At 34.6% G+C, this 70,743-nt stretch overlaps 9 protein-coding genes across 14 annotated transcripts; 7 read left to right on the top strand and 2 right to left on the bottom strand.

Annotated features, from left to right (window-relative positions):
* Nucleotides 1-11,077: 11,077 nt before the first annotated feature.
* Nucleotides 11,078-14,251, top strand: LOC120259178 (U-box domain-containing protein 4-like). Its single transcript, XM_039266733.1, has 2 exons — nt 11,078-11,408; nt 13,136-14,251. Exons 1-2 carry the CDS (start codon nt 11,137-11,139, stop codon nt 13,986-13,988), a joined length of 1,125 nt encoding a protein of 374 aa, XP_039122667.1. The 5' UTR covers nt 11,078-11,136; the 3' UTR covers nt 13,989-14,251.
* Nucleotides 14,252-16,564: 2,313 nt separating this feature from the next.
* Nucleotides 16,565-22,773, top strand: LOC120258530 (protein WVD2-like 7). 3 transcript variants are annotated; one of them, XM_039265975.1, is made up of 10 exons: nt 16,565-16,857; nt 17,348-17,502; nt 18,067-18,888; nt 19,336-19,572; nt 20,210-20,253; nt 20,347-20,436; nt 20,511-20,607; nt 20,701-20,772; nt 21,150-21,248; nt 22,001-22,773. In XM_039265975.1, exons 1-10 carry the CDS (start codon nt 16,845-16,847, stop codon nt 22,355-22,357), a joined length of 1,986 nt encoding a protein of 661 aa, XP_039121909.1. In that variant the 5' UTR covers nt 16,565-16,844; the 3' UTR covers nt 22,358-22,773. The 3 variants fall into 3 exon arrangements, with proteins under 3 accessions (XP_039121909.1, XP_039121910.1, XP_039121911.1); XM_039265976.1 differs by having other exon boundaries at nt 16,566-16,854; nt 17,346-17,420; XM_039265977.1 differs by having other exon boundaries at nt 16,566-16,857; nt 17,348-17,420.
* A 171-nt stretch (nt 22,774-22,944) lies between these two features.
* LOC120258551 (GATA transcription factor 16-like) lies at nt 22,945-24,053 on the top strand. The gene is made up of 2 exons (XM_039266008.1): nt 22,945-23,527; nt 23,628-24,053. The coding sequence occupies exons 1-2, from the start codon at nt 23,282-23,284 to the stop codon at nt 23,898-23,900; spliced, it is 519 nt and encodes a 172-aa protein (XP_039121942.1). The 5' UTR covers nt 22,945-23,281; the 3' UTR covers nt 23,901-24,053.
* Nucleotides 24,054-25,088: 1,035 nt separating this feature from the next.
* LOC120258631 (pectinesterase inhibitor 10-like) lies at nt 25,089-25,649 on the top strand. The gene has a single exon (XM_039266087.1). It carries the CDS (start codon nt 25,089-25,091, stop codon nt 25,647-25,649), a length of 561 nt encoding a protein of 186 aa, XP_039122021.1.
* Nucleotides 25,650-26,066: 417 nt separating this feature from the next.
* Nucleotides 26,067-28,880, bottom strand: LOC120258549 (tRNA (guanine-N(7)-)-methyltransferase). 4 transcript variants are annotated; one of them, XM_039266002.1, is made up of 4 exons: nt 28,720-28,880; nt 28,566-28,625; nt 26,824-27,161; nt 26,067-26,749 (listed from the first exon to the last, which is right to left on the bottom strand). In XM_039266002.1, exons 3-4 carry the CDS (start codon nt 27,139-27,141, stop codon nt 26,291-26,293), a joined length of 777 nt encoding a protein of 258 aa, XP_039121936.1. In that variant the 5' UTR covers nt 27,142-27,161; nt 28,566-28,625; nt 28,720-28,880; the 3' UTR covers nt 26,067-26,290. The 4 variants fall into 4 exon arrangements, with proteins under 4 accessions (XP_039121936.1, XP_039121937.1, XP_039121940.1 ...); XM_039266003.1 differs by having other exon boundaries at nt 26,824-27,158; XM_039266006.1 differs by lacking the exon at nt 28,566-28,625.
* Nucleotides 28,881-30,703: 1,823 nt separating this feature from the next.
* LOC120258550 (protein CAJ1-like) lies at nt 30,704-32,718 on the top strand. The gene is made up of 5 exons (XM_039266007.1): nt 30,704-31,004; nt 31,104-31,197; nt 31,284-31,363; nt 31,878-31,934; nt 32,019-32,718. Exons 1-5 carry the CDS (start codon nt 30,864-30,866, stop codon nt 32,175-32,177), a joined length of 531 nt encoding a protein of 176 aa, XP_039121941.1. The 5' UTR covers nt 30,704-30,863; the 3' UTR covers nt 32,178-32,718.
* Nucleotides 32,719-50,822: 18,104 nt separating this feature from the next.
* On the top strand, nt 50,823-51,362 carry LOC120259460. Its single transcript, XM_039267068.1, has one exon. It carries the CDS (start codon nt 50,827-50,829, stop codon nt 51,265-51,267), a length of 441 nt encoding a protein of 146 aa, XP_039123002.1. The 5' UTR covers nt 50,823-50,826; the 3' UTR covers nt 51,268-51,362.
* A 6,319-nt stretch (nt 51,363-57,681) lies between these two features.
* LOC120258892 (cyclin-B1-2-like) lies at nt 57,682-60,974 on the top strand. Its single transcript, XM_039266354.1, has 4 exons — nt 57,682-57,867; nt 57,961-58,061; nt 60,218-60,315; nt 60,710-60,974. Exons 1-4 carry the CDS (start codon nt 57,739-57,741, stop codon nt 60,808-60,810), a joined length of 429 nt encoding a protein of 142 aa, XP_039122288.1. The 5' UTR covers nt 57,682-57,738; the 3' UTR covers nt 60,811-60,974.
* On the bottom strand, nt 60,828-63,888 carry LOC120258891 (molybdenum cofactor sulfurase-like). Its single transcript, XM_039266353.1, has 4 exons — nt 63,593-63,888; nt 62,848-63,252; nt 61,834-62,715; nt 60,828-61,569 (listed from the first exon to the last, which is right to left on the bottom strand). Exons 3-4 carry the CDS (start codon nt 62,701-62,703, stop codon nt 61,201-61,203), a joined length of 1,239 nt encoding a protein of 412 aa, XP_039122287.1. The 5' UTR covers nt 62,704-62,715; nt 62,848-63,252; nt 63,593-63,888; the 3' UTR covers nt 60,828-61,200.
* Nucleotides 63,889-70,743: the final 6,855 nt, after the last annotated feature.

Here is a 70,743-nt window from a genome sequence, read left to right as displayed (position 1 = left end):
GTGTTCTTAACTCTCAGTAAGTCGTGATTTGTATATCTTTCAGCTTTACTATTGATTCTTGGTGAAAGTTTTGTTTTTAGTACCTTTATTATTGCGGTGTTGTTTAGCGGGGAGTTTGTGAGCCTTGCGATATTTCGAGGTTGAGTGGTGTGTGTCCCTCCTCGGGATCGTAGCGGCGCGGTTGTCACGTGGCGGGCCCGCGGGTCGGGACGTGACAATTTTATTGGTATCAGAGCTGTTGGTTATACTGATAATCATATTTTATTCTTGTCTTTGATTGTCTCTTGTAGTCGCTAGTGGATCCAGTTAGAGTCAAGCATATAGCATAGACATGTTGAAACTTGGTTTAAGTATTGTTTGGGTGATCTATTCGAGTTGATGTTGCCCGGCACATGATGCACGGTTATGCGTCTTAGGACGAGTTGCTCCTGCTCATCCGGAGTCGAGGTCTCTTGGAAATTTCGAGGGACGAAATTTCTTTAAGGAAGAGGTAGAGTGTTGTACCCAGTCAAATTTGGACCTAGGATTTTTCTCTTATTTTTACGTGAATGCATTAGGGGTAAAATGGTCATTTTTGCATTAATAGATTTTTCTTTGGATTGCACGAGTTGGTTATGTCTGAAAAATTCTGCCAAAAAGCAGGGGGCAATTCGGGTCGTTTGGATTTTGTTTCCATTCTTGAGTTAGAGGGGCGATAGAGTAATTTAGAAAAGAATAAAAACATTGTAGCAGCCCATTACTATAGTTAAACCAGCCTGTTCCTGTAGTTTTTGCAGCAGACTATTGATTACGTCCAGCACTCGTAGCACCCCGATCTATGTGACCAGATCTTGTTGAAGTGTCTTTGTAGAAACCCGGCTATCAGTAAAGCAACCCGAGAATTAATATCCAAATCTTTTCTCTTCCTTCTTCTTTTCCTTCTCCTTCTTTGTTTCTCCATGCCGGCCGAACCCTTAAAAATCCCTAACTATTTCCGGCTGACCAATTCCGGTGAACCAACACCAAAAATTTTATTCCCCATCCTCTTGAGTAAGGTGGCGAAGCACCTCAAAGGGAAGGAAACCGATGATCAGATGTCAAAGCGTCTCCATGCGAGGATGACATGTCTTGTGAGTGGGTTATGTTGAATGCACATTCTAATTGAATATCGAAAAATATTTTAATTGTTTTCAGAAATGATTTTCATGGCTTTATCATGTTTTAAAATCACTATTTCATGGATGAGAAGAAAGCATAGATGACCGCTAGAAACTATGTTTTTATTTGGAATGACTTGTGGTTTACTCTCCGAAAAAATCATGAGAACGCTTACTAAGGACATACATGTTTGGTGGATGAATGGAAATTGTTGATTATTACAATGAGTTCATTAAGCTTATGTGTTATAAGTGAAATTGATTATGTATGTTCAAAGGATGATTTAATCTCCCTAATGATGCATAATTTCTGAAGTTTTGAGGCATGATGTGATAAACATGGTACATGGAACCTGATGAAGTCTTGAATGCTAAGGTATATGACTACACTAGTATATTGGAATTGGAATAACTTGTGGAACCTTATATATGATTTTGGCTAGTCAGTGAAATTTATACTAATATATTCTTTGTAATATTTGAGAACCATGGGTGACATAATTACACTTCTGTTGTAGGATTCTCACAAATTGATGAGGTTTGTTCTTGTGAACATAGTGTAGGGTGCTTAATTGTAGTTTGATCATACGGGATATACATGTGTATATATATATATATATATATATATATATATATATATATATATATATATATATATATATATATCGGGTGGATGCCAATGATTATGATTATTATTCTAAATGGAATTTATTTAGAAGGTTGATGATGAATAACTTGAGCTATATATGTGACAAGTGTTGAATTGCAAAGACTGAATATTCCTGTGAATTTTTAATAATAGTTTGATTTAATACATCCTTAGAGGAGATAGTCAACTTGTGAGTATTTTGACAATGAAATTATTATAGATGAAGTAAATATTAATGTTGAGGTAGTGGCACTATGATAAGGATCTAAGACATTGTTGAGTATAAGAGAGGCTCGAATAGTAAAGACTTGTGAAAGTAAATACACGATGATATGTAAAAGTAGGATTTAATCAATGTGTATATTGACATGTGTAAATATATGTGATGAGATGAACATATTTTCATGACTTGTAAAGTATTTAGAGGTTGTGATTGACTAGACCTTGGGGATTAATCTTGTATTTGGAGGAAAACTTAGTGGAGTGAAGAAAGAGAAAAGCTAGAATGATCCTAAGTAACTTGAGGGTTTAACTAGACCAAAAAGCCATGTTTGTTCCGACGACTTTTTATTGTATTTCAAAAACTTAATGTTTCTTTTCTACACTATTGGCATCTACTTTTTAGAAATGGTTTTGTAAAACCTTTCACTTGTATAAAGCATGCTTTTTGATAATTATGGTTATGAAAAACAAAAAGGGTTTTTATTTCCGAATGACATGTTCTTCTAGATTGTGGATATTATAGTCGTTTAATATTGATCGGTTTTTATTGTCTAAAAGTCAATGCTTGAGCTTCGCATATTATTGGGTTATTCTTGGCATTTGGGACGGAAATGTTTTTGAATGTATTGGCATCGGGATTGGAATACTTTTTGAAAGTTTACATGCATTGCTATGCTTTGGCTTTTGGATTTGTGGAAATAATGTTTATTCACGATATGTGAATGCTTGTCTCGGATAAGGACCACGTGGCATGAGTGATTCGATTGTATTATTGCTCATGCCTATATGTTGGTTTGGATGGGCGACGGGCTAGGCCCGACTATCGCGATGAGTGGGTCCCTGAACGGGCCCGCCTTTTAGAGGTGGCGTTGTGGACCGGGTGTTGATTTGTCCGGATCGGTGGGAGCGTAGAGCCCTGATTGGATGATACATCGGGATCCCGGGGTCACCACACGGGGACCCAGGTGGGCCAGCGCTCAAAGGGTGCGAAGACCTTGACGGCTCTCAGACTTAGTCGTGACGGCGGCTAAAGTTAGAGAGAGTGTTTTTAGGCCATTGTTTATTTGATCGAGATGAAATTTCAATATTTGAGGAAAATTCTATTTTCTTGCAATTGGTATATTCAAGTGTGATCTTTCACGTAGCATGTTTGATATCTTAATGCTTTTCGAACATGTACTCATGTAATTGAGGACTTGTGATTATCGAGGATTTTATTTATTTAAGTTGGTTTTTCTACTCATTTTGGGAACTTATATTCAAGCATTTGTTTTATACATGTTGATGTTTTGTCTATACTCGTGAGAATTTATGTTTTTGGTTTTTAAATACCAAGGTTTCTTATATTACACTTTCATTGTGTGGAAATTGTGAAGCGCTTCAGGTTTTACTTATGTTATTGTAAAATGTGTTTATTGTATTTCATCGATTTGTTTTTGATATTCCGTTAGATTTGTGCTAACCCATTATGAGTGACTATAGTTACTCACCCCTCCTCTCTTCCGTGTTTTAGTGGTTTGGGTCGATCATGGCGGTGAGTGTTAGCGCTTGCATTCCAAGTCGGGTTGTTTATTTATTATAGTCGAGGTTGCGTTGTATGAGTGCAGAGTGGATCCACTAGTGTTCTTAACTCACGAATAGCGTGATTTGTATATCTTCACTTTACTATTGATTCTTCGAGTGAAAGTTTTGTTTTGGTACCTTTTATTATTGCGGTGTTGTTTAGCGAGGGGTTTGTGAGCCTTACGCGATGACTCGAGGGTTGAGTGGTGTGTGTCCCTCCTCGGGATCGTCGCGGCGGTTGTCACGTGGCGGGCCCGCGGGTCGGGACGTGACAAGAGTGTTAGGGTAATTTTGGAAAAAAAAATTAATAAATGTTTCTTGAAGTTTAAAAATGACAGATAAAAAGGAACATGGGTTTATAACAGATAAAAAGGAACGGAGAGAGTAAACAATAACGGTAATAGAGGGAAACAAATGGGTTGGTAAATATTTTGTTATCTTTTATTAGTTTTTCATGCACGTCTAATAGAAATAGAATTAGACTATGCCAATTATGATAATATAGTTCAGATTAAAGTACCGTGCATCCTATTTTTACTATATTACTATTTATAAGCACAGTAAATACTATTTATATGAAGTAGCACTGTGAATGAATGAGATTTTTTTTTGCTTGTAATGCAGACCGTGGACAATCAAGGTGCGTAGATTGTGAATCTAGGAACGTGGGTAGACCACACGCCCTCTATTATTATTATTATTATTATTATTATTATTATTTTTTGCATGTTAATGTAATTTGGATGACATAATTTTCATCTTGTTTATATAAGAGAGCAATCTATTTTATTTGTTCATTTGCTTTGCTACAACTGATTAAATTACTTTTATATATTTCTACATTAAACATTGATTAGTATTAAATTATTTATTTTTAAAATTTACATAATTTTGTGGTGTTAATTATGCCAGATGGCATGCAAAGTACCACATATTCTTAATTGAAATTTATTTATTTAATACTGGTTTAGATGGATATAATTAAAATTACAATCTAGATTTTTTGTTTTAAAACTTGTTTGATTATTTTTTAGCCACATACCTATAAATAATTGAATGATCTCAACCACATTAATTTGTAGATGGTACAAAGTGAGGATTTATTTTGAGGTCTAGGACATAATTGATGATAAAACAACCATAAAGCATAAAAGACAAATGACAATTTGATGATCAAGAGTCAATAAAGATGTTGGGAATAGATTCAAATTAGGAAAAATCTAATGAGGGTATTCAAAAGGAGATATATATATATATATATATATATAATTTTCGTACTTTTCGAAACTTTGGCGAGAGGAATAAATAAATAGTAAAGCATCAAATGGTTGGCCATCCTAACTACAATTCTAAGACGTGGGCCTTTGTTTGCCAAGGGATATGAAATTACTTGTTTTACCATGCAAGTAATGTGTTTCTTTTTATTTATTTATTTTTTTTCAATTATGATTATCTATCAAATTATTTTGTATGGAATTAATACTATAGACTATAATGCATGTTACTAGTGTCAAAAGTAACTTATTTCTTCTGCAATTTTTTTTTTCTTTTTGTAGTACGAGTTTTCTCTAATAAAAAACTGATTTATAATTTTTAATTTTAAAATTTGAGATTGATAAAATAGGCACGGATGAATGATCCTCTTTGGTAGCTATTTTTTGAAGGCTTTGTTTGTCTTCACACCCTTCTCACTACTTCTAGGGTCACTTGGTCGCTTCCCGTAGTTTGTGTGTATTTTATTTTTATTTTTTACTTTTTAAATTTGGTCACTACTCTATGTATTTATGTTTATTTTTTTAAAATATATTGTGTATAATTTATTTGAAAAAACTACGATCCATACACATAAAATCGCTCAACGTAGATTATATTTTGGTGGATTTTTTTAAATTATGTTTTTTTAGGATTTATGTATGTACCCTCTATGTGTGTGTATATATATTCCTATAAAAATGACAGTGAGTTATTATATATAGCTACATAACAATTTTTAAAAAAATATTCCTAACCTTGAAAATTCAATTACCTCAACCATTTTGATTATTTTAAAAAAATATATACAATAATTAATATATAAATTTATTTTTAAAAATTTTTAAAAAAATCATGTAAAAACATAAAGCATGCACATCAACGTAGGTTTTTCTGAACTAGATCAGGAATCGAACCAAAGATAAAACCTTAACATTAAACCAAAAACCCCGGTTCGAAACTTGTTTTTTTGAACCGGACCACCTTATCGGATTTCTTATAGGATCCTTGGAGCTTCTGAAATTTTGATCATTTTCTTGTGAATTGTGATACACGTGTGGAACACCGAAATCAAAGAGAGTTGCTTCCTCATATATCACTTTCGGTTCTTCTTTATTTGATGTTCTATCAACAAGGGGGAAGTGTGACCATTTATAATTTTATATAGCACCATTTTTTATTTACTTAATAAAAATATCTAACTATATGATAATTAAATATTTAATATCTAATCTCCATGTTTTTGTACATGTTCAAGTATCATGCTTCTGTAATTTGAAATAAATTAATATTTATTTATTTATTTTCTAAATATTAATAAAAAAAAATTAAAGTTATCGAAGTCTTTGCCTTTGTAAACAATATATCCAAAACTTCAAACTTTGGTGACTCAACTCTTTAGGATTGTTTTCTTTTTATGGGTACCCATATGATAGAAGTCACTATTACCTTATAATATTATGGATTTGGAAAAGCTTTGAGGCCCCAAAAAAATCAACATCTCCATATGACTTATTTTGGATAACAAGATTCTCATGCTTAAAAATTTTATGACATGCGTTGTAATAAACTCTCGACAGCCACCTGCATTTTGGTGTCACACAACTATTGAATTAGCGAATTAGCTTTTCTTTAGAAGCTCATTTACATAATGTATATGGTACTTTATTAGTCATACTTCTCACCTAGCTCCATGGGTGAAGTATGGGATTTCTAGACCTTTAACCTCCAAGCCCATATTAAGAAAACCTGGAGCATTCTTTGTGGAACATCTAGCTATCAAGGAAAAAGAGGATTTGCAACTTCAAAACATTTTCGCCTGTCATGATCTTAATCAAATGTATGCATTTGTTCATTCTTTGAGTGTTTACAGTTCTTGAAACTAAGAGATAAAGCTTAAAGATTTCAGTTAGCACAACCGCTAAAGAAGTCTTAATTTTTTTTGTGGTCTTTGATGGACAAAACATACAATCCAAGAGAATCCATGACTGACTCAGAAGCCTAGCAGCTAGATCTTCTTTGTTAGTGTTGTTAGATGCCTCTGTTAAGTCTGATGACGTGGATTTGCATTATATGACAAGCCAAAAGGTGACATGGCATGAGAATGATGACGTGGCTAGAAATGACTCATCAAAAGAAAATGTGACTAAGATGACGATGAGGCAAAAGATGAGTTCATGACATGTGATGAAGATCAAGGTGGAGATTTTATTTAGTAGATATTCCTCTCAACACAATCATGTGATGATAAACTATTTTTGGAAAGTGCATTAAAACTATAGGATCTTTTCAAGAAAGGTAAATTTTATTTTAGGTATGATTGTCTATCCTTGGTAAGATCCGGGATGACAATTCATATCTTTGATAGAACTCCTTTTTAGAAAGATCTATTTGAAGAGAGAGGAATATTCTATCATTGGCAAGAATTCAAGATCATGAAGATTGTTTGAAGCTATTAGAAGACACAAGTTAAACTTGGTATGAAGCTATTAGAAGACACAAGGTTTAGTTTGGTGTGAAGCTATTTGAAAGACATAAACTAAATAAGGTAAAGACATGCCAAGGAGATTATCAAGACCATATTTAGCATCATTAATTGAATAAAGATCTAAGAGCTATCTATGGGCGGAACTATTCATGGAGACTAATCATATGAGGAGATTGATTGCATAAGATATGATTAGAGATTTGGAGATCCAAGCATGGATGATTGAAGATCATGCTTGAAGATATTGAAAGCTAAACTTGGATGAAGATGAGATCAAGTTTAGTAACAATATTTCATGTGCCAAAAGAAGATTATTTTGGAAAATCAAACGTGGACCAAGTTTGGAAAGAAGATCGGGAGATCTTCGGTAACTATCTTTGGTGAGATGGTCACGTGTGTCTTGTTGGGCACGTCCCTCGGGAGTGGGAGACCTTCTGAAGTGACGTGAGGAAGAAAGCAGCTGCAGGCAGGAGGAGCTCGGGTCGAGTCAACTGCTACGAGGCGGACTGAAGGAATCGAGAGATTGAAGGGCGCAGATTCGGGTGCATCTGGCTAGAACTCAGTCATGTTCAGTAACGTGGTCTATGTTGCAACTGGGTGTTGCAACATCTAACTTTGGAAGGTGTCCAAGTTAGGAAGCCGCGGAGAATTCTAAAAGAGATAACTTTGTGGTCATCGGTGCGTCTATATAAGAGATCCTGCTTGAAGATTTATGATGAGCCAAACAGTAAGAGACTCTTCGGTGAGAGTTGAGAGTGTGGGCATCGGGCAATCTTGAGAATATATTCTTTGTATTGAGAGAGTGAGTGAGTGTTGTACTCCTTGTTCCTATACCTCTTTTAGTGGATTGTTTCTCCGGGCCTGGCTCCCCAGATGTAGGCAAGGTTGTGCCGAACTGGGTTACCAATTTGCTTGTCTCCTTTATCTTGTTTTGATTGTGTGTGAGTGTTTGATCTTTGAGTGAGTTTTTGAGTGAACTTAACACATCACACCCCCACCGGAACCATCAGCCTCCTCAAGAGATGACTACTCTACCGCTCTCCTGAGGGTATTCTTTTATCTTTGTTTTATTTGTTAGTGTTAGTGCAATTGCACTATAATTGGCATGATTTGACACCGAGTCAAGATGATGTGGTAACTTTTGTAACGTGGCATAAATAATGACATGACAAAGCATGGTGACGTGGCAAGGAGTCTTCGCTTAGAGGTAAATATCTTGAAGATCTTGGTGAAGTTATTTTTGGAATGCGTTACAATTTGAAGACAAGATCATATCAAAATCCATATTTAGGGAGATTTGATTGGAGACTAAATATGGATAGAGCTTAATTGAAGAAATACCTATCAATGGTATGAATGAAGGCTATTAAAGGTGTGATTTGAAGAAACCTTAATAGGTATGATTGAAGACATGCCTATTGTTGGTATGATTGGGAATGATTGATTGAAGATTTTTCTTGGGAAGATTTGAAGGCCAAAATTGGGTGAATTGAAGATCAAGTTTGGTAAGTTTCCATGAAGACGCAGAAAAGGACGTGCGCCCCTTGGAAGGGGATTGTGTGGTGAGGAACTGAGGAGGTAGGCTAGTTCGGGATGGTCGAGATCGGGAGATATGGCTGCACTGACTCGGACTAATCATGCCCGGGAGATTGATGGGTCTTGAGGTCGTTCACAACGTAACCAGAACTCAGTCATGTCAGCAGTCAGGGACATATTACAAGTTATGTTACAATAGGAGTTGCAACATCTAATTTTGGAAGGTTTTAAAGTTAGTAGCCGCGGTGATTTTAAAAGAGGTATGGACTATATTTGGGCAGTTTAGGTGTTTATATAAGCTACCTTGCTCTGAGATTGGGGATGAGCATTGAGCGTGAGATAATGTGGGCACTAGACAATCTAGAGAGGGTAGTGATCTTTAATTGTGAGTGTGAGTGATAAAGTGTTTGTACTTATATATTTTCATCTCCTTTAATGGATCGTTTATCTCCAGGCTTGTCCTCCAGACGTAGGCGAGTGAATGCCGAACTGAGTTATGTGTTTCTTTTTGTATTTGATTTGTGTGAGCTTTCTATGAGTGTTAAAGTGTTATCTAAAAATCACAAACTACATTGACGGAACTAACAGTTAGTAGTTGGTGTTGTTTCTCCACATGTAGTGAATGTTGTTATCTCTCTTTATTTGATTCATTTTTGTGGAACTTTATATTTTCACCATATTTTTATTGCCTTAATACATGTGATACACGTGGTTAGTTTCTTTTTGATATATATATATATATATAACTAAATGGAGTTTTGCTTTTATTTTTTAATATGTTTTTTAATTACTTAATTAATTAATTTTCTGTATGTGGGTTAGTTGGATTAGTTAGAATGTCTTGATTCCTACCCCCATCCCTCCCAATGGAAAAAGAATGTTTGTATTGATAAAAATTTTGAAAACCCTTTATATAAAATCAAATAATATTCAGTCCATATGTTATCCAAAGTTTAAAAAAAAAACCATTATAATTAATAATCTAAATATTATTAATTAAACAAACATTGGAGTCCATTTTTTCGGAAATATATATATTTTATACATGTATTCCGAAGAAGAAAAAGAAAAAACTACTACAAGTGGGCCAACTAGCCTTTAGTGTAAGCATGAAGGGAGAAAATTTTCAATTTTTTATGGTACTTATATATAAAAAATCCATAAATTAAAAACCATTTATTAAGAACAAAAAATCAAGGATTATTTACAGTAATAATAATAATTAAGGGTGATATCACCATGATTCATTCATTCACTCACAGCCTTAAATAAATTGAATTTAATTCCAACGACTCATAATCTGACGGTCCATAATCTCTCAAGCTCTGGGACCCACGGCTACGATTGGTTCCCGATAGATCCCCGCCAACCGTTTGAAATCAAGCTCAACCTCTGGGCCCACCACTTGATCACGTAATAGACGTTGGATCTAGATCCAACGGTCAGATTCAGCGGGCCCGTCCTTGATACTTATCGTTTTCACCAGCCCCCCGAGTCCGACAAAGAACCCAAATCACGCAAGCTAACTCGAGCCGTTAGTAGTGAACACATTCGGGCCGGGCCTATTTCCTTGTTGGGCTTAACCTATTTACAAACCCATAAAGCAGCCGTTTAAATTTTATTGGAATTTAAGACTTTAAAAATTATTGCTAATTTTGTTACATAACCAAAAGTCTTCTCCCATTTTTGTAATCTTGTGGTTTAATAGTTTAATTTGTATATTTAAATTTATAAAACTAGTTGACGTGAGTGAAATAATAAAATTTTAATTTTAATAAATATATAGTTTAATAATAAATGTATGTCAACAAAAAAATCAATAAAAAATAAAAAAAAAGTTGACCTTTAAAACCGATACAAAAAGTCCTATCTTACATATGCATAAATAGTGTTCGTCCAAAATATTTCTCTATGACATGATCTCATTTTATCCTTTTCATTTATGGTTTTATTTAAATAGATTAATATTATTTTAATACATCATATATATATATATATATGATGTATTGATATTTATTGAGGAGTTTGAGAATTTTATATGAAAAATAAAAAAGTGTCATAAATGAGTATTGATTTGATAATAAATATTAGATTTTTTTTAGGGGGCCTAATTATTATTCAAAGCCCAAAGTAAAGCCCAGGCCCGAAATATTGACGGAGAAGTAACGGCCGTCAAACTGACCGTTGTCTCTTGTATAAAAGGCTAACACTTTTATTCTCGTCTCTGGTCTGTAGATAATTATAGCCAAAAAAAATCAAAAGAAAAAAGAAAAAAAAAGTGGGAAATTTGGATGGCGTTGTTGGTGATGGGCTGCTCCGGCGAGGGTTCGGCGACGAAGACGATGGCGATGGAGGGAATCATGGAGGGGATTTTCTCGGAGGACGTGGACCGGCGGATCGGGGCGGCGAAGGAGATCCGGCGGCTCACGAAGACGTCGACGAAGCACCGGCAGCAGCTCTCCGGCTCCATCGAACCTCTCGTGTCGATGCTACGTTGTGGCGATCCGGAAGCCACCGAAGCCGCCATCCTAGCCCTCCTTAACCTCGCCGTGAAGGATGAAAGGTGAGAGCTTTTAGATCCCTCCTTGGTTTTTTGGTTGTGGATATGTATGAAATTAGGTTTGAAGTAATATATTTTTCTTTCCAGTTTTCGTTTTTGGTTTTGGTTTTATCTATTTATTTATTTATTTATTTATTTGATGGATTTTAGTTAAATAAAGATTTTTTTTTCTTGGAATTTTTGGAATTTATGGAATTTTCTATTGTTAGGTTACTTCGGTCATGAATTGTTTGATTCTATAATCTTTGATTTAGAAACATGGTAGGGTATGTTTTGTGTTGATATTTATACTGTTTGATTTATTTTAAAACATGGAGACTTTGTTGTTGTCTGGTGGTGGATGTTTTGGGTTGTTGGGAATTCTGATTTGCATGGTTGAATTGATTAATTTACTCCTTTTTTGCTTGTGCTTATGTTGGAGAGAGAGAGAGAGAGAAGATTTTAGAATTTCTTGAAGAGAAGGAACTGATATATTTGCTGTCTTAGTTTTCTCTTACTTTAATTTAAAAAGAAGGTTTTTTGCTTTTTATCTATAGATTTTTATTCTATATGGACATGGACTAAACTTGAAATTTTAGATATTTGTAATCTTTAGGTTTGTTTTTTGAGCTTTGTAAGTAGCCTGGCTGAAATTCATTTGAAGACGTGCGGAGGTATGGATTTTAAGATGAGTTCTGAGTTGGATCTGCTTTTCTTAGTTAATTAGGTTTCTGATGCTAGATTGAGCAATAAGGAAAGAACATGAAGGGGGTGAATCAACAGCGAGCTTAGCCACAAAAGGCAAATATAAAGAGCTTTGGTCCTCGTGGTGGCCATAGCTTTTACTTTTAAATTGCCATTAAAGTAGTAATCATCCTCTTTATGTCTCCCTTTTTCTTTCTTTTATGTCTTTTATTTTTATCAATCCAATCCATTGGCCAATTGTTTGTTTCCATTCGGTGTCTTGACGTTGAAGAGATATATAGTTCAGGTTTATGGAGTTTGCTGGTAACTTTTGAGCAATCAGGTTCATTGAAGTGTAACATTAATGAAATTTGCTTTATACACAGGTCTTTTAATATTAAAATGTTGACGAAGGGAGGTTGAATCCTCATTATCCACATCACATGATTTATCTTCTGTTGATTATATCAGGTGTTTCCTTTTTGTTATTTCACGAATAACATTCTCAAAAAGACATTGTTTTAACCAAATATATTATTGGCTTAGATCTTACAGTTGATTGGGAGGAACTGCATGAATTGCCTTAGGAGAAAAATAATACAGTGATCACATTTACTTCTGTCTGTAGATATCCAAGTTTAGTCATAATAAGATTTATTGTTACCAAATGTTACCTTTTGGCTTTTTTTGCTTGCCGGGGCTTTGTTCTTGTCATGAGAATTTGCCTAGTTGCAGCAGAACTTTAATTCCGCATAACAGAAAAGTTGTTAACATCGTTGAAGATTTGTTTGCATTTCAAATTTTCAATAAGACCGCTTTTAAGTTATGGTGGAGCCACAAATGATGGTTGATATCTGAAAACCATCTAACATCATGGAAAGGTATTTTTCACTATAAATGAGTGCCAACGAGGGTATAATTAGCAGCAACCTATTGTATTTGTCAAGGCTTCATCATTCATCAGAATTTTTTGCAATATGAGCAAATTTTGAATAGTAAGCTTCTAGTATAAATCTTGTGTGTTTGTGTGTGTAGTTCTTCTCTTAGTCTGTGTGATACTTTTGCAGGAACAAGATCAAAATAGTGGACGCAGGTGCTCTTGAGCCACTTGTTGAGTTTTTACAATCAGCAGATATGACTTTGCAGGAGTATGCCACTGCTGCTCTTCTCACCCTGACAGCTTCTTCTGCCAACAAACCAACTATCAGTGCTGTTGGTGCGATCCCCATCCTCGCCAAAATCCTTAAAGATGGAAATCCTCAAGCAAGGATTGATGCAGTTAGAGCCCTTTATAATCTCTCCACGCTTCTGGAGAATGTCAATACAATTCTCGCTAGCCAGCCCATTCCGGCTTTAGTTAACTTGCTTAAGAGCTGCAAGAAATCATCCAGATCTGCTGAGTATTGCACTGCTCTTTTAGAATCATTATTAAACTTTGAGGAGGCAAGGAATGCGCTGACAGCAGAGGAAGGCGGAGTTCTAGCAGTTGTCGAAGTTCTTGAGGAGGGATCACCTCAAAGTAAGGCGCATGCATTGGGAGCTCTTCTAACAATGTGTGAGAGTGATCGAAGCAAATACCGAGAAGTGATTCTCAAAGAAGGGGTGATACCAGGCCTTCTGGAGCTGACAGTCCATGGAAGCCCCAAGGCTCAATCAAAGGCTCGAACACTCCTACAATTACTGAGGAACTCTCCGTATCCCAGACCAGAGCTACAAGCAGATACTCTTGAGAACATTGTCTGCAACATTGTGTCCAAAATTGACAATGATGACCGTGCGGAGAAAGCAAAGAAGATGCTTGCTGAGATGGTGCAAGTCAGCATGGAGCAGAGCCTGAGGCACATGCAACAGAGGGCCATAGTCTGCACTCCAGCTGAGCTGCCTCTTGCTAATCGCCCGGCTCGGGTTCCTTCAAAATAGTGGATCCTTTTTCACCTTCTGTCAATAACTCCGCTGTGGATTAAATTTTCTGTAGAGAATAGGAAAGAATAACATAGATGCCAGTCCAGGCCATGTTGGTATCAGGTGACTGGTAATGAAAGCATTGATATGAATAAGTATGTATGTTGTGTGCTCCCCTGATGGAACTTCTTGTACAATAAACTTGATACTTTGTTTTCATATCCAACAGTGGATACCTTGGTAAACATTTGGAAATCATAATCAACAAAATTGTTAAATTATTTAAGTTTGCTGAATTCTTCAGGTCTGAAAGCCATTGATTGGACAAAAAGCTTCAAGCTTTTTCTCAAATATGGAAGGATTGAAAGATAAGCTCCAAGATTCAAGGTACTTCTTTTTTTATTATTTCTGAATAATTGTTGCTGTTTGTATTGATTTTGCTTCTTATTAACTCAGCTTTTGACCAGACTTCCCGGTGATGTATATCATGTTCTAAAACTTTATATTATCGCACATGACAAATCGCATTATCAGTATCTGTACTAATTAGCTTCTTGTATACTTTCTGATTAATTGTTTGTATTTCTACTAATTACTGCCTTAAAACCTTGAAATTGCTTATTAAATCCACCTTCTCAGTTGATCCATCAGCTGTAAACAATTTTTGCTTGAATTGTGCCATGTTGATAAGACTTTTGGGTGATTTATCTCTTCTTCTGAACTCTGACTATTACTCCTTTTTAGTTTCTGTGTATTCTTTTTAATTACTTGTTATTATTTGTACTAATTAGCTCCTTAAAACCTTGAAATTACTATTAGTACACAATTTAGCTTGAATTGTGCCTTGTTAATAAGACTTTTCCGCGGTGTATCTACCGTTCTAAACACAACTGTTACTTGTTATTCGTACTGATTAGTTTCTCGTATTCTTTCTAATTAACTCTTGATATTTGTACTAGTTTTCCCCTTCAAACCTTGCAATTGCATGTTATGTATGCCACCTTCAGGTGAAGCATTAAAAACAGACAATTTGGTTGAATATCATCTTGTTAATCAAAATTTCACCTCTGCAATTTGTTCCTGTTTGTCAATACATTTTTGTCAAACAATATGCATTTTGGTCATATTGAAGATTTAATTACATTAATAACGTCATATGATCTGTTTGCATGCTAATATCTGCAAGTTTAGAAACTAGATCCAACTAGAGAACTTTGTTTATTAGTGTTTAACAATGTATGTTTACCTTCATTAGGTGTTCTTTATTTGCATGTCTAGCATGTTTTTGATCCCATTAGTCCAAACTAATCTTGGTCACATGAGCTCACATGCTCAACTAGCCAACAATCACTAACTTATGTCAAACTTGACTACTTTGTCTTTTTCTTGTCCAATAAATTTACATATATACCCCTACAAAATGTAGAAATTTACAGATAATACTAATAATATAATTCTCCAATTCTTCAGTATAGTTTTTTTATTTTTTGAAAGATAGTTCTAGTTAAACTAACATGTTTGAACAATACAACCGACAGAGGAAATTGTCGAATAATTATAGGCTTATTAAGGTGTATAAATTCAAAATCTCTTCATTATAATTTTTAATTTTTTTTCAAAGATAGTTATAGTTAAACTAACATGTATGAATAATGCAACCGACAGAGGAATTGAATATGTAATTATTGGCTGATTAAATTACATAAATTTAGCCAAAAAAAAATCTATTCAAATGGATAAGATTTTAACTAAAAGTTGATTTAAGGGTCTAATTCACAAAGATTGGGTGCAAAGTCCTAATCAATTAGTGCACTCTTCCTGTCAAATTCATCAGATTATGACCCTACACCCAAATTTTCTGACGTGACCATTAATGTTCCATGTCAGGGTTCTAATTTAGGGTTTATGATAATAAACTCAAAGTCTTAATAATTTTTTTTAATGATTTTATAATCATTATAAAATTATGTGGATCCAAATGAACTAAATAATTTCACATTTAATTAAGAGAAAAATTTATTCTTTTTTATCCCTACAACATCACCTAATTATTATACTCTCCGAACAATCATATTCTTTGGTGATTAGTTAGTTAAATATTTCAACAAAATATAAATTAATATTAATATCTTCTGTTTTTTTTTTAAAAACTATATAATTAGTAATTAAAACAAACTTTTGCTTTTCAGAAATTTTTTTTCATAAATGTAAAAGTACATATATTAAACTTTTTTTCAGGTACTTACATGTAAAAACAATTATAAAAAAAAAACAAGGCGAGGAATCCACGTGGGACTTCTCACAAGTAACTTAAAAATAATAAAATAAAACATTTAACTTGCATTGCTAAACACGTGAGCGATCACGTGATCCCGTAAGAAGTGGAACAGCTTTAGCCACACACGCAATCCGGGAGTCAAATCATTGGCTTGACCTATAGCGCCACGTGTCCCTTGCCGACACGTGTAAGTGATTGCAGGGCCCCATTTTTAACAGCGAACTCTAATCTCGAGGCCAATTAACGGTTGGATTAGAAGACATTTAACGGTTGTGGGTGTAACGGCGTTAATTCGGTGGGAAATAAGACAAAATGGAGACAGCGCGGTGGAGAGAAACGAGTCTCTTCGTTTTGAGCATCATCTTCTCTTTCTCTCTTGGTTTCACTCCTCCTTCGAAGAAAGAGAGCTTCGTGGCTTCGCCATTGCTTTACTAGCTCTGAATCTTTGGTTGGGAGTGGTCTGGTGGAAGAGATCGGGCGTGGCGCTTGCTGTAGAGCGTTGTTTCGGTGTGTTTCGTGAGGGTTTGGAGGCGTCGGTGGTGTTTGGTTTGTTGCTGGGAATTTTGGGGTTTGGATGGTTGTGATTTCGTGGATGAATGCGTTTTAGAGGTGAATTTGTTGTCTTTGTGGGAAGTTTAGTGAGGGATTTGGTTCGCTGTTTCTATTTTTTTTTGCTCCCCTTTTTTTCATGGAGCTCTGGTGGTTTTATGTGGCTTGGGTTGGGGATAAAGGATGATTTTTTTCTTTCATATCAATTTTGCAAAGATTGGCTATTGCAATGTAAATTTTGAGCCTTTTTTTTTAAAAAAAAAATTTGGCTTGAAAAGGTTGTCTTTTTGTGTGTTTGTGTCTGCGCATCTTCATGCTTATGTTGGTGATGTATTTGATAAAATGGGGGCTTAGTATGAAGTCAAAGTTTAAGGATTTTTTGTTATTGTAAAATTTTAAATTTTAGATTTTTAGTCTATTTTAAGTACAGTTGTAATATTTGATCTTGGAGTCAAATTTGGATCTTGAGTTTAGATATGGGAAGCAATATTGGATATGTGAGAATTATGTCTGATTTGACTATTAACTATGAGATATGTTTCCTTTTCAGGTGATTTCAATGCATTTGATGGTGATTTTGGAGTAAAATGTCTCGGGAAACTGAAGACTGCGTTGGTGTTCAGGTTCAATTTCTCTCGGATAGATGTGTGGGATGGTGTCTTACATTTTAAACAAGAATGCGTGGTGGATTTATTTCATTTGAAAGTATGTGTTAGAAAAGAATGAATAATAGAAGAAAAAATAGCTACTTGATCTACACGTGTAGTACAGCAAGCATCCTCGATGACTTAGATTAGAATTTGTGTTTTGTCATGAAAGGATTTGTGGAATTGAGGAAACTTTCTTACAGGTAAGATGCAAGCATTCCTTTTAAATAGTGTTTGCATTGCTGATGATCCACCATTTGGATCTGTCAGTAATGAAATTTTGCTTGGTATGGGGAATTGACAAGAATATATCAGGTTAGTTTAGTAGAAACTTTTGAGTTCAAAGTCGGTCTTCTGCTCATCCCAATATGTCTGGAAGTTGTGCTTTTTGGGTGACAAAATGTTGTCATTTACCACCACCTGTGATATTTTCAGCATAAAGCCTCACAGTTTTTTTTTTTTAATGATGCAATCTTATTGCACAGAGTATTGAAATCTTTGTCAGAAGTCAGCCTGTTTTGCATGATTGAGTTTTATCATATGAAAATTATATTTAAGCTCCTTTGTGTCGTACATGCATGAGGCTGTTCTGTAGAAATTCTAATGTTTGAAATATTGGCAGGGTGAGTGTTTGCCCAGTGGTTCCATATCATTTGGCCGGTTTGAAGCTGAATCATTATCATGGGAAAGAAGGTCTTCATTCTCTCATAATAGATATCTTGAGGAGGTTGAAAAATATTCAACACCGGGCTCGGTTACTCAAAAGAAGGCTTACTTCGAAGCCCACTTTAAGAAAAAGGGTCGTCTCCCTTATGCTTCACCAGAAGGTCAGAATGCATTTGAATACCAGACTACTGAAGATGGTAGTGAAGAGCATATGTATTACATGGAGGATTACCTAGATCATGGTGATGGAGAGCAACAGCAATTCACTTGGTATGATGAAAAAAAGTCCACTTTAGATGAGGATAGGAATGATATTCGGGAGGTCAATGGACGACAGATTCTGTTTTCTTGGTTTGATGAAAAGTCACCTGTCTCAGATGAGCACAAATGTAATGCCATGGAGAGCAATGGTGCACAACCCCAATTCGACTGGTATGATGAAACACCTGTTGTCTCAGGTGAGCATGAACATAACATTGTGGCACATGAACAAGAGGAAATAATTTCTCCAGAAGTCCAATCAGAACCAGCTCACTCCAATGAAGAAGTTCTAGATGCCTCTATCAAGCTAGCTGGGACGAATGAAAAATTAAAAGTTCAACTTGCAGATAATTCCATGCCATCAAATAAGGATGAAACCCATGGAGTAAAAGAACAGGAAACTGATAAAAGAGTTGGGACTGTGGACAAACTTGAAAAGAGTGAAACACCTGAGAGTCATATTCTTGATAAACAGAGTTCCTCTACCCAGCAGGAAACAGTAAAAGTGTTGCCCAAGGTAAGAACTGCCAACCTCTATTGTTTTTGAAATTACTAATCTGACATTTTACTGAAATGAGTTATGAACAGAATTATAAGCATTATTTTTTTCCCTTTCTCAATAATTTGGTTCATCCAATTGTAGTTAAAACAACAGGAACAGTGACACTGTTTCAAAAAGTTCGGTCATTGGAAATCTCATCATCTGTGCGTTGGTCAATTGCTTCCTTTACCATTGCAAAGCTAACACCTTTTCTGTTGCAACTTCATTCGCCAACAGATAAATTGATGACTATAACCTTCTAGAAAATTGCTAACACATGCATTGAAATTAATGGAGCATTTATGATAACTTTGATTTTTCCAAAAGAGTATGATTTTGAAATGAATTATGAGATAATACCTTGATACTTTGGATCTGCTCATCAGTTCAGTGCCTTATTTCTCTTATTATTACTCGCTTCAGGTGAAGGCATCAGCTGAACAGAAACCTGCGAAATCAAAACCAAGGACCTCAATACCTGTTCCACAGAACCTTAGAAGGTTTTCAGCCGGAAAGAATTATCCATCTCCTGACAAGGCAGTGGCCAAAACCTTGGTTAAAGTCCAAAGGGAAAATACCTTGAGGACAAGAAGGGATAAAGAATCATCTCTAAGGGTTCCGACACATAGAAGTTCTGATCCTAAAAATGGCAAATCTTCTGTAAGAAATTTATCCATCTACTTGGATTTTTTGCTTATCTCATATGGTTATTGTGTTTGGCAGATTATATATATATATATATATAAAATCATTTATAATATAATATAATGGAAGAATTTGGTTTTTTTTTTTTGGTCAGATTTGGTGATATGTTTTAGTCAGTTATGGTGTCTTCACGGTTATTTACTGAACCTTGAAAGAATATTATGGACAAATTATAAATCCTGATGTAAAATTTGAATGTTGATTCTCTATATGAATTTCAAAGCCCCAGTAACTGTATGAATATGAACTTTTTTAGTTATCCAATGTTGAAAAGGGAACAGATTGAATCAGGTATGTCTCACCATCCCTTGTCCTAATTGTCTTTGCCAAAAATTTGGCATGAACTAAGAGATGTTGAAGTTACTGTTCTTGCAAGGTTATATTTACATCTTCTCAGTTGTTTACATTAGGCGTAATTTCACTTAAAAGAGGCCCATATTGTTGAAGTAAGACTTGGTGGATCATCATGAAATTATTAATGTTGTTATTGTTGATTGTCAATTTTTCAAATAATGATTGTTTCTGATGCCTTTGATGATTGATTATTTCTTTCAAGACTGTTCTTTTTCTAACTGGGATTGATCACTTGCAGGATTTCAATAATTTGTCAGCGAAAGTTCATCGGGAGAAGAAAAGGTATTTAATACTATCCACCTGATGTTATGCTTTGCCTCGTATTCCTCTATTTATTTATTCAGTCAGCTGTTCTAATATAAAAATACATTCCAGTGAGATCAGCCAGATCCAAAAGAAAGTTGGTGTCATTCCTAAACCCATTTCTGGCATGTGTGATGTAGATGTACGTCGATCTGCGAACAGGTTAGCAAGCAAATAGATGCAATTTTTTTTTTCTTTCGAAATGTAGCCATCTGAATATTTTGCTGTTCATGCAGGCCTCAGATATCTGTTATTTCAAGTAAATCAGATGTAAGGCAAAGCAATGTAATTTTTAATTTCAAAAGTGATGAAAGGGCTGAAAAGAGAAAAGAGGTAATCTGCACTTGGTTTACCTGTTTATGGCTAATGTTGCTAGTGCTATTATAATCTAATGATTTTATTTTTTATGTTTTACCTATTGTGTAGTATTATTTGAAGTTGGAAGAAAAACAGCAGGCCAAAGAAGCAGAGATGAATGAGATGCAAGCTAAAACACAGGCATGTGGAATTTATCTCATTACAAATTTTATCTGTCACATTTCGCTTACAGTAATCTTCTTTGTCATTATCAGTTGGAATTTTGTATCATAAATATTACTTTTCATTACTTTATGTTTAAGTAGATTTAATTGTCACACAATAGAAACTGAAAACATGCTCAATTGTTTTCTTGAAATTGCATATTCATCATGATCAATAGACATGCTGGATAAAATCTCTCTGAAAGCTGTATACCTGAAATTATGTTTCCTTGGCTAATAGAGCAGCAGAGCAGCTAACAAAACATAGCTGAAGTTTTCTTGGAATATCTCGATTGTTTAGAGTGTTTTGTTTTGAAAAGGTTCTTTTTTCCTTAAATTTATGTGTTTTTACAGGAAGAGACAGAAGCTCAAATAAAGCAGCTGAGGAGAAGCCTCAATTTCAAAGCAACACCTATGCCTTCTTTTTACCATGAATCTACACCAAGTAAAAAGGTAACAATATCATGCATCCTATTCTTTAATATTTGAGTTAACAACTATCTTATGATGACATGAAAGAATTAAAGGGATGATACTTGCTTGATGTCAAATTATGTGTATGCTAGGAAGTAATAGAGGTTTTATAATACTTTTGGTGGTTAGCTAATTCTTTTTTTTAAAAAAAAAAAAAAACTTTTGTTTTAGACCACACAAGTTGTGACTAGGGGCATGCATCTGATCTTTTGACTTTCTAGCCATATTTTTCAATTCTGCCAATGAGAGTAATCCTTGGTAGAGCTGTAAAGGTTTGCTTAATAGCAACCCAGGCACCACCAATTCAAGGTGAGGACAGAGAGTTCATAAAAGTTAAACCAAACACCATATTTTGAGACACCAAACAATCTAAATGTCATTGATGAGAGAAACTGATTTGCTAGTAGCCGTCATGAATCTATCGCTTAATAAAATTGCCCAAGCTACAAGTAGTCACTTTTGGTGCTATCTTTTTGTGTTTTAAAGGGGGCGAATTCTTTTAATCATACTTGAAGAATACTAAATATGCAATGGGTAGTCTGTCAAATCGTGCAACTTCCTTTTTGGACTTTGTCATGACTTTATAACCATGCAAACTTTGGGCTTTTCTGTTGAAATGTATTTATCATTGCCCCTTGAGAAATGCAACCTTGCTTGTTGCCTACTTATTTACTGTATGTCACGAGACTTCAATTATCACCGAGTAAAAACTTCTGCATTTGCATGCACAGACTGTTGGCGCACAGGCAAAGCCTATGAACCTGCGGTGTCAATCCGCAAGCCCAAGGAGAAAATCTTCAATCAAAGATAGGTCTCAGCAGGCAAATCAAGAAGTTTCTTCCCAGTCCAGGGAATCAGCAAGCTCAACTCATGTTGACCCAAAAGCATCTGAAACTGAAGCCGAAGTTAACAGTCCAAATCCAAAAGACTCCCTGAGCAAAGAAACCACAAAGAAAACCGAGAGAAACAAGACTTCTGTACATCAACAAGAAGTAGAGAACAAAACAAAGAAAGGAGAGAGAGCGAGGAAGATGAAGATGATGAAGAATGTTATCAGTGGAGGTGTTGCAGTCCATGTTGCATCTTAAGGTGTTCTATTTTTACACAAACTTCATCCTATTTATTGTTCATCTCTGAAAATAAGAGGTAGACATGGATGAACTTGCAATCTTTCTTCCATTCTCTACCTTTTCTAATTGACTAGCCATTCATTTGTCATTGTGAATTCGCCTTTCGCCTTTTCATATTACTGAATGTGTGACTTATCTTTTGGAATTCTTCATGAGCTCAAAGCCTCAACTAGTGATATTTGTCTACAAAGCATAATAAACCAGGGAGTATGGTTTTGTTCTTCATTGTCAGTTGTATAAGACATTGCTTCTTATGAGGCTTATTGTTAAGAGGGACAAGGAACAGCACTGAGTTTTATTTGGTCATATTATTAGACTCAGGAGTTGTTTTGATTCTTTTGAATACACCAACAACAGGCACAGCCCTTCTGTTCCTCAGCCTTTCAGGGCTTTTGCTTCCTCATTGGAATTGTTTTATTGGATTAGGTTCAAACATTATGTTATTATTCTTCATATATATAATATTTCTCTACAAATTATATATATATATATATATATATTGATAAATTTAGGTATGGGTAAAAATTATCCACTAGCAAATAATACTTTTTAAAAAATAAATATTCAGATATCGTGTCGAGATACCATTGGTCACACGCGTCAAGAAAAAAACAATATAGAAAAGAATAAAGTGAAATCACCTCCCGTGTCACCCTTCGTCTACATCTTTTAACCGTTGTAGTGAGCGAATGGTGTCCTTATTCTCACCAACGGTAACCATAACCAGCTGCTATTTTCTAGAAATCCCCATTCCTTTTTGCCGCCATTGGCTTCGCACGTGTGCCTCGCGAGCCGGAAAACGACATAAATCCCCCTCCATTCGCTTGCTCTTCGTCGCTCCATCTCTCTCCCTCGCCGCTTGAAAACCCTAACCCTAATCCAATGCTCTCAACGGCGATGAGAACCGTCTCCTCGTCGCCATGGCGATCTCGAGGCCATCTCGATAGCGTGATCTCCGGCTACGATCGCATCGAGAAGACCTACGTCAGAAGAAGAAAGATGGCGGAGAACCAGCCGGGAAGCGGAGTGGCGATGGCGTCGTCACCTCCATCGGAGGAGTTGAAGACCTGTGCTGATTGCCGCACTTCAATGACCCCTCTCTGGCGGAAAGGCCCATATGGTCCTAAGGTTCTTCTCCATCTAGCTCCTCCTCCATCGTCGTTGGGTTTTTGATCTATTTCTTTGCTTCTGAGACTAGTGGGTCTCTTGTGTTTGTTCTTGTTTGTAGTCGTTGTGCAATGCGTGCGGGATTAGGTACAGGAGGAGGAGGCCAATGGCGAATGAAGGTGGTGGATCGAAGGCGAAGGCTATGAAGAGCGGTAAGAGCGGCGGAGAGGAGGAGGAGAAGAAGGAGAGGATGGTGCTGTTACTGATGCAGCACCGGAGCAAGAACGCAACGCCGGAGGAGATTGTCGGCAGTGGCAGTGGTTATGGGAGGCAAGAGGCGGAGGCGGCGCTGCTTCTCATGGCACTCTCTAGTGGTCTCGTCATCCCTTCTTAGCAAGTACTCATCTTCCTTTCCGTTCTCTCTTTTGTCTTATCTTCAGAGAGAAAGAGAGATTTTTAGGGTTTTGAAAAGTTATTTAAAGTTTTTTTTTTTTTAGTGAAATTTGTTTATTTAGGGTTTAATATTAAAATCTCCATTTCCTAAAATGTGGACGTAAAAGAGTCTTTTATATATATATATATATATATTATTTTTTTGAAATTTTATTTATTTAATTTGTTTTTTGAATTCAGTTGGTAATAATAAATTTGTAATATTTTTTTTAAAGAAAAAGTGTGGCCATTTTATGGGAATATAAAATTATAAATAGATGCCAAAACAAAGATTAAAAAAATGTTTTTTTTTTTTTATTGAATTAATATAAGATAAATTAATTATAAAATAATACGTGTGAAAATGGAACATCTCTTTCGGCGTCACTTCTGTCTCATAAATGCATCAATGAGTAATTGACTAATTGGTCCTCACTTTTCCATTATATTTTGTTATTTATTTATTTGTTTATATTTTATATGACATCGTATTCTGTTATATAATTTATTTTTTACATAAAAATATATTATGTAATTGTAATATTTGTTTATGTTTATTATATATTTTTTTTTATATAAATGTGAAATGTTAAGACAGTAACACAGTTCTGCAATTGTAGATTTTGCGCAGCAATTAGGTAGGAAAATAATAATGAAATTATTATAAGTATAAAAATTTTCATTTGAGGATATAATCTTTAATGTCATGCTAAATAAAACAATTTTTTTTTAAAAAAAATATAATCAGTTAACATAGTTACTAATGTCATTTTATTAATATTATTTACTATTTGAAAATTTTCAAAATATGTACATTGATTTTTTTTTCAAATTTTTTATAAGCCAATGGATGACTACATAAATATTGACTATTATATTTTTTTTATATGTTTATTTTAAAATAAATTTTTTTAATAAAATTAACTGCTCTACATATACGGTATACCATGATTAATTACGCACAAACAACATTAAACAAATAGATAAATTGTGGCCGGTCAATCTATTTTGACACATTCCACCTTGCCTTCTTCCCTATTCCTTCCTCTTTCAAATAGATAAATTCAATTTCTTTAATTAATTCCATATACCACTAACTGCAAATAATAATAATAAATAAACAAATAAATATGTGGCTATTCAACAAACAATGACATTTCTATATCAGCCACCTTCCACCTTTGCCTGCCTTCTTCTCTACTCCTTCCTCTTCATCCTCTCCACATATCTCACATACCTTCTCTTCTCCATCTCTCTCTCTCTCTTTTTGATACCTACTCTTTTGAATTCTCAAACATGTCCAAAAGCCCACACCACCTCATGGATCAAACTCCTCATCTTCATTTCCCAACTAGTACTACTCTTTGAATCTCCAAGACTTGTTCTCTCAGATGACACACCTCCAGACTGCCCTTATCCATGCCTACCACCTCCTTCATCTTTCTCTGCAGGGTACCCTCCTCCTCCTCCAAGTCAAGGCATACCATCCTTTGGCTACTATCCTCCACCATCCGGCTATGTCCCTTACTTGTCTCCACCCTTTGTCAACTTACAAGCTCCTCCTCCTCCCAACCCCATCCTCCCTTGGTTCCCTTTTTATTACAGGTCACCACCTTCTCCCAACTCTTCTCCTTCTCTCCTTTCTCATCATGCTTCTACCTTCATGATCTTGCTTATAGTTTTTCCATGCTGCTTCTTGTTACTTGTCTAGGTTCATTATTATTGTATGTTTTATATTAATGAATAATTAATTATATGTTGTTCTTGTGCTGGATGATGAATTATCATGGAGGCTGTTTAGTCTTCATTTCATGTCTTTGTTTGGTAGGCAGAGCTTTCAGTGTTTGTTGTTCATTATTATTGTGAATTGTTCTCTGAAAGTTGTGTAAAAATGTAACTTAAAATCTTCAAAGAAGTGCTCTTCTTTTCTGCTTCTTGTTTCTTCAACATATATGTCTTGTTATTTTTAATCTTTGTTTGACAATGAGGGAATGGAATGGTACAAAAGAGTCATCAGTGCTGTGAGAGTTGGTGTTTGGATCTGTCTGGACACACCACCAAAGACTTGTATATTCAATAAAGTTGAGTGTTTGGTGATGTCTTAACATCTGCAAGCTGCCAATTGTCATGATCTCATCATGTTTCCTTCTGTATATCTTCAAGAATATGATATAGCACCAATCCTCAAATTTAAGGGCAAGATACATACCTGACCTGACACACTGAACTACAATAATCACTATTTCCTTACACCAATTAGTTCAAAAATTTTCTCACAAACTCTGCAACTCAAAGATCATGAAAAAAACAAGATCATGTAACTCAAAGATAAGAAGTTGTCACTTAAGAGATTCATTCCTTGAAAGCTATTCTCCGAAATAAAGCTTTAAAAGTTTGTCCACCATTTCTCGCAACTTTCTGTCCTTCCTCTGTTGCACTAGTTAAAAGCTCAACAACGGGATCCGCTTTGAGGTCTTCCTCTGGTATAGCTTCAAACAAAGGGTGATTCTCCAAACAAGTTCTCATCCAATCACCGAGCTCTTCAACATCTGTGATTGTATATATGATCCCCCCGACCTCCAATGCATATGCATACTCGTCGAGAAGCTGAATGCTGATGACTCTGCGGCGATGGTTTTTTTCTTTGAAGTGAGGATCAGGAAATAGAAAGAACATCTTAGATAGTTGTCCCTTCTCAAAGTAATTCGGAATGTACTTCATTGAATTGGTGCGAACAACAGAGATGTTCTCATACTGCCCTGGATTTGATGCACGCAAGGCTAGAATCCGCTCTTTTACATATTCTGAAACCTACACGGCAAAATATTCCATAATATAAAATGGAAACATAAAAAATAAGTCACAAAAGTATCATACTTGTTTACCTTGTCTCTGAGCTCCATTCCAATCATTAGGACATCAGGAAAAAGTGTAGAGAGGCTGACCAGCAATCCACCAAAACCACAACCGATGTCGGCAAACCTAACTTTGGGGACTGGTGCATCACATTTGTCTTGATCACACATTACAGAAGGGAAGAAATGAGGAAAGTGCTGCGCATAATCGACTTCAGAGGGGCAGATGGGAATTGGGAAATGAGAGTCACTGAGGGGATTACTGTGTGCCCTTGCTCTGTAAAACCGTTTCCTGGGTAGACGACCGGATTGGCCATTGTGATGTGCTTTTTCATTGTTATTTGACATTGGAATTAGTAGAAGATCTGCTGCGTATTGACAAGGAAAAAGAAATTCAGTATGTAATCTGCTAAATAGTGATATGATCACACATACACTAAGCTAAAATGAGATCCTTTATTCTTCATGACTAATAGATCAAATTGAAAAAGAAATAACCTAAAAGGACACATAAGAAAATTCAATTAATATATTATTCCTTACTAATTGAATAAAAGTATGATTGAAAAAATTACAGGACCTTGAGAGCAATTCTTAAATAACAGAAACAGTTCACATAAATACTGTTATCCTTTGAAGCCTTTTAATTAATAACTGTAACAGCGGAGTAGATTACTATGCATATCACAGAGCAGGCAAAAGTTTCCATTCTATGAAAAGATGGTAAATACAAGGACAAAATCAAGTAACAAACCCAAAGTCAACTACAAATGCAGCAGTGGAAGCTATTAGCTACTCAAATTATACCAAACTGAATGCTGGATTGAAAAGTTATAAAAGATGTTAGCATACATTGCATAATTCAGTGTAAGAATAGCACAAATGCAAAGCATCCACATCAACAAAGAATGAAACTCAGAACACAGCGGAAAGGGTGTAAAATATCCAAAGACAGCCATCTTGGAAACAAGTTCATATAGAAAACTCAGAGCAAACTGTTCAAAAAGTTGAATTATATACAAGCTTGTTGCATAAGCCAATACTACAAGTGCTCATGAATGTTTCAAGCAAAGGAAGATGACCATTCATACCAGATAATAAGGCATTTAATGAAAGTTAAAAAGCTCAATCCTTACTCTCAAATACATATATCTCAGGCGGTAACAAAGAAGATTATTCAACAAGAGCAATTGAAATTCAAACATGATGAATTGAAAGCCTTTAGAATTGAAAGATTTAAAAAGAAAATAGTCCAAGGATAGTCTGTTAATTTCCATATGAACAACAATATGACAGGACACAAAAGGGCTCACTTTTTTATGCAACAAACAATCATTTAGAGAGAGTAAACACGACGTCTTCAATTGAAATTGCATTCAATAACGCCAATCTCAATGGGTTAAATATGCGCCAAAAAAATACATCAGCATTCAATATCTGAAAAACTAAAGTTCAACCAAGATCTCTAGTTCAAAAATCATGTGGCAGGCCACACAAACGAAGCTGAAAAAGTTAAACTAAATTTACACAACAAGCATCATTGAAATCCAATGCTCAAGAATGCAAATACTAATCAAACATCCAGGCCCAACACTGGTAACTAGATAAGCAGAAAGTTCATCTTTTTAACTTAATAACACTTAAAAATAACCAGAAAAAAATGGCCTTTATCAAAATTCTCGAAACCAACTGGAAAACAACTAAAAAACATACATCATAAGATATAAAGAAAAAGCAATGAAATCCAACAAAGCCCCAAACTAGGTTATTACCTAAAGCCTTCTTCAGCAATCTTGAAAAGGCGTGCGGCTACTATTGCAGAGCTAAGAAATCTACAGAAACAAAGATGGCTCTTTCAGAGAGATCCATCGATGAGATGACAATAAAGTCCAGTACTTGCTTCAGCTCTAAGATGGAGAAGCTCACCTCCACGTAGGAAGCCAGGTAGGAAGCCAGAGAGGAATGCAATAAAGGTGGTCTTCCGCCGAAGGGACAACCGGAGAAGGGAAGGGGCCTCACGGCAGCGGCACGGTGGCGCAAACCCTAGGGCGCGGCGGCAAGTCTAAGAAGAAACAGAGTATTGTTTGGTTTTTCCTCTCTTTTTACAAAAGCCCCCAATTAAAGACTATTTTTTATTTTAAAAAACTATAAACATTTATGTAAATAAAAAAATTGGGTATTTTATTTTATTAAATCAACAGTTAAGGATTCTATACATTGTTTATCAAAAACATGAAAGAAGTTAAATTGAGTTTGATAATGTTAGAGAAAGCAGAGATTGAAATTAGAATTTAGTGGATTTTGAGGCGTGTAGAACAATGTCTTTTAGGAATTTATCGCCCTCAGGTCTGCACTAGGTTTTGCAACAATTCTCTCAGGATATAACAAAATCCCAAGATCAAACTTTGCAGAAAAGTAATGATCTTCTTTGAGAACTTTTCTATAAATATATGCCCGTTCTTCTTTTTAACCGATGTGGAACTAAACTATTCACACATACTATATTAACAGATAGTAATGCCTAAATTATTCTTTCCAGAGAACCAAACCACTAGAGGATGTGATGGGCCAAATGTGATTTGAGATGCTTTCAAATGCTATTGCCACCATTCTCACTTGCACAACACGCATGCTGATCAGTGATTTTTTTTTTTAATAAAAACGATAAACACTATAAGAGGACAGATAAATAGGAAAGTGAATTAATTATTGTGGTTTAATAAAATTTCAAAGATTCATCATATGGGCGGACAAACACATAGGATGATGAAAGCCTGTAATATTTACCTAAAATAATATATTAGAGATTATAATCTCATTATGGTAAAATTTTCTTATCATGTAATATTGAAAAAAAAATGAAAAATGCAACTTCACCGGACTAACACACATTGTCTTTTTTTTTATTCTATTAGTTGTCTATTCATTTAAAGTTAAATTTAATTATATTGCACTGATTAATGAAGATTTTAACATATAAACACTTTTATTATTTACTTATTTATTTAAAGTTAAAATTTGATTATGTTGTGCTAGTTAATGAAAATTTTAACATATAAACACTTTTATAATAGGCTAGTTGATATTTCATTCTTTGAAACTTACTTGTAGTATATTTATAATTATATAAAAAAAAAATAACAGATGACTAAGCAATAATCATCACAAACACAAAAATAATGATATAATTTAGTGACTATATTAGTAGTGGTATTTCATTTCCTTCTCTTTGCCAAAGTTAATGGGTTGAATAATACTTGTGGCTTACCACAACTCTCTCTCTCTCTCTATTTCCAAAAAAAATTTAAATAAATAAAATTCACTTAGAGAAAAAACATGTTAACCAACCATTATATTAATTTATGAGAGTGGTTAAAAATTAAATAACAACTATAATATACCCATATTAAAATTTTTTTTTAAACAAAAAAAAACCTTTGCAACAAGTAGATGATGGTTAGCCTGGTTATAACAAGACTCACAAACAGCATGTTTTCTCCGTTGCCCACAGACGCACCCTTAGTTTTGAAAAGTAAAAACGTTTTCTTTATGTTTGTAAAATGTGGTTCTGAGTCCTTTCAAGGACTAACCAGACCAGATAGTGTCCAAAGATTCAATCTGGAACTTTCGGTCCAAAAACTATGACTGTCCCTATCAATATGTTTCCCGCTATTTCATCCTAATCGTGTTTCATTTCCTACAAAATATCTTCCTTTGCAAAGAATAACATAATAAAAAACCCATGAACATAGTGATTTATTGATATTTGGGTTATAATTTTTAACAAATAATGAGAGTTTAAATTATATGTGAAACGCATTTTTGAGAGTGTAATTAATGATTATATACAAATAATCCCAACATTTACATGGACCCGCCATTGAACCTCCAGAGTCTTCCCATGGTCTCTCACAACATCCCATTCCATTGATAAATTATGCTCTCCTAGCTCTTATTCTTTCATCTTCCCATCATCATCTTCTCTTTATATACTCTGCCATTAATACAGATTAAGCTCTCAGTTGTACTTTTTCTTCTTGTTTTCCTCTCCATTCGTGGAGTTCAGCTTCATGGAACAAGAAGAAGAACAACAACAAGAACAAGAACAAGAACAACAACAACAAAAAAAAAGTAACTACTACTCAGTGCTTGGTGTTCATCCCAATGCTTCCCCTTCTGAGCTTCGCTCTGCTTACAAGAAGCTCGCCATGGTGAGTTGAAAGTTGTCATCTTTCCCCAATCCTTTCTCTAATTCTAATCCATTTGTTGTTTGGAGCTAATTGAAGAAGGTTGTATTCAATGCTTGGTAGAAATGGCATCCAGATAAACTGGGGAGAACAGAAGACCCATGCATTGTGGCAGAGGCCAACCAGAGTTTTCAGCTCATCCATGAAGCATACCAAGGTGGTTAATTACTCTTTCCCTTTTGTTCATTCATTAACCGTTTGAAGGAAGTATGTCATTGATGAATGTTTTTGTCTGATTTGTAGTGTTGTCTGACGAGAAGAAGAGGATATTGTATGATTCTGGACTCTATAATAATTCATTTGAAGATGAAAAAGATACAGAGGTATGGATACAAATCTCAGCATTCGATTAATGTTTTGTTCTCGCCTAACAAACACCGATACAGAAACGGTGACACAATACAACATGACACAGACATAGTGAGACAACAATTTATGAAAGTCAAGAATACGACACGGCACAACATGGATACAGTGACACTGTGACTCATGAAATTTAAGTACACATGCATGGCAAGACACTGCTATAAAAGATGTTATATATTTATAAAAAAAATTTATTATAAATTTTTCATGTAATATATGTCATATATTTATCTATAGATTAAGTTAATGATTTTGTGTATTGGGAAGTAATTAGAAAATATATTTGAATATTTTAGAAAAATCATTCACAAAGCGTATAGTATCTAGAGTATCCAATACCGTGCCCAGTGGTGCCCATGGTGCGTCTGTGTAGGATATAGGTATGACAATGGTACGTCAAGCTCCCTGGAGTGTCCGAGCTTTATAGGTTTTAACTCTCACCAGTGACATTCTGCTTTCTCATGAATGTAGGGTTTCACTGATTTCCTCCATGAAATGATGACCCTCATGGCACAAGTTAGAAGAGAGGTATATATATAGATACACAATTTTAAAGAAATGTGGGATTACTTGAAGTTTTATTTAATTATGATGTTTGGACATTGAGAACAGGGGAAGCAGTACAGTTTAGAGGAGCTGCAGGGAATGTTGGCAGACATGACAAAGAGTGTTGAGAACTGGGATTCATCCTCTAGTGCATGCTTTAGCTCTGATGCTCCAACAAGTACCAAGAGAAGTTGTGATTCAGAGACTCAGAAATCAGGGAGATGATCAGCACCAAGCATGCATTTGTCAGCAGGCATGGAGTTTTTTTGGCAGCATGAGATTTCAGTAAATGATCTTTATGAGCTGGAAGGATTGTATATAGAAGAAGAAGAAGAAGAAAGAAGAAGATGATGATGATGATGATGATGTAAATTGCTCTTGAATGGCACATTGCATGAGTTTTTCTCAGTGGATTTGTACAGGAAGAGTGATGGAGATTTCCAGCAAGCATTTGCTCATAGTGCTTGGAGTTTTGTGAGCTGGAGGTCTTGAATCAGTTTGGGAACAAATACAAATGTGAGTGTGAGTGTGAATGTGAATGTGAATGTGAATGTGAATGTGAATGTTTGTTCGTTGTAAAATACAATCTTGGCCAAACAAGGATGTGATGAGAGGCAAGTACGAATGCTCATGAATAAAGGTTTTTTTATATGTTGGAATTTTTTGTTTTATTTGTGATGTGTCTAATGAATGTAATTTTTTACATTAGTATGATTTGATCAAAGAGATGAGAGGCAAGTACAAATGCTCATGAATGAAGTTTTTTTCAGACGTTGGATTGACTTGTTTGTTTTATATGTGATGTGTCTAATGAATGTAATTTTTCACATTTCCATGGTTTGATCAAAGGATGAGAGGCAAATACAAATGCTCATGAATAAAGCTTTTTTTAAGATGTTGGATTGACTTTTTTGTTTTATTTGTGATGTGTCTAATGAATGTAAACTTTCGCTTTACTATGGTTTGATCAAAGCGCGTGTAGTCTTGTAGTATCTCAGGTCTTTTTGTTTGGGGAAAAATGTGAGTACTTTCTAATAGCAAAGGTTTACTCGAGCTAACAAAAGGAATAGATCACTCGAAAGGGAGTTGTGGGATCGCAGTGCTTATTTAGTCATCCGATCTCATACTCAGGAAGTCAAGAGAATGCCTAAGATTCTCAATCGAGATGTCGGAGAAGCGTTGGTTTGGGTTTTTATCTACAGAAATTCAAGCAATAACCATATAAATATCACATTACTGTAGTTTACGGTAATTATAATTAGAGAGGAGTCCAATTCATTGGTTTGATCATCACTAAACCTCAATGAGATTGAGAAATTGGATTCAAAATCTACAAGGTCGATTTAGGTAAAGGTCCAATTCATTCATGTACTCCCCTTTGTTCTTTTTTAATCTGTCGTGATTAACCAAATCTCACATACAAATAAACTTGGTTATTTTACAAAATTTTATAAAAAAATTAGTTATTTTTTTTCAAAATTACCCTTAATTTATATATTCACTTTTTTCTCTTATATTTAATTCTAACCAGAGAGTTGAATAGAGTGTTAAGGGTAATTTTGGTAAAAAAAAAAGTAATAAATACTTATTAATGTTAGAAAATGACAGATAAAAAGGAATAGAATGAGTAGTTTACAACAAATTATTGACATTTATTTTGTTTATAATTAAAAATAACATTTATGGCAACCACTAGATAGCCTAGTAGAAGTCACCATATGTGGTTGGTGAGTGATGCAAGATCGAATTTCTTGTGCTGTAATACTATGTAGTATTATACAAATATACTGTTAAATATTTTAGTATACTGTTCATTCACTGTTTACCGGGGTCCCATATGGTAGGAGCTGTATTTTTTCACCCATTCAGAGTTGCAAGGGACACGGGATTTACTACTATAGAGTTGTTATTGCTATACCATCTTAGACGCATGTGGTCGACCCTAATTGTTGTGTGTGTGTTATTAAGCCAATTAGTGTATTATTATGTATGACGGTTTTTTGACACCCCCCTCGCCAGATGGTATGACGGTTTTTTGACACCCCTCGCCAGATGGTGGTTGTTACTTTTTTTGTAAAAATAAAAAAATAAAAAATAACACTTATCACTCATCCCTCATCCTTCCGCTCAAATTGTGGCTGCACGATATGGACCCCACTATTTAAAGCAATGACCGAGAATTACACATGATTACACTCATGGAATTTCACTAGTTTTTCTAAAATTCTACACTTTTCCAACACAATAACAGAAAAGTTACAACTCTTGTCACTTGACATGCATGTGATAGAGATTTAATAAGTTAAATAAGTGTCAAGTAAAATAAGCTTTGTTTAGAACTTTTTCCTAATTTTTTACTACAAAGATATATGTAAATAAATGGGGCTTTTGCAGGTGTACTTCTAGAAAAATTTTAAAATTACATATTTGCCTCTGAATAAAAGTTAATTGCATACATACCCTTGAATAATATATATAATTGTGTATATACCCTTGGGTTCAAATTAGTTGAAAACCCATCCATTAACAAACAACAAATATATAAAATTACCATTATACCATTGCATATATACCCTTGAAAAGTTTTTTTTTAAGTTGTACAAAGATTATTTTGGACCTTTTGTATATCTTAATCCAAGTTATAACCATAGTTAATCAAGTTTGATTACCGAAATCTAACAGTAGGGGCATATCCGTAATTACCTATATTTTTCAAAGGCATATATACAATTATGTTTTTTCTGAGGGTAAATATGCAATTATAAAACTTTTGAAGGGTTTATAACCAATTCTCCCTAAATAAATAACAATATAATAAGCAAGGTGTATAAACAAATGGGTAAACTACCTAAGTAGTCCCTAAACTATAAGATTGTTCTTATTTTGGTCACTGAATTTTAAAAAATTTCAATTGCGTCCATAACTATTAATTTCCTTCCAATTAAGCCCATCTGATGAACAACATTAATGACAAGCTGGCATGGCTCGCCACGTCATTGCCAACTTTCCACGCCAACTTGCCAAAAATACCACATAGATTGTCTTCCATGTTCTTTTCTCTCTACAATAAAAACTCTCATCTCTCCCGATTTAATCCTCAAAATTCTATTTTTTTTTTCCATCTTTCCAATCATGATGTTAGGTGAGGTTTTTTTTTAATATTATATATTTTTATTTAATTACTAAAATGCGCGTGACATGATTTGTTTTTGTATAAGTTTTTTTAAAAGTTGCGGCTCGTACTCATTTTTTAATATTAATTTTTTTAAAAAAAAATTACGGTCCATCATTTTTTAATATTAAGCTTTTATTTTTTTTAAATTATTAGTATTTTATTTTTTTACATTCAAACCCATATAGTTTCATAATATTTTCTTATAACTTATTTTATTTCCACTTCTACTCTCTTATTTCTACTTAAACTAATTCTAACAGATAAAAATTATTGTTATATTTGGTCAAAATTTTAACAGATAAAAAGTATTATAGTCAAAATTTTAATAAGGTAAAAATTAAAATTATCTCCAAATATTAGAATAGTCAAATATACAATTATTGGGGCAGGTGGAAAACATTAATAAAAATTAAAATTATCTCTAAATATTATTGGAGGTTGATAGGATGAATTATTAGTGGCAGGTGGCACATACCATATTTACGAGAGCCATTGAATCAAATTAATCATAATTATCCATTTGCTTGGTGGAGACCTATATAAACCCTCAAAGTCTCTTTTGTAAAAATACACAAGCATTGGTGTAAGAAAGATTATCAATATAGAGAAAAGTTCTCCTCTAAAACTTGTGTTATTCTAGTTTTTGTGCTAAGTTATTTTATTTCATTTATATTTAAGCTAGAAAATTTCATATTTTTTAAAAACTGAACAAAGGATGCTACCATAGTCGAAAGGAACACCGACCAAGAGCCGTACGGACTCTTGATGAAAGAATAAGCTCATGAAGAAGGAACGCCGACGAAAGGCCACACTTTCTCTATGATTGCTAACTACTCAATCTTGATTAATGGACTCAGGTATGTTTTTTGATCCGTGTTCACCAATCGACTTCCATATAAGCTTCCTCCAATTTTTTTAGTATACATATTTGCTCTCATTAAATTCACCTTTTTTTTATTTTCTACAGTGATAGAAAAATCACTTGTTTTGGTTTATTACAATAGTTCAATCACTATAAGTGAGGAGCAACAATATTTTCATCGGATGATCATTCTTGTTTTTATATAGAAAATAATATCTCTTTAGCCAATTTAAAGAGAACTATTGTAGAAAATATAGAAATTATAGATGATCGAAGAATTACACAAATCAAATACTGTATGCCTATTTCCTCAAGTAAGCGAAGATCTATTATTGGTCTTTCAAATTACATAATGACCAAGATGCTCAAATGATGTTCAACTGCCACCAAACATTTCATGATGTTCAAGTTATAGAATTGTATGTGGAGCTCAGTATTGTGAAAATGAAATTGGTGAATATGGGAGTTCAAGTGTAGATGACCAAAATGAAGATAACTATATAGATAATAGCGAAGCAAGCACTGAAGATGAAGGCGTAGAAATGACGATGCCAGCATATGAGCCTCCGACACATATGAGGACACTTGATTTGGAAGCAAATGTCTACACCAGAATTTCTTGAATACCCTTCACTATATGTCAACACATTAAGAGGGGCAATGACAAATGAAGAATTTCATGTAGGTATGCAATTTCAAAACAAAGATGTTGTTGTAACAACAATTAGAAATTACTGCTTTCAGAAGTCTGTGGTATATAAAAGTAATTGAGTCTGATTCAACTCGGTATTTTGGAAGATGCAAGTTATATGCAATGGATGCAGTTAGAGAGTTCGTGCATCCTGTAGCAAGAGAAAGAAAATTTGGGGGATTACAAAATACAACGTGTTCACACACTTGTACAATGCAATGGTCTCCCAAGATCATTCAAAGCTAGATTCAAACATGATTTCTTGTTGTATACATGCATTGGTCAAAGAGAAGCGATCTATCAATGTCTCTGTTTTGATAGCGGAGATCAGGAACCGATATGGGTACACACCGATATATAGAAAGGTATGGATTGCAAAACAAAAGGCGATTGAAGCTATATTTGGTAATTGTGAGAAGTCATAAAATGAGATATCGAAATGGCTATTAGGATAGTAATTTGCCCTAGGGACAATAATCGATCTCTAAACTCTACTAGCATATGATTGAAATTACCCGGTACGTGATACTAATGTTTTTCATAGGCTTTCTTAGAGTTTCCACACATATGTGGAGGTTTCAAATATTGGAAGCCAGTAGTGCAGAAAGATGGTACACATCTTTATGGAAAATATAAAAGGAATTTGTTGATTGCAATTGCATAAGATGGTAATAAAAATATTCTTCCAATTGCATTTGCCATTATAAAAGAAGAGACGTTAGATGCATGGCATTTATTCTTCAATCATTTACGAGCCGACGTGACACCGTATGAAGGTATATGTTTTATTTCTGATCATTAGCAAGCTATCAAAGGAGTATTTAAAGTAATTGGTCGTCAGATGAGTCCCCCACATGCCTATCATTTTTATTGTATTAGACATATATCTGTGAACTTTATGTGCCATTTCAAAAAATAAAAAAAAATGCAACGGATAGTTGTTAACATTGGTAAGTTGTAAATCTAAATTTTGATAATTTTATTCTCTTATTGTTATTATTCTTTTTAAGATTTTTTTTTGTGGCTATTAATTATGTAGGTTACTAGAAAACATCTCATGATTTTACCTATTGGTGTGGCATTCTTCGATACTTTGACATAGAGGTAACAAGGTGGTTAGATAACATACCACGGGAGAAATGGGCTTAATTATTTGACAACGAAGGTCAAAGGAATGGTCATATGATCACCAATCTAGCTGAATGTATTAACTCAGTGTTAAAAGGGACAATGAACCTTCCTATAATAGCTTTAGTTAAGTCAACTTACTTTCAACTTGTTGAGTTATTTGTAAGGAAAGTTATACATGCACAAGCTCAAATTACATCAGGTCAAATATTCTTGGAAGCACTAATGAAGACAATTCAGGAAAATTAACAAACAACATGTAGCATTTATGTTCGTCAATTTGATCGTGAGGAAAAGTTTTTCATGGTAGATGAAATGGCACCACCTCAGTGCGGCGGTATAGCTAGTAGTTACCACATTGATTTGAGAAGATGATGGTGTGATTACGGTGAGTTTCAAACATTTCATTTTCTTTGTTGCCATGTTCTTGCAGTGTGGCCATACATTCATCATCATTTGCAGGCATATGTAGATAATGTTTATAAGTTTCAGATAATTTTTAATGTATAACATAAAAAGTTTCAACTAATGTCAAATGAGAGATACTGAAACCCCTGTAATGTTCCACGTCTATTTCTTGATATTACAATGTGAAAACCACCTTCAGGGCACCCAAAATACACTAAAATTCGTAATGAGATGGATATAAGGAATAACGATTAGCCAAAGCATTGTGGTTTATGTCGCAATGAAGACACACTTGTTGAAAATTGTCTGAATGCAGCTGGTTTAAGTCATATGTCGTAATGTAACCTAAAATATTGTACTTGTTGAATATTTTGATAATATATGTACTAATTTGTTTTAGTTATGGGAGTAATTTTTACATGTTAAAATTTTTAGATGCTTAATATTAAATTATTTAAATTATTAATAGTTTATTAAAATTAGTTAAAATATAATTAAGAGAGTAGAAGTGGGAATAAAAACAAGCTATAAAAATATACTATAAACTATAAGGTTTGGATGTCAAACTTTTTTAAATTTAAAATAGTAATAGGACCCGTGGTTTTAAAAAAAATAAAAGTTTAATATTAAAAAAAAATGGGACTCATGATTTTTTTAAAAAATAAAAGTCTAATATTAAAAAAAATGAGTAGGACCCACAACTTTTTAAAAAAATTATTAAAAAATCATGCGCATTTCCGTAAATAATTATGAAAATGGGTATTTTAGTAATTAAATAAAAAAATATACAATATTAAAAAAAAGCCGTTTGGTGAGGAAGGGAGCTATCGAAGAAGAAAGTGAAGAAAAGAATCGATTGTGCACAGGGAGAGAGAGAGAGATGATGTACTCTTGAAAGAACGAACCGGAGTATGATGCCCTCTTGTTGAAGGGGAACATATAGCTTTTAGTTATATTCACATGCTATTAGTTAAGGGGCCGTTCATTTCACTGTAAGTGAGGGGAAGTCAGAAAATTAGGGAAGTGCCATTTCCCGAAAATGGTGGGGAGGGGGAAGTGATATCACTTCCAAGATTTCTGATGTTCATTTTTCATAAAGTGAGAATAGAATTGAAGGATTCAGGTGTTGGATGAAGGTCTTTGAGTTCAAAAAAGACTTTGGAAGTGAAATGAAGTTAGTTTTTATAGATTGACTCACTTCCCCTCACTTTAGTTAAAAAATACTATAGTTGTACGCCATTAGAAAAGTATATGAATTGAGAGTAATGATCAAGTGTAACTATTATTATTCTCAAATATATGAAAGTAGGGGTGGTAATGGGGCGAGAATCTTCTATCCCCTCGGGGATTCCCTGAATCCCTTCTATGTGGGGGCGGGAATACCCTCCCCACCCTGTGGGGATCCCGACCTAATTAAACATATACATATATATATATATATGTGTGTGTGTGTGTGTGTGTAATTTTTTCCAACATTAAAAAATTCAAAGGCCTAAGTAATGATATAAAAAACTCTAATTTTAATTTAATTGGACTAATTATATAAAATATTTATTTTAAACAAATAACAATTAAATTAGATATTTGATTGTAAGTCGTTGTATTTGATTGTAATGACGTACTACCTAGTTGTATGAATTCCAAATTTTATGTTTTGATTTATATTAACAACCATTTGGAGATTTTTTTTTTAAGTTTTGATATGTTGGTTTGACAAGTTTGTTAGCCTCTATGTTGAGTAATTTTGACGTTATCATATTTTTATGTATATATCTGTGTAGAGTAGTTTTTCATGTTCCAAAATGTAATAGTATGCTTGCAAATAGAGAATTCTCGTGGGTATCCCCGTGGGGATGGGGAATCCCCATCCCACCATCCCCTCCTCATTGGTGGGGATGGGGACAGGGAGAGGTCTCCCCGCCCCCGCGCCACCCCGTTAGCACCCCTAAATGAAAGGTATCAGTTTTAGTATACCATTATCCAAAACTTATAATTTATGTAAAATGGTGATTACCTTGTAAAGATTAAGTGAGTAAGTAGCATGCCTCAGTGGTTGTGTCAAGTTTTTGTTGTACCAATGTATGCACACTTTGCTGAATTACCAATTCTGTAAGTTGTTGATCAATCAATAAAATTATAGTTATTAAATGAACACATGAGAGACAATAAATATACTTGTCACATATAACTGCAAATAGATAGAGCTTGACCAACACAAGTCATAGGCTGATATCATAGATTTTTGTTTGAAAATGGATATTTATATTAGCAAAACACAACTTCAACCATTCATACAAAAAGTGATAGTATCATGTGATATGTTTCCAAATATTTAGTATAGAACCTTTGTAAATGTAGTTTGATTAAAAAATAAACAAACAACAAAAACACTTGGCCATTGTAATCCTAAAAATAAGCTTAATTAATGCTTCTATAGCATGCACAACCTCCCCGGTAGAAATCTTTTTGCTCATGTGCACCCTTGGAAAAATCTGTTTTGGTCTGTTGTTGAGCATTTGTAACAGATTGAGACATCTTTCTTTTCACAGTGCCACCTTTATAGCTTGAGATAACCATACCCTCCCATATACCTTAAAGGCACTTATCTCTCTTGCATCTTTTGTTATTGCCTAAGTGGATGTGCAAAACCAGCTTTTGTGACATAGCTTTGTTGTGTATTCATAGTTTGAGAAGTACCCTATACAACCCTAAATATCACAACCCATCAAAGTAGAAAGATATTGAAAGGAAAATTTGTTAATGATTAATAACAAACCAAACTTACATCAGCATCCATCTTACAGTTACTGCATGAGCTTGAGTGGATATATTTTTTCCAGCTAGATTAGGCCTTTTGACTTGTTAAAATACAGAATTAACATCTTACACAAGACAAAAAATCTATGAAAGAATTACAAAATTTTTTTATAGGTAGACAAGGACCCTAAGTGAGAAAAAAAATAAAAATAAAAGAAATTAGTGTATGATAGAATTAAACCATAAAACATGACTAATTTAACTCTTGCCTTGCAATGATTTGTACCATTTTAGATCTCTCTTGATTTAAAGCTTGAGAATAACCCTATAAATAAATTACACAGATTGAGAATATCCTATTATTGGCCCATGAAAACTGATTTTCATACAATGACAGACCTACCTTTTGACTTGCACCTAGTTGAACCCTTTGAAATCCATCTTTAGTTATAGTTTATGAAGAACTCTGTAGACAGGCCCAAAAATCACAAATCACCAATTCTGAGAATCATTAAAACAAAAAACATAAAGGACCAAAAAAAAACTCACATCAGGCATCCACCTAATAGTTGTTGTAGAACTTGAGTTGTTTTCTTTTCTCAAAAAGAGTTCTCTGATTTGGGAAAACAAATGTGAATACCAAATTATCTTAACCAATTAATTAGAGATCTACAAGCTTTTACCCTTTCAGTCCCAGGTTTCTTTACAGTCTGCCTTGCAATTCTACCAGCTCTCCTATTCTACAAAGAATGGACAACAACATATCAATGCTTTGGTAATTAGTATAACATAATCCACACTGAAGTTGCTCAGAAATGAAGTATAAAATACTTACAGGAAATTTTGGAAGTCTACTATGTCCTGACATTATGTCCTAATTGCCCACATTTTCTACATGTCATTTGTACTCCTCTCTTAGATAACTTGGATTGGCTTCAACTTAATTCATCTGCTTTCTTCCTTTTGTTCTTGTGTGGCTTGCCTGGAGGTCTTCTCAACATGGAAGATAGAATAGGTTGTATGTTCTCCACGCACAAGACTCCATTTTTGCCCCTCTGATAGGTTGGATGTAATGAGAATAAATTTGCAATTGTGTTTCCTTTTAGTAACATGAGTGGACAAATTTATCAGGTCTAGCTTTCTTCAATACTAACCATCACTGCCACAACATGAATACAAGGAATACTAGTGAGATCCCATTTTCTGCAAGAGTAACTAGGGCTTCCAAATCAATCACATATTGGTCTATTGGTCCACAAGAAACTTGGTACTTTGCACCGCCAGCTTGCTTAGCCCAACATTTACTGGACTCTTCAATGATCCTATCAACCTTCCTTTGAATTTTAGGGCATAGAACTCCCGGGTACTTCTCAGCTACTTGTATTTTCATTACAACCCTCTCCATCAGCTTGATCCTTATAGTTTCCATCATAGTTAACACAAGTCTCCCTTTGCCTCTAAAATATATTTGTTGAAGCACTCACATAGATTGTTCAACAACATATCACACTTACACATTGTAGATAAATGTGCCTTGGACCAGTTCCTGGGGATGTCTTTCAACTTACTTGGGGCTCCTCCATTGTTTGGGCGAGTGATCTAAAGCCCTAAGTGAAGTAAAGGGGTAGGGTGTATATGCATGAACAAGAGAGGGATTTTATCACAAGAGGTGTTTTATTTCATTCAAAGGGGTAGGGTGTATCCACCTTACAAACACTAAGGAGCCTTATATAGACTCCAAGGGACTCAAACCACTTATAAAACCATGGGCTAAAACCACTCAAGCTCAAGTTTTACAACAGTACAATGACATGACACTTATTTGTGGAGTATAAAGATTCTCCACTATCTACAATACTACTACAATCACAAGCCTATTTTACACACTAAAAAAAACAAACTTTGCCTATTTTACATACTAAAAAAATAAGTATTCCCCTTTTTTAAATTCTTGTAAGTCTTTAATCATTTTTTCTAATTCACTAGGATATGATTCTCTTTATAGGTTTTTCTACTTCTTTTTCTAGGTATTATTTTTATGCTCTTAGGAATAATTATTCAGGAGATCTTCTTCCTCTTCTTATATTATGATATTTTTCTGTTTATGAATAGCTATTGTCATATTGTCATTTTTTCATCTTTTTGTATCATTAACTCTTTTCTTTTATCTCTTATTTCTTTTGTAATTTTTAATACTTCTTGTAGCTTACTTGTTTCTTTTTCTAAAGTTTTTATTCTTTTTAATAATTGTTCTATTATTTCCTTATCTTTATTTATTGTATTGTTGGATTTTTTTATTTTTTTTGTTCTTCAAAATTAAACTTATAGAGTTCTAAGACACATTTTCTACATAAAAATATTTCACATTTTTTACAAGTTACTCTATGTCTTGTTATATAGAATCTGTAATATTTATCACGTTTTGATTTAAAGTTTATTTCTTATGGTTCAAATTCATGTGTGCATTTTTCAAAATCTTTCTACTTGATTATATTGTTCAAATAAGTATTTCGGATTTATATACAAATTATGTGCTTGCTTAGTCATTTTCTTATCTCAATTATCTTATATCATGAAAATCTATTAAGTCTTCAGAGAAAAAGTTTGGTCGTTCATTTCCATCAAATATGCTATCCAAGAGGCATACCAAGGTAGTTAATTTCTCTTTTCTCTTTTGTTCATTCATTAATTAACCGTTTAAATAAAGGATGACATTGATGATTTTTTTGTTTGGTTAATTTGTAGTGTTGTCTGATGAGAAGAAAAGGATGTTGTATGATTCTGGACTCTATAATAATTCTTTTGAAGATGATGAAGATACAGAGGTACAGATACAAATCTCAGCATTCCTCTTTCATTTTGTGATTAATGTTTTGTTCTAGCTCTCAGCACTGACATTCTGCTTTCTCATGCATATAGGGTTTCACTGATTTCCTTCAGGAAATGATGATCCTCATGACACAAGTTAGAAGAGAGGTATATATATATATATATATTTTTACTGATATACATAAGTCTAAGGAAATGTGGGATTATTTGAAGTTTTATTTAATTATGATGTTGGAAATTGAGAACAGCGGAAGCAGTACAGTTTAGAGGAGCTGCAGGGAATGTTGGGAGACATGGCAATGAGTTTTGAGAACTGGGATTCATCCTCTAGTGCATGGTTTTGCTCTGATGCTCCAACAAGTACAAAGAGAAGTCATTGTGATTCAGAAACTCAGCAATCAAGAAGATCAGCAACAAGCATGCATTTGTCAACAGGCATGGAGTTTTTTGGCAGCATGAGATTTCAGTGACTGATCTATATGAGCTGGAAGGATGAAGATGGTGATGATGATGATGATGATGAGGAATGATGATGATGATGTGGATTGCTCTTGAATAACACACGTTGCATGAGTTTTTCTCTCAGTGGATAATTTGTACAGGGAGAGTGCTGGAGATTTCCAGCAAGCACTGCTCAGAGTGCTTGGATTTTTGTGAGCTGGAAATCTTGAACCATTTTGGGAACAAATGCAAATGTGAATGTTTGTTTCATTGTAAAATAGAATTTTTGAGAGGCGAGTTCCCAATGTTTCATTGTAAAATAGAATCTTGGCCAAACAAGGATGTTGGCCAAACAAGGATGTGATGAGAGGCAAGCGCCGGATGCTCATGAATAACTTTTTTTAGATGTTGGACATTTTGTTTTATTTGTGATGTGTAATTTTTTCACATTACAACCACCACTAATTTGCGAACTTGAGACCTGCACATGGCCTGAGCCCGTTCAAACTAGACAGCTTGGTTCAAATTAGGCTAAATCTATAATTATTACAATTCAAGTTTGTTCAAACTTAGTTTCGCACAATAATATGGGGCTTAACGTTTATCACAACCTTGCCGAATTTGATGATTTTTAATCAAAGCCCGCCCAAATATGTTCAAATAGGTTTTTCATCAAATAATAAATAAGTTATAAAAAATATTAACCAGTGAATATGACCAAATATTCTTCTATAAAACACATTATAATTAAAATACTAAATGCATATATTTATTAAATTACAAAAATTAAAATTCAAACCGATCAACAATAAATATATGTGATATAAGTATATATAAAAATAATTAATAAATAATCAATAACAATCCAAACCATTCTATATAAGTATAAATAAAACTAATCAATAAATATATTTTATAATTCAGGCCGGATTGGGTTAGACTCGAGTTTTTACCAATAGAACCAAACCCGAACTACTTTTAAAATGGGTTTATTTTTTTTTTTGTCCAAAGCTTGGTCATCGGGTCTTATATATTTGTTCAAGCCCTCACAATTTTCGGGTGGACCTTCGGGCTTGAGCGGGTAACTCGGCCCTTGGATAGATCTAGTGCAATAGAGTGTTATTAGAATGTTAAATGGACTGACTCAGGATCAAATTCCTGAGTCGATAATAATATGCATAATACTATAGCAATACTGTTTATTCACTGTTCATGATTTTTTTCTTGTGGGGGGATGTTATTCAATCTTTTTAAAACCGGACCAAGGAGCGAACTAGTCTTATATTTGGGTCAAGGGTCAGGATCAAATTCCTGAGTAGTAATAATATGCATAATACTGTAGCAGTATTGTTTATTCACTATTCATGATTTTTTCTTGTTGGAGGATGTTATTCAATCTTTTTAAAACCGGACCAAGGAGCGAACTAGTCTTATATTTGGGTCAAGGGTTAGTTGGGTTGACAGGATGATGTCATAAAAGCATATATATATATAATAATAACATACATGAACAATAGTGTTGAAATATATGAACAATCAGTCGACCTAATTCTTTGTGAAAATCAAATAACATATATTAACTAATTAAAGTATAGAAATTGATAGGATGCTCTGCAGATCCCCTTCTTCTTTCCAACACCACATTCGTGATCTCACTTGCATCGATCTCAGCTGCATGGTCATGTCTGCCGCCACATTTAATGACGTTGCTTGGGTCTTCCTCGCTCTCGTCATTGCTTTCTCTAGCTTTGGCTCTCTCGCCAACCTTGATGCGGATCGCTCCCTCTGGCCGGAGATGAGGCTACTCCAATTGGTCCCATGCAGTGGGTGGTGGGATATGGCATCGGAGGACTCACCGAAGGCACCTCCGATTGCACTCAATGGTGTCGACTTCTAGAGTCTCTCGAGGGAAGTTGCGGAGGGCCAGTTCTCAAGTCTTCAACGTCATGGAGACCGTTGCTCGGGTCGATCTCCAAAGATGGAATCACAATGTAGATGGGAGCAGCGTCTGCGGCGGCCACTTCAGGGAGGTTCGTGAGAGAGAAAGGAGGTTGAGATTGTGGATGGCAAAAGGCTCACAAGAAAGAGAACCCGTCAAAGAGTTATACATTTGCACAACACGATCGGTATCCTCGCCATCGGGTTCATCATCGACGCGATCGGCATCCATGCGCTCTTCGGCGCCCGAGAAAATAAGATTAGAAAACATTAAAATAATAAAAATAAAAAAACCGGAGTTTGCCTAGTTTTGGATCAACCGACCAGTTCACTGGTTTTAAATGGGTTTGACCGGTTTTAATGTTGGTCAACTATTGATATTAAACCGGTCGAAACTGTGGTCCTATTCCCGGTTTTTCCGGTCTGACCGGTAGATCCGGTCCGGTTTTAAAAACATTGATGTTGTTTCTATCCCTTTCAGGGTTGCATGGCAGGGAATTTATTAACTCGGTTTGGTTCCTACAATATCTCTTTGGTGTACACATGATAAGACTCTAGTCACCCTATGCCAATGTTGGCCAAATTAATAAATCCCTAAGTGATCATTAAGCTATTATAATTAGTGCACTACTATATTTATTTATCTATTGACAACAACTCTGGTAGGGTGGCGTTTGTCGCTCTTGTAAAAAGAACAAAAACACATTACTATGTTTTTGATAAAGCCATGAGAGGCAAAGTACAAATACTCATGAATATGGTTTTTTTTTCAGATGTTGGATTGACATTTTTGTTCAATCTGTGATGTGTCTAATGAATGTAATTTTTCACTCACTGTGGTTTGAGCATAGTCATGAGAGGCAAGTACAAATGCTTAAGAATAAGGTTTTTTTAAGATGTTGGATTGACTTTTTTTAATTTATTTGTGAATTGATTGTTTTTGTTTCATTTGTGATGTGTCTAATGAATGTAATTTTTCACATTACTGTGGTTTGATAAAGCCACGAGAGGCATGTGCAAATGCTCATGAATAAAGTTTTTTATAAGATGTTGGATTTTATTTTTTCTAATTTTTTGTGTTACTATAGTTTTTATCAAATCACGCATAATTTAGTAGTGTTTCAAGTTTCTCTTTATATTTAGGAGAGATGTGAATTTGATTTTTTTTAAATGTGCTTTTTAATTTTAATAAAAGTGAAAACATATGATATATTTTTTGTCCATGTACACTACTGAGAGTTGGTATTTATTTCTCTACCACCAATAAAGACATCACTATGGTTTGTGAAGAACCAGTGGTTATCATAATGTCATAAACAATTTAGTGGTGGGGAAAACTCTCATCCATCTTCATTGATGTGCACAGAATATTAACGTCAGTTTGTATTTTGGCCTAGCATACACTAGTATGGTTATTTATCTAAATATAGTTGATTACAATAATGGATTGCTAATAGTTCTCATCTAAATATAGCCGATCGCAGCGATCAATGATCGACACCTAATTGTCATATTTCCCAAAAATACAAGATATGCTAATACATAAGAGGAGTCCAATTCATTGGTTTGATCCTCACAAAACCTTAATGAGATTGAGAAATTGGAATCAAAATCTAGGAGGTCGAATTAGGTAAAGGTCCAATTCATTCATGTAGTTTACAACAACTTATTGACATTTATCATATAAATAACTAAAAATAACATTTATCACCCATCCCTCATTTTTTTTTTATTTTAACTGCATGCAAATTGTGACTATATGATATGGATCCAACTATCAAAAGCAATGATTGGGAATTACATGTAATTACCCTTATGATTTAAGGGATTGTCAAAAGAGATAAATATGTATGGAAATACACTAGTTACTATAATTTACTGACTTCTTAAAAAATTCCCCATACTCTACAACTTTAATTTAAAGGGGGAAGCCATTGTTTCTCCCATGAGTACTCACACTCGGACCCGTAAATATTACTGATGAACAATATTATACCAAAATATTCAGTGCATGAACAATACAAAAACAATACTGTCCGTGATAACAATTGAAATGGAAAGAAGAAAGAATCAATTGTCTTTATTTTTTAATCTCATTACCAAAGTTATATATCTATTTTTATACAAATCATATCTATATAAGGTAAATCCAATAAATTAGTGAAAGAAATTTGGATACAAGGTAAACCAAATAAATAAATCAGTGAAAGAAATTTACAATTGCAAAATTGAAATCCCAAAATATTAGGTGACAGTTTCTTCAGAAAAAAGATTCAAACATTTATCTAAAATAATTGTGCAGTTTTCTATAATTGTGCAGTTTTCTATAATTCTGCAGTTTAAAAAAATAAAAATAATAATTTTGCAGCTCTTGTCACTTGACATGCATGTGATAGTTAAAAAAAGTCAAAAAGTCCAAGGTAACATAAGCTTTGTTCTGAACTTTTAACCTAATTTTTTTCCTGCAATGATATATATATATATATATATATATAAAATTGCAGCTCTTGTCACTTCACATGCCTGTGATAGTTAAAAAGTTAAAAAAGTCCAAGGTAACATTAGCTTTGTTTTGAACTTTTAACCTAATTTTTTTCCTGCAAAGCTATATATATATATATATATAATATGCAAGGTGTATACTTTTTAATTTTCATAAAAAGATGTAAACAAATTTAAGATGTAAACGGTTTACATATGCAAAACGTATAAAAAAGATGTAAATTAGAGTATCTCCAACCGAGCGTAAAATAAATTGGAGATGCCTTGATTTGGCACAGGACGTGCTCCGATCCAACTAAGTACCAAATCCTGTGCCAAATCAAGTTTTTGCTACAGTGGCATGCAAATAGTTGTGTCACTGTAGCACGAGTTATTTTTTTAGTTTTTATTTTTTTTTTCTTCTGATTAATAGTTGTTTAATGAGGTTTGGGTCATCAAATTACAATTTTGGCTTACTTTTAGCCACATAAATATACATTATTATAAAGTTTGTACTTATAATTTCATATTTTAATCAAATTAATAACTTATAATTCAAGTTTGTTTTTTAATTAATAAGAAATAAAAAGTTGAAAAAAATAATACAAGAAATATAAATTCATTAAAATTAGGACAAATTACATGAACAATAATATAAAAAATTAGAAAATAGTCATAACATAGATTATCATCGACAACAATAAAAAAAAACCACAACACCTAAAATACAACTAATGAAGTTGGAAGTAGATTGGACTAATAGTCTGGCATGTTATCGCCACTTTCACTGCTAATAAATATTTGTAATAAATATTAAAAAAATAAAATATACATTTTAAATAATATAATATTTAAATTCAATGGTTAAAGGTGAAAAAGAATTAAAATTAATTAAATTTGTTTATGGTAGAAATATATAAATTATGAAGTAGGAAGAATATTTTTAGAATTTTATGTTTTAGAATTAAAAATAGAGTCTAAAGCTTCAAATATAGAATTTTAGGTTTGAGAGCTATGTAAACAAGTTCACATCTTGATATAAAAAGTATACATCTTTTCATAACCAATTATGTAAACAAGTTTGCCTTGATGCATTTGTCATTTCTATGAAAATTTATTTTATGTAATTTTAAGAATTAAAACAATCCTTTCAAAGTTATATTATTTACTTTCTTGAAACAAACTAAAGAAAAAAAATAAATAAATAAATCATGAATTTTAAGCCCTTTCAGCCATGACCCCGCTTTCATGGTGTAAGAGTTTTTTTTTTCAATTTTTTTAACTAATATGTAACAAACAATTCCAGACTTGGATAAGAGTGGAGTACTTAATGTCTCAATACACTTGTGCTCTCATTATGCATGATTTTGGAGATTCGATCTCAAATCCTCTTTAAAACAAATTAATACCTTGTGCAAAAACTCAATGTCACTAGACAAAGAGGCAAAGAGGCTGTTGGTATTTTCATAGCGTAAGTTGAGATAATTTGACTAATGGTTACTATAATGATTAGTTTTTATTTTTATTTTTTTTTATTTATAATCAGATATTTTAGTTGATCAAGTTGTAAATTCAGAGCAGACCGCAGGGAAAACGAATCTTCTTAACGCGATTGTATTGCTTATGGACCCTAACCTGGATGGTCTACACATGACTAGATGAAGCTTAATTTAAGACATTCGCTTTCAAAGTAATATATCTTCTCTCAGAAAAAATGTGTATGAATAACAAATGACAGACACCATTAGAATAGCATCTATTTCTAATAGGTAGAAAAAAAAGAGAGAAGGAATTATGACAATGTGGCATTATGAATAAAAGACCTGGACTTACAAGTGGATTGAGAACCCATGGGTGACCAATTCTCTATATCAGACTTGGATTCAAAGAAGTTGACCTACTTAAGTGCATCTGAAGTTGACTTATCCTACATGGCCAAAATCCATCCATTAATTTCAGTTTCAATCTTCATCCATTTTGGTCACTAACCAGACCAACGAACTTTGAACAACAAACACCTTTGAACATTCTTGCGAAACTTCATACAATTCCCAAAGTCTTATGGCCATTATACCCTTCCAAAACGTTAGAACTATTCAACACTCTGACAAAGTCCTATAAAACAAGGGATAGACCACCATGAATGGCATCATAATCTTCAACCATGGCCATTAGAGGGGTGTTCCATTCTGTGAAGACATTAGTGACAGTGGCTAGCAAGAAGCTCAGAAACAACTCTACACTGTCAAGGTTATCGGTTTCTTCTCGACGGCGTGTCACACCTCTTCTCTCTCGTGGAGCAAGTTTCATCCCTTTCTTTGGTGCCAAGAAGAAAGTCTCCAGTGATGACTGCAAGAACAGTAGGACTTCTGAGGAGACTGACATCTTTGTAGATATTGATGAAGACGAAGATGATGAGACTAATGTTTGGAGGAAGACTATTCTCATGGGTGAGAAGTGTAAACCATTGGACTTCTCTGGAGTTATATACTATGATTGTGAAGGAAGGCAGCTTTCCGAGTTTCCGGCTTCACGATCTCCGCTTCGCAGTCCTTTGCCGTCTTTCGCCTATTATTCTGAAGTAGAGAAGGATTTGGAGGACTGAATGGTTTATACATATATATATGTTTTTTTGTATGCTTGTTTCTTTATGTTCTTTTGTATTTCATGAGTGTACTTTATTAATGATGAAGTTATTCATTTGAGGATTTTATTAGTCTCAATTCCTTTAATCCTTATGTCTTTTTGATTAGTTATGTGTGGTTCCTTGTTCTATTACTTGCAGTTTAATTGATATGTAGCATGTGAAGAGAATCATAAAGTTCATATATTGCAGGAGAACAATAGATATAGAGAGACAAAATTAAGGGAGTTCAACTGTTCAAGCTTAGTCAATAGCTTAGTTAACCAAACATCAATGGAGAATTAATGTAATAGAATGAATTGGGCTTTTGTGCATGACGTACGAAGCCTATATTAATTTGGGAGTGAAGAAGAAAGGTGAAAGTGGACAGATGCTTCTGAACAATTCCAATATGGTATGAAGTCACAACTTAAAAAATTTTCATTTTAGTTAAAATATGTTCATTATGATTTTTTTATAATATTAATGTTGTAAACTTGTAATTTGATTATCTAAATATGTAAATGTAGTTGAAAGTGAAACACATATTTAATGTGCTCAAATTATATATATATATATATATATATATATATATATATATATTTTTAGGGTTTCTCTAGGGACACTCTTAAAATCATCCATAAATTTTAAATCTAGAATGGCTCATAGTATTGTTGAATTTACATTATTTTATGCATAATAATAAATAGTATTAAATAATTTTTAAATAGTAATTATGTATAGTAAATAACAATAATTTTGCACAATTCTCTATACAAATATTAACCGTTAGATTATCATTTAATAGTTATCATCAAGCATCTTGAAAAACAAATAACTCTAAAAATATACACACTTGATATTTCACCCAAATATGTATATATATATAACTCAAAAGCAAATTAGATTTTCAATGAAAAAACTATAAAATTAAAAATATATATAAAATAATTGATGATATGAGAACAATAGAGCGGGTCGATTGGTGATATTTGAGATTGTTGCTTGAAAGTCTAGCTCCCCTCCAACTTGTTTTTTTTCTTCTGTTGACTATCTTTTTGCTATGTGACTATGTCATTATAAGAACATTGGATTTATTGTTAAATATTATTTTTATTTTTTTTTTTTTTTTGAAAAAGTGGATAAACCACAATGCATTAAAAAAAAAGAAAGCACAGACTCCGACCACTAGATGTGGTTAGGGAGAACAAAAAGAGAACAACCACGCCGGGGACAACAGCCCCCAAAATACAATAACACTATAAAGAACCTAGCCGGAGCTTGGATCAATCGTCTCCTCTGAAGACCGAGTCTCCTCAAATGCCTTCACACGAGGGCCAAGGAACTCTAAACTGCGTCTGACAGTGTTGAAATTCTCCTCCAGCTTCACTTTTGGTCCGTCTGCGAGAGAAGAACACCAAGATACAAGCATACGATCAATTTTTACAATGAGACAATGAGTATGCATAATATTGGCATTGAAAATGCAATCGTTCCTAGCTAGCCAAAGGTTCCAAATAATTGCTTTCGCCACTAGGTCCCCAAAGGCCCTCCTCTCATGTTGCAAACCGTATCTCCACCGGCCCCAAAGATCTTGAAGCGACAACGGTAACTGTGGAAGATGAAGGATTCTGATGAAATGATCCCAGACCAGCTTGGCATAGGAGCAGTGGATAAACAAGTGGTCGACCGTTTACGTCCCGGTGTTACACATGACGCACGTATCAGTAGGTAATCTGTTACATCTCCTACGAGCTAAGTTCTCCAACGAAAGGATTTTATTTTGCCACACAAGCCAATTAAACAGATTAATCTTCTTAGGACACCAATTACGCCAGAAGAAGCGCGAAATCGAGCATCTGAGCCCTCCGTCAATTAAAAAATTGTAGAAGGACTTCACCGTGAAAATCCCATTTCCAGCAAGTCTCCAACTCTTAATATCTCTTAAGTTACTATCCGACGTCTGTAACCCAGTAAGAGACAATCTGACGACATCGCTGTCGGTGAAGGGCGGCTCCTCCAATAAGTGTAAAAGATCGTGAACAGTGCCATTAGGATGGTTGCTCGCACCGTACTCGACAGGCCATAGATGCATAGGGGCGGCACCGTTAATCCAACTGTCTTTCCAAAAAAATGTATCCTTGCCGTTAAGGACTTTGTGGGAGAGACAACTCCTTAGAGCCGGTAAACACCTCAACACCCCTTTCCAAAAAAAGGAAATCCTTCCCGACTGGTTTGGCCAAAGATTCGAGCGAGATAAGCCATAATTAAATTGAATCACCTTTGCTCCATTCCATGAAGAGTCCAACATGAACTTCCACCACCATTTCCCAAGAAGAGCCTGATTGAAGCGTTCCAGGTCCAGGATCCCCCAACCCCCTTGATCCCGAGGTCGACAGAGATTATTCCAGCGAACCAGTCGACAACCCGGATGATTAAAATCAGGTCCAGACCAGAGGAAATCCCTTCTAATACGATCAATTCCTTTAACTACCCAACGAGGTAATCGGAAAATGGACATCCAGTAAGTTGGGATAGCCGATAGCACTGAGTTCACAAGAGTGAGACGACCTCCTAGAGACAAATGTTGCATTTTCCAAGCCGCAAGCCGTTTTCTAACCTTGAGAATGACCCCTTCCCAAATCCCTGCTTGCGCGGCTTTCTACCAGATATAGGGATACCTAAATACACAACTGGTAACAAGTCCACCTTGCACTGCAGGGTGTCCACAGCAGCATGACTGGGAAGCACGCCGACTTGGCTAGAGTAAAGGCAAGTTTTTGAAAAATTCGTTTCAAGCCCCGATAACCCTTCAAACAGGTACAGAATCAGCTTAATGATCCTGAGATCCTCGCACCCACCAGCAGTTAGAATCAGGAGATCGTCCGCGTAGTGCAGATTGCATCTACTCCCGAACTCTCCCAAAGGAACCCCCACTAGCACTTTTGAGTTGAGCGCGTGCGCAAACATCGAACTAAGGACGTCAGTCACTAATACAAAGAGTAATGGCGACAGAGGGTCACCCTGCCTCAGACCTCTGTGATATCTGATGTAACCATTTGGAGATCCATTCACAAGAATAGAAGCTTTCGAAGTAGTTAGAATACATTTGATCCATCCTACCCATCTTACTCCAAAACCTCTAGCTAACAACAAATCGAAAATAAAGTCCCAATCCACAACATCGAACGCCTTGGCTAAGTCAACTTTTAAAATGTGTCCAGGGAGATTCCGCTTGTGTAAACTGAAGATCAGTTCCTCCGCAGTAGCGATGTTGTCTAAAATACATCTGCCTTTCAAGAACGCCGACTGATCCGAATCAACAAGCGCATTTATCACGGCACCAAGTCGGGTTGCTAAAATCTTAGATAATATTTTCAAAGAGGAATTAATAAGGCTAATAGGGCGAAAATCCCCTGGCGACTCCGGAGAGTCAACCTTGGGAATAAGTGCAATATTAGCCCAATTAATACGCTCAAGATTAGCTCTCCCCCAGTAGAAGTCTTCACAAAGAATAAGCAAGTCAATTTTGATAGTATCCCAGAATTGTCTAAAGAATAATAGAGGAAAACCATCGGGACCCGGTGCCTTATCCTTCCCAAGCTCGAAAACTGCCGTCTTAACTTCCTCCAACGTGAACGGTCTTTCGAGATGTGTTAAATCAACAAAATTCCTATTCGCAAGGAGTTTCCGGAAGTCAATCATGAATCGATTAGAACGCTTTTGACCAAACTGCTGTTGAAACCGGCAAGAGAACTCCTTACCAATCTCCTTAGGATCCGTCAAAGTGGTGCTGTTGAGATTGATACTAGGAATAAAATTCCTATTCTTACGACCGTTCGCAACCAGATGGAAGAACCTCGTGTTGTCGTCACCCTCTTTCAACCACTGCAGCCTAGATCGTTGCTTCCAATATAACTCCTCCTGCTTATTGATCAGGGCCAGCTCAATTCTCAAATCCTCCTCCTGTTTAGACTCAGAGGAAGAAAGGATCCTGTTTTCTGCCACCGCGTCCAGCTTATCCAGCTCATGCAGCAGGGCAAGCTTCCTGAGTTTGATGGAGCCAAAAGAGAACTTTGCCCAGGGACGCAGGTGCCCTCTAATATAAATTAACTTTTTAGCCAAGATGAAAGCACCACAGCCCGTCGGGGCACATTCCTCCCACCACTTTCTAACTAGGGTCACGAAAACCCTCAGCAGTGGACCAAGCCAGCTCATACCTAAAAGGCCTCGGAACCGAATGATGAATTCCGAATTCAAGCCTGATGGGGACATGATCGGAACCCAGTCGGGGCAAACTGTTCTGAATCAACTTAAGGGAATAAACAAGCACATTCATCATTCACAATGAAACGGTCAAGTTTAACCCAGATCGGGTCAGCTTGTCCATTGGTCCAGGAAAATCTACGACCCACAGCTAGTGGTTCAAATAATTTGAGATCCTGAAGGAACAAATTAGCCATTCTAATGTCCTCAAAATTTGGTGTACCCGAATTTTTATCACCTACATCAAATGTAGCATTAAAATCTCCGCAGATAATCCAAGGTAACCCGGGAGGGCCCACACTGGCACGCAACTCATCCCAAAAGGCCTGTTTTAGCGATCGAGCATTAGGCCCATAGACCGTAGTGCATCTCCAAGTCCGATTCTCTTTTTTAGACAGAAACTCCACAGTCACACTGAAGGAGCCCCTCAAAACTACCGTACCCGTAAGAATCGCACCATGCCAACCCAGGATATACATCTCACTTTTCACTATGTAACTATTTATAAGCACAGTAATACTATTTATAATATAATGTAGAATCGGTGGGTTTAGATTTATTTAGTTATTATGTACAAATTGATTGAATGGTGAAGATCAAATTACTGTGCATAATACTTTTCATTGTATAATTATTTATAAACACAATAATACTATTTATGATATACTGTAGAACCGTTGGATCAAAATCTAACGATGGATAATAACATTTGTAAATTTAAAATCTACGAATGTTGGTAGAGGAACACCAGAACTCAAACTATAAAAATCAAAACCACAGACAAACGTAATTTTTCAGGAAGCTCTGGTCCAGGATGTATCCCAAAAGATATCTACACAACTTAAATTAATAGTGTGATATTTATGCTAGTCGCTCCTTGTAGAGAAGGTCATCATGTAGTTAATTTTTTTTTTTGTTATGAATAAGCGGATGGATGGGAGATTTCTACAAATAGTGTCTCATTGCATTTCTGTGTGTGTATATATATTTGTTTTATTATTGGTTTTATGTAATAACATGGTTTATCAAAAAATTTTTTACCAAGACATTCATAACCTAGCGGTATTGGCTATATTATGAAATGCGCATACAATACATTCAGGGCCCACCTGGCCCTAGGCATAGGTGACGACCAAGACCTATGCATAGGCCTCATATATTTATTTATTTTTAATTATATTTAAAATTTTTATTTATTATTTTATCCACATAATTATAATTTTTAAAATTTTAATTGTTTTCTAAACTATAAAACTTAATTTATGATATATCAATATCTAATAAATTTGGTGTTATAATAAGGCCTCTGAATTTTCTTAGGTGTCACTATACATTTTTTAAATTATATTTAAGATTTCATTTCCTATTATCCTATCACATAACTATAGTCTTGAAAATTTTGTATTTAGTAAACTAAAAAATTTAATTGATGATATATCAATATGCAATATATTTGGTGTTATAATAGAGCCTCATAATTTTCTAGAGCCCCACCATTCATGTTTTTTTTAAAAAAAAATTTTTTTAAAATTTTTATTTATTGCTATATTATACACATAATAATTATTATGATCGTGAAAATTTTATTTTATTTATAAATTATAATACTTAATTTATTATAATATCAATAGGCTAAAAATTTAGTTTTATAATAGGCCCCACAATTATTTAGGTCCCAAAATTCATTTTTTTTTAAAAAAAATTTTCATTTACTATTATATATTATTCTATTTGCATAATATTATTTTATCAGTGGGGGGTTTTTAGTTATTGCAAGTAATTAAACTAAAGATTAAAAAAAAAGTCAAATCTCTAGATGTTTGGATAAATATTTTATTTTATCATTATTATTAATAATAATTTATATTTTTTATTTTTATTATGTAGTTTATTATTTAATAAAAATAATTAAAAAAATTATCATACCTAGGCCTTATTTTCACTTAGACCACCCTGAATCTCACCGGATGTAGTGGTAGTAATAAAAAGAATTATATAATTAAAAAAATTTCAAGTATATAATAGTAACTATAAAACTCCCTCAAAAGAAAACTTGGCCGACATGAGTATGCACTGATATTGGGCCGATTGTTGAGGCCCATTAGAAACTTTCGTGTTTTCCAAGCCTCCACTTCGCCATGGGAGCAGTAGAAAAGAAGAGCTCGGGAAGCAGAGCGAAGAGAATTCATGGCGATCTCTTCCTCTAAATCGATCGACCAGGCCCTAGCGAGCAACCATGATACCCTCCGGCTCGGTCTCGATGGCGTCAAGGGTGGCATCGTCGGCGCCCATCCTCTCGAATCCCTTCGTGAATCCGTAATCTCTCTTTGTTCTCATCTTTTGGTGTTCTAGTTTGATCTTGCTATCCGTGGTTTGGTTTTACTTTGCTTGTTGTTTGGAGCTGCTCAGGAGAGGAGATTTTGGGAGGAGAAGAAGCGGATGGGGTGCGATCTCTGCTATGGTTCGGCTTTCAATCTCAGAAAGGATCTCGACCGGCAAATCTTTGCCAGGTATTTATCCCCAAATTTTAATTTTTATGAATAATATATTAGAAAAGTTAGGGTTTTTTTTAGATTGTACAGGTTAATGTTTGATCTCATTCAGTTTGTTTATGAGAATTTTGTGAATGGAACTGGTGTTTTGACGTACTAGAGATATATGGAATGGTTATTCTGATGCTTTAGCTTAGGAGCTTAAGGAGATGGAGCAGTAGGTTTTTTAATGCTTCTGGTTTAAAGTTTAAACTTTTGTGATGATTACTTGCTTTTGTAATGTCTAATTGAACTTTCCCTTTAGAGGAAATTGTTTAACGGAGGTTTTGTCCAACTTGGCTTGTTATCATGGTACTGGTTATATTGATTTAGGGTTTAAGGTTGATGATCCCTTTTCGAGAAGTTTGCGTGATGAAGGCTGTCATCTAGCTAGGTTTGATGTTATGAAACTAGGTTTATGGAATACCTTTAGCATGGCGAGCAGCTTTCACTAATTTCCATAGTTGTCAGGCGCGCCTCGGGCTCCTCAGGCTCAAGGCTCAACAGATTGCGCCTTTATAGGTGTCAGGCGGGCACTGTTATAAAGGCACGCGCCTTTGAGCCTAGGCACAAGGCTCAAGGTGTGGGCTTAGGCGCGCCTTCGTAACATCAACAAATTTATTTGGTTATTTTTAAAATATTTAGTTTAACTTTTAATCTTATCCACACATCTTTGATGATTAAAAATAAAAGAGGCCAACATACAATCAGAGCCGTTTAAAATTAGGGTGATTAACACACAACCAACCAAGTAGAATCAAGACCTCATCTCTCCTCTTCGGGCCAATCCACTATTTAGATGAAGAGTTTAGATGAAGAGAATGATAAATTTGAAGAGGAAATTGATGATGTTGGATGATGATGGATTTGATGATTCTGATGATAGTCACTAAAATCTAGATTTTATTATACAAGTTAGGATTTGGACTATATACATGAATTATATCATATTATTGCATTTTGTATTATACATTTGAAGATTATTTTTCATGTTATTATGTAATTTTTTTTTTCTAATGTCTGTTCGTCTTCTATGATATTAATCTTTAGAACATTTTAAAACTTTAATACAAATTAATCCTTAGTACAAATATTTCTAATTTTTCAATTTTCTTTAGTGGAAACTAGTGCGCCTAGTGTTAATCGGGCGCGCGCCTGCACCTTGCGCCTTGCGCCTAGGCCCCTAGGACCCCCTTGCGCCTGTGACAACCTTGCTAATTTCTATACCTCTCTCCTTTGGAAAAATTAAAACAAAATTTTCAACTGTAGTTTACCTTTAGAAAGATTTTTTTTGGATGGAGTTATTGCCCATCAAGGATTGATGCAAATGGAACTAGATGTATGGAAACTCTTTGGTATGTCAAGCATCATATTTTTTTAGTTTCTCTGGAAATGCTTTGTTAGACAATCAGTAGTGCTTAACAACTCTTAGTTGCCACACTTGCTTTGGTTAATTTAATTAGAACTGTTGGATATCTAATTGTGCAAGGTGAAGACAATATGATAGTGTATAATTGGGCGATAAATTGCTAGAACGGGATCCTGGTAGACTATTTGGTTAAGGAAATGCTGGTTCAGTTATGAGAATATTTGGTGTAGATTGAATGACAAACTCCTTGTGGGGTTGTCCTTTGCTGTGGTTCAGCATAATATTGCCAGTGGGAGCTATATTTATATTTATACATAGCAGAAGTCTTATTACTTCAAATTGTCACCCATAAAGAGGGAGAAGGAAAATATCATGTGGTTGGCTTTGAAACACAACCGAGATTATAGACATCTCAAGGGCATCTCCATATAATGTCTCTTGTAATGCACATACATGACTACCTATTATATTTACAGATATATACCCTTAATTAAAAACAAAATGTTGATATTATGTCTTCATGCAGTTACTCCAAATGCTATTGATTTTTGGCCTATCATAGCTTATAAAGTTAATTCATATGACCTTGTAAATGCTACTGAACCTTCACAGGTTACATTAATGGGTAAGCAATTTTGTCTTGATCAAGTGAGTTTGGTGGCACCAGGTTGCTTGCATTGGTTATGAACTAGACAGTATATCGTGCCTTTCCTTCTATATAAGCTAAACATCTATTTAATGGGATAATTAATTATCTTTGTTGCAGATTTAAGAGGCCTCCTGGAGCTATTCCATCCTCCATGCTAGGTCTGGAGGCACTCACTGGCAGCTTGGATGATTTTGGTTTTGAAGACTACCTTAATGGCAAGTACCTTTTCCTCTTCTGAGTTGTTGCACTTCACTTTATATGGTCCATTAAATAATTTGTCTCTTATATGAGCATGAGGTTCAACATTTGTGGCCAGTAAATTTTTTCATCAGATAGAGCTACCTTTTGAACTTTTCATTTGTAGTAGGAGGTTGCACTCTAGAAGTTTTGATGCTAAGTTTTAATTTGCTTTACCTTTTTAAAGCTTGCTTGGGTGCTTGCTTTTCATTAATTCTGTATTTGAACGCAAGGAGACCAGCCCTCCCTAGAGATTGAGTGTCTTAAACTCCAAGCTTGCCTATTTCACGGATGGGTTGACTAGGATTACTCAAAGAAACTGTTCTTTGTTTGCTAGTTCTGGCTAACCTCCCTTTCTTATCGTCTTTGCAGTGCCCCAAGACTCGGAGGTTTTCCGACCAGCGGACATGCATCATGGAATGGAGGTACACCTTGGTCTATCCAAGGGACCTGTTTGCCCCAACATCAACTAGCTTCACACAGGCTTATATTTTACTTAATTCTCTACACTACTTTGTAGTTCCTGGACCCTCAGAATCATCCAGTGTTCTTTAATTTGTGCTCATGTTCCAAACATTTGTTCGTTGTCTGTTATTTTGAATATAAATGCAAAATTTCACGGTTTATGTGATGAACATATTATGGCTTTAGTTACCACATGCATAGAGAGATTGGCAAAGTTCTGATATTCTCTAACAAAATTGATCAATCTGCCAAGATTTAAAGATCGTTTACATATCACTTAAATCTATAGATAAAAAATGAAGCAATATATACACCATACCATATTTCACCTGATAAGGAGGATTCTGGGAACATTACCAATTCCTTCATGTACCGTTAGGCTAGTGCATTCAAGGTAATCAACATCCCTTCTCAAGCTCTTCAACATACCCAGCAGCCTCATTGGACATGTAATCTTCATCTCTAAATCGCCATAAGAACTGCACTAGCCTGTACACATCCTCAAATGATGAAACAGGGCCGAGGGAAAGGCAAAGAACTTCTATATGGCAGCCAGTTGCTCTGAGACTATCACTCTCCCATTGCTTGTCTTGTTTCTGCTGAGAGTCCAACAAACTCGGCTCGCAGAGATTGACAGTACCAAGAAAGATATTGTTATTCTCCGCAAGCTGCTGCACCAATCTTGCCGGAAAGATGCTCCCGGTGGGGTCTAAGACATTGAATGCCAGTATAGAGCCTCTGTGCTGCATGTCCGACGAGCCATATAACTGTGCAGGCATAAGAGGTTAACACAAATTAATTCATGTATAATGCATTAAAACCCACAAATTAAACTTATCAGCAGAAGTTTCTTTGCTTTTACACAAAAAAGCTCTTCAGTTATTCCGTACTGTATTCCAGGGTGTATTCCATTCTTCCATGAATCACTTCTATAAACACTCACAGATTGCAATATATTTGGTTTATTGTTCTAGTTTTGAGTAACCTTATTTTACTGAAGAAAAAGGCAGAGATAAAAGCACAGAGCTAACCTGTAACATCGGCTTATCATCCAATTTATGCTTTAATGACTTGAAAGTCTTGACAAGCCAAGAGATGAGACTCTTAATCCTCTTCTGAACAGCCAAAACACCAATGCTCTGTAGATGTTCAAGACCGAAGTACAGTGATGCAAATGTGTGAATATTCAAACTTCCACCTTCTGTCAAAATATGAACAGCCTTTCCATCTTCAGGCAGTTCAGCAATTCGTAACCGGGCTGATCTTGTCTCCCTACAGATGGAATGAGAACTCCTTCTAACAAGTAGAAAACCAACATTGGAAGGATATCCGAGCATATGATATAGTGAACCAATCACAAACTCAGGTTGATATAATGAAAGATCCACATTGACCATCGGAATACAACTGGAAACATCCAAAAGAACTTTCCATCCACTTTGTTGTGCACTGACAATCCAATTCAGAGAATGGCACATCCCGGATGAGGATTGCACCGGGTAAGCCAGAAGCCCGAATCCGTTACTATTCCATCCTCTTTTTCTTAGCAATTTCTGGAATTCAGTGACATGGATACACAAATCATTCTTCTTCAAAGGTATAGTTCCAATTTTGGCATTGCTTTGCGCTGCTCCTTGAACCATATGCTTAATAAACTTTTGGTGGTCTGGAACAGTGAGTATCAAGCTGCCTTTCGGGAAGTGGTGCATCTCACCGAAATGCCTATAGCATGATGAAATCCCTGAGGTGAAAATTACTAAATATTCATCCTTGTTTGTGTTGAGAAGATCCAGAATGTGTTCACAAGTTTTGTCAAGATGGTTATATTGGACTCTGCTTTGTTTGCCTCTGATGCTAGTTGAGCCTAAGAAGGGATGTGTGTCTTCAAGCAGGAATTGCATGTGCTGTTCAACCTACAAAATGAAAACAAATAATAGAAAGGAATTCCTTGAGCAGTGAATAGATTTCGACAGATGGATTCAGCCATTTATAATGCAACATAAAGAACTAACTTGAAAAATATAGTGAAATTGAAGCATACACACCTGAAACCGTGAAAACAATGGACAAGTTGCATGATCCAAATATGTGAGTCTTTGTGATTCAAGCTTTTGGATATTGATTTCGCCGCACGTTATCCACTGAAAGGTGCAAAGAAATAGCTTTCATAGTCTTCCAAGAACTGTTCTTCAGCTTCATCATAAGGAAGCAATGCAGAACGATCGAAATTTCTCTCGCTGGAAAAGGCTGAAGAAGGTGTTAGGCTTTCTTGGCCTTCACTTGTTGAGTACCTTCTTGGAGAGTCTAGACTAGAAGTTTCATCAGATATGTATGATGTCAAAGGTAAAGTATCAAAACTCGGATATGTCTGTTGAGCATCAGACGCCGGAGAAAGCTGATTTATTTGGTACCAATGAATTAAACCTGTGAAAAGGACCTTGCTTTCCATTCTGCAAAACAAAAAAAGATTAATGAATAATACCAATACATGCATGATGATAATCTCAATGAATTCAATATTCATATGTGAATCTTTTGTAGTTCCATGGTTAACAAAGAAGGAAAGCATACACCTAGCAAGTGCTCAACTTAATGCCACAGTAAAGAAGCAAGCTCAATTCCCCAAAGACACTCTTTTCTTAGCCAGAAATCCAGATAAAAAAACATATCAAACAAGAAATACTTGACCCATGCTCAATATTAACAGCTACAAGCTGAACTCCAACTGTTAAGAAACAGTAATCAAACACAAGCGTTTATACAGACAAACAAGCATCACAGAGATCAAACCTGCGGCGAGGAAGCCTTGCTGGGTCGGAAAGTTGGGAGCTTGGAGAACATTGAGCAGAGGTTGATGGCAAGTAGTATGGATTCATGGAAAGACATGCATGAGGTGTAGACTTTAGATGGGCAGTTGAGAGACGACGCGTAACACGGATTGCGTCTACGTCAGAACAGCTGAGAATTGACGACGGAGTCAACCGGTCATTGAGCTTGCTCCTTTGGACTTTGTCCTTCGTCTTCATCTCTCTCTCTCTCTCTCTCTCTCACTTTCTTCACAACTTCCAAGCTTCTAGAATTCATGGAAAAAATTCGAAACCAGCCATTGGTGAGCTCTCGCCAGAGGTCCACTTTCTTCATTCACTGCGCTTTAGCTAGAAATGTCGTCAATAAAGTCCACAAAAGAAACGTACGCACGTGTGTTCCACGTGATACTAATTCCGTTAATGAAAATGAAGGGGATTATATATATATATATATATATTTGTTCCTCTTTCTATAAAGATTTGTAAGTTTTACTTAATATTTATGGAATTATATATACATTTATTGAATCATATACGAGAAATATTATATATGTGTTTGCAAAATGAGATTTATTATAATAAAGAAGAGGTATAATCATCAAGGATGGTTTCACGTTAGGTTTTCGGTTAAAGTTGTTGACTGGTATTAAATAATATTAAAATATTATTAAAATTGTTAAAATATTATTAAAAAATTTCAAATGAAATAAATAATTATTAAAATGTTATTCAAAATTTAAAAAATATTTAACATTTTTAGTAACACTTTAATAATTTTTTGATTTTTTAGTGACCAATTTTTCTCAAAAATATTTTAATAATATTTTTTTAAAAAAATTATTTTATAATAATAGAGAGGTTAAATTGGGTATTACACCTAAATTGATGATGAGAAGAAGATGCAATATTTCCACATATATGTTATTTGGAGTGTTTGGTATTGTGCCACATCTAGTACTTGTCTAAGCACATAATAATGAGGTTCAATGCCATTTGGGCATGGAACAAGCTTTGTTTTGAGGTGGAATCAACAGCTTTATTGGATAGTGGATCTATGTCTAACGATACTTATCATTACTAATACTAATCAATCAATATCAGTACCAAGTGTGTTCTCCAAATCATAATTAAAAAGATCCTGAGTTTAAGTCCTCCTACCAGCATTTGGGAAAAAAAAAATAAGAAAGTAATTACGCTGATGTAATGAATAAAGTAATAATTTTAGTCGTTTAAAACATTATTTGTATAGCTTGCAAAGATTTGTCAATGAAACTTAAAACATTATGTGATAGAAAGCATTAAAAAAATCAGATTTTTTTTTAATATAAGGATACTTTGGGATTCTTGCAAACGTACATATATATACAACCATAGTTTAACTGGTATAACTTCCATCTTTTATTTTAAAGTGTTAAAAAAAATAATAAAAATATGTTCCATACGGGTCTTAGTCTTATTATAAGAAATCAATGGAGCGTGTGTGCCACGCCCCAACCCCAAAGCTGGGTCCGTTGACAGATCGGCCGCATCCAACGGGGATGGGCCCCACTGGGTGCAAGGTCTCAGGTTTGACCTGGTCAGAGTCAACTCTATCAAGTAGAACAGAAAACAATAAAAAAATGGTACAAAAATACAACACAGACTTACAGATACGAGAATCCAAGGTATAAATACAGGTTATTAAAAATTTACAAGAAAACGACAACCCTAATGGATCCATCCTAGCACTGGCTGATCAACAAGGTCTTAAGCACAATCTAAGAGTCGAGTACCTGAAAAGATAGCAGAAGAGAGACTGAGTAACTCGGTTACTCAGTGAGTGGGACGAAAACACGAGAAACTCAAAATACCAGCAGAATACGGAAAATTTGTTATCTAAACATTTCCAAAACATAATACTTCTCGAACAGAATGGCCAATAGCAAAATAATAGTGGAACGAAAATACGTGAAAAATGCTCGAATCTGGAGATAGTCGAAATGGCTGAAAAATCATCAAAACATACATGTACATCTCACGACTAATAGCAAAATCAATAGACGAGGTTTGGATCATCGATCGTGAAGTCGGAACGAAAAGCGTAACAAAATATCAGCAGTAGTAGCCGGGATCATCGACCGCGATCGGGGAGGGTGAGCGCTACTACAGAAAACATGTGCACATGGCTAGGACTTACTCCTCCTAGCTGGGCGAGCCATGAATAGAAATGTACTAAAACCCCAAAATACTGAATTCAGATGGAGAAAATACCGAGTAATTAATGCAAGAACAAAATAAATAAATAAATAATTATACACCAAAAACACAGAGTTCGAGTTCAGAAATTGTAAATTCAGAAGTTCACATAAACGCAGAAATACTAATAAATTCCAAGTTTTCAATCCGGGGGCAAATAACTAAATAAACAGAATAAGTTATATAAAAATAAGCAAAATGATATAATAAATCACTTACACAAAACATCATAGTCAAAATACAGAGTATTCATGAATTTCCCAGATACTCACACGAACAGAAATATAGAACTTCAGAATCCAACATTAGGGAAAATAACTGAAGAAACAGAAATTTATTAACAAAATTTACCAAATGGATAAATCATAAAATAAAAACCAATCACCCTGGGAATTACACTCTTAAGGTCTCGGCATAATATCACTTCTAACCTGTTACATTTCACAACACATAACTCCAAGATCATACTAACAATTGCGAAAGATATTTTGTCGAACGAAACTCAGGACCATACTGAACATTTTCCTTGACAAATCCTTCCCAAAGTTTTGTCCCCAGAAGTGAGAAAAATCAAGCTAAACCTTAAGATTCCCTATAGATACATCATCTTGCACAAGTCTTTTAATAAACCCTAACTTCCAATCTACAATCCAATCCACACCCATGGTTTTCCCCATCATTTTGATTTTAACAACAATGTATCTTATCATAATTGTTCATCGAAAACAAGTTATCATTTCAAAGACATAAACCTAGTTTTCCCCCTCCCTTAAAAACTAACCTTGAAACATCGAGCAACATCAAACCCTTAATAAGCTATATTAATCAACTATCCCAATTTTGATTAAACATTAGGCCAAGATCACCTCTAATATTCAAGATGTAATAACACCCTAAGCAACTCACCCACTTTTCATTTCTTTACCGGCCATAATTGCCATGTCACCTCACCCTTAAAAAATGTCTTCAATCCCAACTTCATACCACTCCATTCCTCTAGATTCAAAAGCAACTCAAATTATTATTTTCATTCTTGAACATTCATGCTTTAATTCTTATCACATAAGTTCTCATCAATAACTTACATTTTAATTATGAGCATACAACTCCCCCCCTTTCTCTAACCCCTTCACATCATCCCGACATATCATAAAAGCATTTCCAATCTCTTCCATTTCCAAGCAAAAGAATTTCATAAACATAACTCCCTCATATAATAAAATTTCACTTGCCAACATGCATAGACTTATAATCTATATCCATAAATAAACAAACACACGCTCTTCACAAATCTAAGAGTAATTTACATTTCCAAAGTAGATGTAAAGAAAATAATGTCTTATTTCACCAATGCACCAATCTATAATAACAATTTCACACACACCTCTTATAAGTATAAATACCCATGTCATTAACATTAATATACAAAGTCTCACACATAGTACCATCTCCAACAATCCATAAACTCATACCATCAATATCTAATAATCAATTGGTCATGGTTTGCATATTGTCCTTGCAAGCATTATATCAAACACCTTGTTGCATCACCCAAATTCCACTCAATGAATTTCACACAAGTCAAGAACATGACCAATTTATATACCTTATCAACAATATACAACAATTATCAAGTGGGCTATGCAAAACACAATGAGTTGGCAATTAGAATAATAATGAGTCAATATATACAAGCCTTGAACTTCAATAGAACCATCAAATAAATTCTTGAAAATCTCTCATTCAAACATATTGTGATAATCCATCACAAGCTAACCAAAATTTCAATATAATAGATCACATCAAAACAACACCACATTAAGCAAATATATGATGAAAAAGTCGAAATAGATAAAAAGAAAATTCGGATAGCCCACTCACCTTGCCATCTTCTCTTCTCATCCTCTCTACTTCTATTAATCTAATGAAAACAAGAGAGGAAACAAGAAGAACACAAGGCCTAAGTTACTCTAGGGTTATAACAGTGTGACATTTGAAGACCCAACAACCTTAGTCTTGTTATTTCTTTATTTTGACTTTATTTAAAAATAAATTGCATATATATATATTAATTTTCAAGAAATATAAGTAATTTTTATATATTTAAAATATTAAAATATAAGAATTTTTTAAGAATAAATTATATTAGAGGGACTTAAAACAAATTAATAGATATACCTTTTATTTTTAATTAACCATACCTAAGTACTGAAATTAAAAAGAGCAAATTCCATTATTGATTATAAATGATGTAAATTTTGATAAGGAGAGCTTAACAAAGAAGAAAAATGTTAGGAAAAACATTCATACATTCATTCAAGTTTAGATATGCATATATATCACAGTAACACAAGATGATAGGGTCAACACTAAAACCCAAGACATCACACTTTTTCAAAAAGCAGATTCCACAAAACAGTAAGCTTTAGTCCACTACAGCTAATTCATCTTTTTGTTAGAGAAATTTCAGACTCTAACACTCCTCCTTGAAATTTCTCATTGAGATTCCCATCATTGATCTCGCTTTTACAAACTTATCCTTTTTCCAAAGCTTTGGTCATAATGTCCGTAAGTTGTTCATTAGTGCTGCAATACTTTTAGCTCAATTTCTTCAAGTCTTTCGACTTCTCTAATAGCATGAAACTTGACTTTTATATGCTTTGTTCTTCCATGATTAACGGGTTCTTGGACATTGCAATGGCCGATTTGTTATCCACCCAAATTGTTGTAGCTTGATTCTGAACTTGTCCCAAATCGGATAAGATTTTTTTCTAAGCCAAATTGCTTGATTTGTTGCTCCACTGCTGAAATATATTCTCGCTCACGAGGATTGAGCTACAACTTCTTGTTTCTTTTGAATTCCAAAGAAAAACACCAACGCCAAAAGAAAAAAACATAGCCCCGATGTACTCTTTGAATCATCAACACTGCCTGCCCAATCACTGTTCGCAAAACCAAAAAGATCATGATTTTCCCTTTTTGAGAAAAGAACACCATAATCGAGTAGAGCCTCTAATATATCTCAATACTCTCTTTGTCGCACAAAGATGAGCCTTCTTTGCGGGAGAATGCATAAATCTAGAAAGCAAGCTAGTAGCATACATAATGTCAGGTCTTGTTGTAGACAAATATAAGAGACTTCCAATAATGCTTCTATAATTTGAAGCATCAACCTTGCTTTCCCCATCATCAATGGAAAATTTTGCATTAACTGTCAAAGGAGTAGCAACCGATTTTTGCTTTCTCCATATGAAATTTTTAGCACTTGCCAAGCATACTTCGCTGACGTGATAAAAAAATACCATCCCAGAATTGATGAATCTCCATCCCAAGGAAATACCTCATTTCACCAAGGTCTGACATTTCAAACTCCTTTTCCATAACTTGTTTGAAATCCAAAAATCATGGCTCAATTTCCACCAAGAATTAGCAAAATCATCAACATATAAGGAGAGTACAAGCTGAATTTTATGACCTTCAGTTTTTTTAACATAAAGAGTGGCCTCATTTTTTTGCTCCTTTGAAACCCATTCTCGCAAATAAGTATCAATTTTGTCTGTACCAAGCTCTTGGAGCTTGTTTACGACATAAAGAGCTTTGATAAAGCTTATATACCTTGCTTCACTACCAACAACTTCAAAACCTTCAGTCGCTCAACAAAAATTTCTTCATTTAGCATGCCATTGAGAAAAGCGATTTAACATCAAGATGAAAAATTTTTCCATCCAAACTTAGTCGCAGAGCAACCAACATTCCGATTGTATCATGCCTTGCCACGAGAGCAAAAAGTGTCTCAGATAATCTATGCCTTGTTGTTGTGAATAACCCTTAGCCACAAGTCTTGCTTTCGACTTTTGTTTATAAAAACCATCCGGATTCATTTTGGTTCTATAAACCCACTTGACACCAATGACTTTCTCGATTTTGAGGTCTATCAACAAGTTTCCAAGTTGAATTTTTGTTAATCATATGCATCTCCTCCTCCATTGCTGCCCTCCAACCATCATCAACGCTTGCATCTGCATAGTTTGTTGGTTCAAGCTTTACAAAATTGCATCATCATAAATTTCGCAAGTGTTCTTTTTGCCTCTTATAGGAGTTTCATCATCATCACTTGAACCACCATCATCTTGTTCTTGAGGTAAAGTAATATTATCAACCCTCGATTGGAAGAAATTCAGCTTCACCTTTTTTCCAATTCCATTTTGCAGCTTCATCAACCTTCACATCTCTGCTTACTTGAACCTTGTTAGTCTTCAAATTCAGAACTCTATAGCCTTTCGTGATGCTACTGTAGCCAAGAAATATACCAACAATAGCTTTTGCATCCAATTTATCCCTTTGCACATCAGGAACATGAGCATAGCAAACACTCCCAAAAATTTTCAAGTGATCAACAGAAGGCTTGAAACCATGCCATAATTCATGAGGAATACTGCCTTTTAAAGATTTTGTTGGCAAAAGATTTAATAGATATACTGAGGTATTGACAGCCTCAGCCCAAAACTTTTTTGGCAAGGATTTTTCATACAAAAGGCACCTAGACATCTCCATGATAGTTCTATTTTTCCTCTCACTCACTCCATTTTGTTGAGGAGTGTAAGGAACAGTCAGTTGATGTTGAATGCCATGCTTGTCACAGAACATTTTGAATTTAGAAGAGATATATTCACCTCCATTATCGGTTCTGAGCATCTTGATGCTATGACCAGTTTGCTTTTCCACAAGAGCTTTAAAACATGTAAATTGGCTCAAAACTTCAGATTTTTGTTTGAGAAAATAAACCCAACACATTCTTGAGTAATCATCTATAAAAATCAAGAAATATTTGCTGCCATTTAAGGATTCAACACTCATTGGTCCACACACATCAGAGTGGATGAGCTGCAGTTTTTCTGT

Source organism: Dioscorea cayenensis, chromosome 4, assembly GCF_009730915.1.
Source record: "Dioscorea cayenensis subsp. rotundata cultivar TDr96_F1 chromosome 4, TDr96_F1_v2_PseudoChromosome.rev07_lg8_w22 25.fasta, whole genome shotgun sequence".
In the NCBI taxonomy this organism is placed as follows: domain Eukaryota; kingdom Viridiplantae; phylum Streptophyta; class Magnoliopsida; order Dioscoreales; family Dioscoreaceae; genus Dioscorea; species Dioscorea cayenensis.
The sequence above is the reverse complement of the archived record's forward strand: the minus strand, read 5'-3'. Positions and strand labels throughout refer to the sequence as shown.

Excerpts from the sequence above, each read along its gene's own strand:
- LOC120259178 (XM_039266733.1), top strand. The coding sequence starts at position 11,137 with ATGGCGTTGTTGGTGATGGGCTGCTCCGGCGAGGGTTCGGCGACGAAG. Across the intron at positions 11,409-13,135 it reads CTCGCCGTGAAGGATGAAAG|GAACAAGATCAAAATAGTGG; the intron begins GTGAGAGCTTTT and ends ATACTTTTGCAG.
- LOC120258530 (XM_039265975.1), top strand. Across the intron at positions 19,573-20,209 it reads CTAAAAATGGCAAATCTTCT|GATTTCAATAATTTGTCAGC; the intron begins GTAAGAAATTTA and ends GATCACTTGCAG. Across the intron at positions 20,437-20,510 it reads GTACGTCGATCTGCGAACAG|GCCTCAGATATCTGTTATTT; the intron begins GTTAGCAAGCAA and ends CTGTTCATGCAG.
- LOC120258551 (XM_039266008.1), top strand. The coding sequence starts at position 23,282 with ATGCTCTCAACGGCGATGAGAACCGTCTCCTCGTCGCCATGGCGATCT. Across the intron at positions 23,528-23,627 it reads AAGGCCCATATGGTCCTAAG|TCGTTGTGCAATGCGTGCGG; the intron begins GTTCTTCTCCAT and ends TCTTGTTTGTAG.
- LOC120258631 (XM_039266087.1), top strand. The coding sequence starts at position 25,089 with ATGACATTTCTATATCAGCCACCTTCCACCTTTGCCTGCCTTCTTCTC.
- LOC120258549 (XM_039266002.1), bottom strand. The coding sequence starts at position 27,141 with ATGTCAAATAACAATGAAAAAGCACATCACAATGGCCAATCCGGTCGT. Across the intron at positions 26,750-26,823 it reads GAATGGAGCTCAGAGACAAG|GTTTCAGAATATGTAAAAGA; the intron begins GTAAACAAGTAT and ends TTTGCCGTGTAG.
- LOC120258550 (XM_039266007.1), top strand. The coding sequence starts at position 30,864 with ATGGAACAAGAAGAAGAACAACAACAAGAACAAGAACAAGAACAACAA. Across the intron at positions 31,005-31,103 it reads CTTACAAGAAGCTCGCCATG|AAATGGCATCCAGATAAACT; the intron begins GTGAGTTGAAAG and ends AATGCTTGGTAG. Across the intron at positions 31,935-32,018 it reads TGGCACAAGTTAGAAGAGAG|GGGAAGCAGTACAGTTTAGA; the intron begins GTATATATATAG and ends CATTGAGAACAG.
- LOC120259460 (XM_039267068.1), top strand. The coding sequence starts at position 50,827 with ATGGCCATTAGAGGGGTGTTCCATTCTGTGAAGACATTAGTGACAGTG.
- LOC120258892 (XM_039266354.1), top strand. The coding sequence starts at position 57,739 with ATGGCGATCTCTTCCTCTAAATCGATCGACCAGGCCCTAGCGAGCAAC. Across the intron at positions 57,868-57,960 it reads TCGAATCCCTTCGTGAATCC|GAGAGGAGATTTTGGGAGGA; the intron begins GTAATCTCTCTT and ends GGAGCTGCTCAG. Across the intron at positions 60,316-60,709 it reads TTTTGAAGACTACCTTAATG|TGCCCCAAGACTCGGAGGTT; the intron begins GCAAGTACCTTT and ends TCGTCTTTGCAG.
- LOC120258891 (XM_039266353.1), bottom strand. The coding sequence starts at position 62,703 with ATGCAATTCCTGCTTGAAGACACACATCCCTTCTTAGGCTCAACTAGC. Across the intron at positions 61,570-61,833 it reads ATGATAAGCCGATGTTACAG|TTATATGGCTCGTCGGACAT; the intron begins GTTAGCTCTGTG and ends ATGCCTGCACAG.